The sequence below is a fragment of the Gorilla gorilla genome, chromosome 12 (genome assembly GCF_029281585.2).
Source record: "Gorilla gorilla gorilla isolate KB3781 chromosome 12, NHGRI_mGorGor1-v2.1_pri, whole genome shotgun sequence".
Classification (NCBI taxonomy): Eukaryota; Metazoa; Chordata; class Mammalia; order Primates; family Hominidae; genus Gorilla; species Gorilla gorilla.
In genome coordinates this window covers 140,144,519-140,215,546 of record NC_073236.2, presented here as the reverse complement: position 1 = coordinate 140,215,546, position 71,028 = coordinate 140,144,519, and the positions used below count along the sequence as shown (strand labels likewise).

The following is a 71,028-nucleotide window of genomic DNA, read 5'->3' as shown; positions in this document are numbered from 1 at the left end:
CTGGCCCTGACTCTAAAACAACCCGAACCCTGGGACCTGGCACTAAAAGAAGCCTAACCCTGGGCCCAGATCCTGACCCTAAAACAACCCTAACCCTGGGCCCTGGCGCTGACCCTAAAACAACCCTAACGCTGGGCCCTGGCCCTGACCCTAAAACAACCCTAACCCTGGGCCGAGGCCCTGAACCTAAAACAAACCTAACCCTGGGCCCAGGCCCTGAACCTAAAACAAACCTAACCCCGGGCCCTGGCCCTGACCCTAAAACAACCCTAACCCTGGGCCCTCGCCCTGACCCTAAAACAACCCTAACCCTGGGCACTGGCCCTGACCCTAAAACAACCCTAACCCTGGGCCCTGGCCCTGACCCTAAAACAAGCCTAACCCTGGGACCAGGCCCTGACCTAAAACAACCCTAACCCTGGGCCCTGGCCCAGACCTAAAACAACCCTAACCCTGGGCCCTGGCCCTGACCCTAAAACAACCCTAACCCTGGGCCCTGGTACTAAAACAAGCCTAACCCTGGGCCCAGGTCCTGACCCTAAAACAACCCTAAACCTGGGACCTGGCACTGACCCTAAAACAAGCCTAACCCTGGGCCCTGGCCCTGACCCTAAAACAACCCTATCCCTGGGACCTGGCCCTGACCCTAAAACAAGCCTAACCCTGGGCCCTGGCCCTGACCCTAAAACAAGCCTAACCCTGGGCCCTGGCCCTGACCTAAAACAACCCTGACCCTGGGCCCTGGCCCTGACCCTAAAACAACCCGAACCCTGGGCCCTGGCACTAAAAGAAGCCTAACCCTGGGCCCAGGTCCTGACCCTAAAACAACCCTAACCCTGGGCCCTGGCTCTGACCCTAAAACAACCCTAACGCTGCGCCCTGGCCCTGACCCTAAAACAACCCTAACCCTGGGCCCTGGCCCTGACCCTAAAGCAAGCCTAACCCTGGGTCCAGGCCCTGACCCTAAAGCAAGCCTAACCCTGGGCCCTGGCCCTGACCCTAAAACAAGCCTAAACCTGGACCCTGGCCCTGACCCTAAAACAAGCCTAACCCTGGGCCCTGGCGGTGACCCAAAACAAGCCTAACCCTGGGCCATGGCCCTTTCCCTAAAACAACCCTAACCCTGGGCCTTGGCCCTGACCCTAAAACATGCCTAACTCTGGGCCCTGGCCCTGACCCTACAACAACCCTAAACCTGGGCCCAGGCCCTGACCCTAAAAGACCCCTAACCCTGGTCCCTGGTGCTGACCCTAAAACAACCCTAACCCTGGGCCCTGGCCCTGACCCTCAAACAGCCCTAAACCTGGGCCTCGGCCCTGACCCTAAAACAAACCCAACCCTGGGCCCTCACCCTAAAACATCCCTAACCCTGGGCCCTGACCCTAAAACAACCCTAACCCTGGGCCCTGGCACTAAAACAAGCCTAACCCTGGGCCCTGGCCATGACACTAAAACAACCGTAAACCTGGGCCCTGGCCCTGACCCTAAAACAAGCCTAAACCTGGGCCCTGGCCGTGACCCTAAAACAACCCTAAACTTGGACCCAGGCCCTGACCCTAAAACAACCCTACCCTGGGCCCTGGCCCTGACCCTAAAACAAGCCTAATCCTGGGCCCTGGCCCTGACCCTAAAACACAACTAAACCTGGGCCCTGGCCCTGACCCTAAAACAACCCTAATGCTGGGCCCTGGCCCTGACCTAAAACAACCCTGACCCTGGGCCCTGGCCCTGACCCTAAAACACCCCTAACCCTGGGCCCTGGCACTAAAACAAGCCTAAACCTGGGCCCATGTCCTGACCCTAAAACAACCCTAACCTTGGGCCCTGGCCCTGACCCTAAAAAAACCCTAACCCTGGGCCATGGTCCTGACCCTAAAACAACACTAACCCTGGGCACTGGCCCTGACCCTAAAACAACCCTAACCCTGGGCCCTGGCTCTGACCCTAAAACAAGCCTAACCCTGGGCCCTGGCCCTGACCCTAAAACAACCCTAAACCTGGGCCCTGTCCTTGACCCTAAAACAAGACTAATCCTGGGCCCTGGCCCTGACCCTAAAACAAGCCTAACCGTGGGCCCAGGACCTGACCCTAAAACAACCCTAACCCTGGGCCCTGGCCATGACCTAAAACAACCCTAACCCTGGGCCCTGGCCCTGACCCTATAACAACCCTAACCCTGGGCCCTGGCACAAAAACAACCCTAACCCTAGGCCCAGGACCTGACCCTAAAACAACCCTAACCCTGGGCCCTGGTCCTGACCCTAAAACAACCCTAACCGTGCGCCCTGTCCCAGACCCTAAAACAAGACTAACCCTGGGCCCTGGCCCTGACCCTAAAACAACCCTAACGCTGGGCCCTGGCCCTGACCCTAAAACACCCCTAAACCTGGGCCCTGGCCCTGACCTAAAACAACCCTGACCCTGGGCCCTGGCCCTGACTCTAAAACAACCCGAACCCTGGGACCTGGCACTAAAAGAAGCCTAACCCTGGGCCCAGATCCTGACCCTAAAACAACCCTAACCCTGGGCCCTGGCGCTGACCCTAAAACAACCCTAACGCTGGGCCCTGGCCCTGACCCTAAAACAACCCTAACCCTGGGCCGAGGCCCTGAACCTAAAACAAACCTAACCCTGGGCCCAGGCCCTGAACCTAAAACAAACCTAACCCCGGGCCCTGGCCCTGACCCTAAAACAACCCTAACCATGGGCCCTGGACATGACCCTAAAACAACCCTAACCCTGGGCACTGGCCCTGACCCCAAAAACAACCCTAACCCTGGGCCCTGGCCCTGACCCTAAAACAACCCTAACCCTGGGCCCTGACCCTGACCCTAAAACAACCCTAATCATGGGCCCTGGACCTGACCCTAAAACAACCCTAACCATGGGCCCTGGACATGACCCTAAAACAACCCTAACCGTGGGCCCTGGACATGACCCTAAAACAACCCTAACCCTGAGCCCTAGCCCTGACCGTAAAACAACCCTAACCCTGGGCACTGGCCCTGACCCTAAAACAACCCTAAACCTGGGCCCTGACCCTGACCCTAAAACAACCCTAACCCTGAGCCCTGGCCCTGACCGTAAAACATCCCTAACCCTGGGCCCTGGCCCTGACCCTAAAACAAGCCTTACCCTGGGCCCTGGCCCTGACCCTAAAACAACCCAAAACTTGGACCCAGGCCCTGACCCTAAAACAACCCTATCCCTGGGCCCTGGCCCTGACCCTAAAACAAGCCTAATCCTGGGCCCTGGCCCTGGCCCTAAAACACAACTAAACCTGGGCCCTGGCCCTGACCCTAAAACACCCCTAACCCTGGGCCCTGGCACTAAAACAAGCCTAAACCTGGGCCCATGTCCTGACCCTAAAACAACCCTAACCTTGGGCCCTGGCCCTGACCCTAAAACAACCCTAACCCTGGGCCATGGCCCTGACCCTAAAACAACACTAACCCTGGGCACTGGCCCTGACCCTAAAACAACCCTAACCCTGGGCCCTGGCTCTGACCCTAAAACAAGCCTAACCCTGGGCCCTGGCCCTGACCCTAAAACAACCCTAAACCTGGGCCCTGTCCTTGACCCTAAAACAAGACTAATCCTGGGCCCTGGCCCTGACCCTAAAACAAGCCTAACCGTGGGCCCAGGACCTGACCCTAAAACAACCCTAACCCTGGGCCCTGGCCATGACCTAAAACAACCCTAACCCTGGGCCGTGGCCTTGACCCTATAACAACCCTAACCCTCGGCCCTGGCACAAAAACAACCCTAACCCTAGGCCCAGGACCTGACCCTAAAACAACCCTAACCCTGGGCCCTGGTCCTGACCCTAAAACAACCCTAACCGTGCGCCCTGTCCCAGACCCTAAAACAAGACTAACCCAGGGCCCTGGCCCTGACCTAAAACAACCCTGACCCAGGGCCCTGTCCCTGACCCTAAAACAAGCCTAACCGTGGGCCCTGGCCCTGACCCTAAAACAACCCTAACCCTGTGCGCTGGCCATGACCCTAAAACAACCCTAACCCTGGGCCCTGATCCTAAAACAAGCCTAACCCTGGGCCCCGAACCTAAAAAAACCCTAACCCCGGGCCCTGGCACTAAAACAAGCCTAACCCTGGGCCCTGGCCCTGACCCTAAAACAAGCCTAACCCTGGACACTGGCCCTGACCCTAAAACAAGCCTAAACTTGGGCCCTGGCCCTGACCCTAAAACAACCCTAACCCTGGGCCCTGACCCTGACCCTAAAACAACCCTAATCCTGGGCCCTGGACCTGACCCTAAAACAACCCTAACCATGGGCCCTGGACATGACCCTAAAACAACCCTAACCGTGGGCCCTGGACATGACCCTAAAACAACCCTAACCCTGAGCCCTGGCCCTGACCGTAAAACAACCCTAACCCTGGGCCCTGGCCCTGACCCTAAAACAACCCTAAACCTGGGCCCTGACCCTGACCCTAAAACAACCCTAACCCTGAGCCCTGGCCCTGACCGTAAAACATCCCTAACCCTGGGCCCTGGCCCTGACCCTAAAACAAGCCTTACCCTGGGCCCTGGCCCTGACCCTAAAACAAGCCTAACCCTGGGCCCTGGCCCTGACCCTAAAACAAGCCTAACCCTGGGCCCTGGCCCTGACCCTAAAACAACCCTAACCCTGGGCCCTCGCCCTGACCCTAAAACAACCCTAACCCTGGGCACTGGCCCTGAACCTAAAACAACCCTAACCCTGGGCCCTGGCCCTGACCCTAAAACAAGCCTAACCCTGGGAACTGGCCCTGACCTAAAACAACCCTAACCCTGGGCCCTGGCCCTGACCTAAAACAACCCTAACCGTGGGCCCTGGCCCTGACCCTAAAACAACCCTAACCCAGGGCCCTGGTACTAAAACAAGACTAACCCTGGGCCCAGGTCCTGACCCTAAAACAACCCTAACCCTGGGCCCAGGCCCTGACCCTAAAACAAGCCTAACCCTGGGCACTGGCCCTAACCCTAAAACAACCCTATACCTGGGCCCTGGCCCTGACCCTAAAACAAGCCAAACCAAGGGCCCTGGCCCTGACCCTAAAACAACCCTAACCCTGGGCCCTGGCCCTGACCCTAAAACAACCCTATCCCTGGGCCTTGGCCCTGACCCTAAAACAAGCCTAACCCTGGGACCTGGCCCTGAACCTAAATCAAGCCTAACCCTGGGCCCTGGCCCTGACCCTAAAACAACCCTAACGCTGGGCCCTGGCCCTGACCCTAAAACACCCCTAAACCTGGGCCCTGGCCCTGACCTAAAACAACCCTGACCCTGGGCCCTGGCCCTGACTCTAAAACAACCCGAACCCTGGGACCTGGCACTAAAAGAAGCCTAACCCTGGGCCCAGATCCTGATCCTAAAACAACCCTAACCCTGGGCCCTGGCGCTGACCCTAAAACAACCCTAACGCTGGGCCCTGGCCCTGACCCTAAAACAACCCTAACCCTGGGCCGAGGCCCTGAACCTAAAACAAACCTAACCCTGGGCCCAGGCCCTGAACCTAAAACAAACCTAACCCCGGGCCCTGGCCCTGACCCTAAAACAACCCTAACCCTGGGCCCTCGCCCTGACCCTAAAACAACCCTAACCCTGGGCACTGGCCCTGACCCTAAAACAACCCTAACCCTGGGCCCTGGCCCTGACCCTAAAACAAGCCTAACCCTGGGACCAGGCCCTGACCTAAAACAACCCTAACCCTGGGCCCTGGCCCAGACCTAAAACAACCCTAACCCTGGGCCCTGGCCCTGACCCTAAAACAACCCTAACCCTGGGCCCTGGTACTAAAACAAGCCTAACCCTGGGCCCAGGTCCTGACCCTAAAACAACCCTAAACCTGGGACCTGGCACTGACCCTAAAACAAGCCTAACCCTGGGCCCTGGCCCTGACCCTAAAACAACCCTATCCCTGGGACCTGGCCCTGACCCTAAAACAAGCCTAACCCTGGGCCCTGGCCCTGACCCTAAAACAAGCCTAACCCTGGGCCCTGGCCCTGACCTAAAACAACCCTGACCCTGGGCCCTGGCCCTGACCCTAAAACAACCCGAACCCTGGGCCCTGGCACTAAAAGAAGCCTAACCCTGGGCCCAGGTCCTGACCCTAAAACAACCCTAACCCTGGGCCCTGGCTCTGACCCTAAAACAACCCTAACGCTGCGCCCTGGCCCTGACCCTAAAACAACCCTAACCCTGGGCCCTGGCCCTGACCCTAAAGCAAGCCTAACCCTGGGTCCAGGCCCTGACCCTAAAGCAAGCCTAACCCTGGGCCCTGGCCCTGACCCTAAAACAAGCCTAAACCTGGACCCTGGCCCTGACCCTAAAACAAGCCTAACCCTGGGCCCTGGCGGTGACCCAAAACAAGCCTAACCCTGGGCCATGGCCCTTTCCCTAAAACAACCCTAACCCTGGGCCTTGGCCCTGACCCTAAAACATGCCTAACTCTGAGCCCTGGCCCTGACCCTACAACAACCCTAAACCTGGGCCCAGGCCCTGACCCTAAAAGACCCCTAACCCTGGGCCCTGGTGCTGACCCTAAAACAACCCTAACCCTGGGCCCTGGCCCTGACCCTCAAACAGCCCTAAACCTGGGCCTCGGCCCTGACCCTAAAACAAACCCAACCCTGGGCCCTCACCCTAAAACATCCCTAACCCTGGGCCCTGACCCTAAAACAACCCTAACCCTGGGCCCTGGCACTAAAACAAGCCTAACCCTGGGCCCTGGCCATGACACTAAAACAACCGTAAACCTGGGCCCTGGCCCTGACCCTAAAACAAGCCTAAACCTGGGCCCTGGCCGTGACCCTAAAACAACCCTAAACTTGGACCCAGGCCCTGACCCTAAAACAACCCTACCCTGGGCCCTGGCCCTGACCCTAAAACAAGCCTAATCCTGGGCCCTGGCCCTGACCCTAAAACACAACTAAACCTGGGCCCTGGCCCTGACCCTAAAACAACCCTAATGCTGGGCCCTGGCCCTGACCTAAAACAACCCTGACCCTGGGCCCTGGCCCTGACCCTAAAACACCCCTAACCCTGGGCCCTGGCACTAAAACAAGCCTAAACCTGGGCCCATGTCCTGACCCTAAAACAACCCTAACCTTGGGCCCTGGCCCTGACCCTAAAAAAACCCTAACCCTGGGCCATGGCCCTGACCCTAAAACAACACTAACCCTGGGCACTGGCCCTGACCCTAAAACAACCCTAACCCTGGGCCCTGGCTCTGACCCTAAAACAAGCCTAACCCTGGGCCCTGGCCCTGACCCTAAAACAACCCTAAACCTGGGCCCTGTCCTTGACCCTAAAACAAGACTAATCCTGGGCCCTGGCCCTGACCCTAAAACAAGCCTAACCGTGGGCCCAGGACCTGACCCTAAAACAACCCTAACCCTGGGCCCTGGCCATGACCTAAAACAACCCTAACCCTGGGCCCTGGCCCTGACCCTATAACAACCCTAACCCTGGGCCCTGGCACAAAAACAACCCTAACCCTAGGCCCAGGACCTGACCCTAAAACAACCCTAACCCTGGGCCCTGGTCCTGACCCTAAAACAACCCTAACCGTGCGCCCTGTCCCAGACCCTAAAACAAGACTAACCCAGGGCCCTGGCCCTGACCTAAAACAACCCTGACCCAGGGCCCTGTCCCTGACCCTAAAACAAGCCTAACCGTGGGCCCTGGCCCTGACCCTAAAACAACCCTAACCCTGTGCGCTGGCCATGACCCTAAAACAACCCTAACCCTGGGCCCTGATCCTAAAACAAGCCTAACCCTGGGCCCCGAACCTAAAAAAACCCTAACCCCGGGCCCTGGCACTAAAACAAGCCTAACCCTGGGCCCTGGCCCTGACCCTAAAACAAGCCTAACCCTGGACACTGGCCCTGACCCTAAAACAAGCCTAAACTTGGGCCCTGGCCCTGACCCTAAAACAACCCTAACCCTGGGCCCTGACCCTGACCCTAAAACAACCCTAATCATGGGCCCTGGACCTGACCCTAAAACAACCCTAACCATGGGCCCTGGACATGACCCTAAAACAACCCTAACCGTGGGCCCTGGACATGACCCTAAAACAACCCTAACCCTGAGCCCTGTCCCTGACCGTAAAACAACCCTAACCCTGGGCACTGGCCCTGACCCTAAAACAACCCTAAACCTGGTCCCTGACCCTGACCATAAAACAACCCTAACCCTGAGCCCTGGCCCTGACCGTAAAACATCCCTAACCCTGGGCCCTGGCCCTGACCCTAAAACAAGCCTTACCCTGGGCCCTGGCCCTGACCCTAAAACAAGCCTAACCCTGGGCCCTGGCCCTGACCCTAAAACAAGCCTAACCCTGGGCCCTGGCCCTGACCCTAAAACAACCCTAACCCTGGGCCCTCGCCCTGACCCTAAAACAACCCTAACCCTGGGCACTGGCCCTGAACCTAAAACAACCCTAACCCTGGGCCCTGGCCCTGACCCTAAAACAAGCCTAACCCTGGGAACTGGCCCTGACCTAAAACAACCCTAACCCTGGGCCCTGGCCCTGACCTAAAACAACCCTAACCGTGGGCCCTGGCCCTGACCCTAAAACAACCCTAACCCAGGGCCCTGGTACTAAAACAAGACTAACCCTGGGCCCAGGTCCTGACCCTAAAACAACCCTAACCCTGGGCCCAGGCCCTGACCCTAAAACAAGCCTAACCCTGGGCACTGGCCCTAACCCTAAAACAACCCTATACCTGGGCCCTGGCCCTGACCCTAAAACAAGCCAAACCAAGGGCCCTGGCCCTGACCCTAAAACAACCCTAACCCTGGGCCCTGGCCCTGACCCTAAAACAACCCTATCCCTGGGCCTTGGCCCTGACCCTAAAACAAGCCTAACCCTGGGACCTGGCCCTGAACCTAAATCAAGCCTAACCCTGTGCCCTGGCCCTGACCCTAAAACAACCCTAACGCTGGGCCCTGGCCCTGACCCTAAAACACCCCTAAACCTGGGCCCTGGCCCTGACCTAAAACAACCCTGACCCTGGGCCCTGGCCCTGACTCTAAAACAACCCGAACCCTGGGACCTGGCACTAAAAGAAGCCTAACCCTGGGCCCAGGTCCTGACCCTAAAACAACCCTAACCCTGGGCCCTGGCGCTGACCCTAAAACAACCCTAACGCTGGGCCCTGGCCCTGACCCTAAAACAACCCTAACCCTGGGCCGAGGCCCTGAACCTAAAACAAACCTAACCCTGGGCCCAGGCCCTGAACCTAAAACAAACCTAACCCCGGGCCCTGGCCCTGACCCTAAAACAACCCTAACCCTGGGCCCTCGCCCTGATCCTAAAACAACCCTAACCCTGGGCACTGGCCCTGACCCTAAAACAACCCTAACCCTGGGCCCTGGCCCTGACCCTAAAACAAGCCTAACCCTGGGACCAGGCCCTGACCTAAAACAACCCTAACCCTGGGCCCTGGCCCAGACCTAAAACAACCCTAACCCTGGGCCCTGGCCCTGACCCTAAAACAACCCTAACCCTGGGCCCTGGTACTAAAACAAGCCTAACCCTGGGCCCAGGTCCTGACCCTAAAACAACCCTAAACCTGGGACCTGGCACTGACCCTAAAACAAGCCTAACCCTGGGCCCTGGCCCTGACCCTAAAACAACCCTATCCCTGGGACCTGGCCCTGACCCTAAAACAAGCCTAACCCTGGGCCCTGGCCCTGACCCTAAAACAAGCCTAACCCTGGGCCCTGGCCCTGACCTAAAACAACCCTGACCCTGGGCCCTGGCCCTGACCCTAAAACAACCCGAACCCTGGGCCCTGGCACTAAAAGAAGCCTAACCCTGGGCCCAGGTCCTGACCCTAAAACAACCCTAACCCTGGGCCCTGGCTCTGACCCTAAAACAACCCTAACGCTGCGCCCTGGTCCTGACCCTAAAACAACCCTAACCCTGGGCCCTGGCCCTGACCCTAAAACAACCCTAACCCTGGGCCCTGGTACTAAAACAAGCCTAACCCTGGGCCCAGGTCCTGACCCTAAAACAACCCTAAACCTGGGACCTGGCACTGACCCTAAAACAAGCCTAACCCTGGGCCCTGGCCCTGACCCTAAAACAACCCTATCCCTGGGACCTGGCCCTGACCCTAAAACAAGCCTAACCCTGGGCCCTGGCCCTGACCCTAAAACAAGCCTAACCCTGGGCCCTGGCCCTGACCTAAAACAACCCTGACCCTGGGCCCTGGCCCTGACCCTAAAACAACCCGAACCCTGGGCCCTGGCACTAAAAGAAGCCTAACCCTGGGCCCAGGTCCTGACCCTAAAACAACCCTAACCCTGGGCCCTGGCTCTGACCCTAAAACAACCCTAACGCTGCGCCCTGGTCCTGACCCTAAAACAACCCTAACCCTGGGCCCTGGCCCTGACCCTAAAGCAAGCCTAACCCTGGGTCCAGGCCCTGACCCTAAAGCAAGCCTAACCCTGGGCCCTGGCCCTGACCCTAAAACAAGCCTAAACCTGGACCCTGGCCCTGACCCTAAAACAAGCCTAACCCTGGGCCCTGGCGGTGACCCAAAACAAGCCTAACCCTGGGCCATGGCCCTTTCCCTAAAACAACCCTAACCCTGGGCCTTGGCCCTGACCCTAAAACATGCCTAACTCTGGGCCCTGGCCCTGACCCTACAACAACCCTAAACCTGGGCCCAGGCCCTGACCCTAAAAGACCCCTAACCCTGGGCCCTGGTGCTGACCCTAAAACAACCCTAACCCTGGGCCCTGGCCCTGACCCTCAAACAGCCCTAAACCTGGGCCTCGGCCCTGACCCTAAAACAAACCCAACCCTGGGCCCTCACCCTAAAACATCCCTAACCCTGGGCCCTGACCCTAAAACAACCCTAACCCTGGGCCCTGGCACTAAAACAAGCCTAACCCTGGGCCCTGGCCATGACACTAAAACAACCGTAAACCTGGGCCCTGGCCCTGACCCTAAAACAAGCCTAAACCTGGGCCCTGGCCGTGACCCTAAAACAACCCTAAACTTGGACCCAGGCCCTGACCCTAAAACAACCCTACCCTGGGCCCTGGCCCTGACCCTAAAACAAGCCTAATCCTGGGCCCTGGCCCTGACCCTAAAACACAACTAAACCTGGGCCCTGGCCCTGACCCTAAAACAACCCTAATGCTGGGCCCTGGCCCTGACCTAAAACAACCCTGACCCTGGGCCCTGGCCCTGACCCTAAAACACCCCTAACCCTGGGCCCTGGCACTAAAACAAGCCTAAACCTGGGCCCATGTCCTGACCCTAAAACAACCCTAACCTTGGGCCCTGGCCCTGACCCTAAAAAAACCCTAACCCTGGGCCATGGCCCTGACCCTAAAACAACACTAACCCTGGGCACTGGCCCTGACCCTAAAACAACCCTAACCCTGGGCCCTGGCTCTGACCCTAAAACAAGCCTAACCCTGGGCCCTGGCCCTGACCCTAAAACAACCCTAAACCTGGGCCCTGTCCTTGACTCTAAAACAAGACTAATCCTGGGCCCTGGCCCTGACCCTAAAACAAGCCTAACCGTGGGCCCAGGACCTGACCCTAAAACAACCCTAACCCTGGGCCCTGGCCATGACCTAAAACAACCCTAACCCTGGGCCCTGGCCCTGACCCTATAACAACCCTAACCCTGGGCCCTGGCACAAAAACAACCCTAACCCTAGGCCCAGGACCTGACCCTAAAACAACCCTAACCCTGGGCCCTGGTCCTGACCCTAAAACAACCCTAACCGTGCGCCCTGTCCCAGACCCTAAAACAAGACTAACCCTGGGCCCTGGCCCTGACCCTAAAACAACCCTAACGCTGGGCCCTGGCCCTGACCCTAAAACACCCCTAAACCTGGGCCCTGGCCCTGACCTAAAACAACCCTGACCCTGGGCCCTGGCCCTGACTCTAAAACAACCCGAACCCTGGGACCTGGCACTAAAAGAAGCCTAACCCTGGGCCCAGATCCTGACCCTAAAACAACCCTAACCCTGGGCCCTGGCGCTGACCCTAAAACAACCCTAACGCTGGGCCCTGGCCCTGACCCTAAAACAACCCTAACCCTGGGCCGAGGCCCTGAACCTAAAACAAACCTAACCCTGGGCCCAGGCCCTGAACCTAAAACAAACCTAACCCCGGGCCCTGGCCCTGACCATAAAACAACCCTAACCATGGGCCCTGGACATGACCCTAAAACAACCCTAACCCTGGGCACTGGCCCTGACCCTAAAACAACCCTAACCCTGGGCCCTGGCCCTGACCCTAAAACAACCCTAACCCTGGGCCCTGACCCTGACCCTAAAACAACCCTAATCATGGGCCCTGGACCTGACCCTAAAACAACCCTAACCATGGGCCCTGGACATGACCCTAAAACAACCCTAACCGTGGGCCCTGGACATGACCCTAAAACAACCCTAACCCTGAGCCCTGGCCCTGACCGTAAAACAACCCTAACCCTGGGCCCTGGCCCTGACCCTAAAACAAGCCTAACCCTGGGAACTGGCCCTGACCTAAAACAACCCTAACCCTGGGCCCTGGCCCTGACCTAAAACAACCCTAACCGTGGGCCCTGGCCCTGACCCTAAAACAACCCTAACCCAGGGCCCTGGTACTAAAACAAGACTAACCCTGGGCCCAGGTCCTGACCCTAAAACAACCCTAACCCTGGGCCCAGGCCCTGACCCTAAAACAAGCCTAACCCTGGGCACTGGCCCTAACCCTAAAACAACCCTATACCTGGGCCCTGGCCCTGACCCTAAAACAAGCCAAACCAAGGGCCCTGGCCCTGACCCTAAAACAACCCTAACCCTGGGCCCTGGCCCTGACCCTAAAACAACCCTATCCCTGGGCCTTGGCCCTGACCCTAAAACAAGCCTAACCCTGGGACCTGGCCCTGAACCTAAATCAAGCCTAACCCTGGGCCCTGGCCCTGACCCTAAAACAACCCTAACGCTGGGCCCTGGCCCTGACCCTAAAACACCCCTAAACCTGGGCCCTGGCCCTGACCTAAAACAACCCTGACCCTGGGCCCTGGCCCTGACTCTAAAACAACCCGAACCCTGGGACCTGGCACTAAAAGAAGCCTAACCCTGGGCCCAGATCCTGACCCTAAAACAACCCTAACCCTGGGCCCTGGCGCTGACCCTAAAACAACCCTAACGCTGGGCCCTGGCCCTGACCCTAAAACAACCCTAACCCTGGGCCGAGGCCCTGAACCTAAAACAAACCTAACCCTGGGCCCAGGCCCTGAACCTAAAACAAACCTAACCCCGGGCCCTGGCCCTGACCCTAAAACAACCCTAACCCTGGGCCCTCGCCCTGACCCTAAAACAACCCTAACCCTGGGCACTGGCCCTGACCCTAAAACAACCCTAACCCTGGGCCCTGGCCCTGACCCTAAAACAAGCCTAACCCTGGGACCAGGCCCTGACCTAAAACAACCCTAACCCTGGGCCCTGGCCCAGACCTAAAACAACCCTAACCCTGGGCCCTGGCCCTGACCCTAAAACAACCCTAACCCTGGGCCCTGGTACTAAAACAAGCCTAACCCTGGGCCCAGGTCCTGACCCTAAAACAACCCTAAACCTGGGACCTGGCACTGACCCTAAAACAAGCCTAACCCTGGGCCCTGGCCCTGACCCTAAAACAACCCTATCCCTGGGACCTGGCCCTGACCCTAAAACAAGCCTAACCCTGGGCCCTGGCCCTGACCCTAAAACAAGCCTAACCCTGGGCCCGGGCCCTGACCTAAAACAACCCTGACCCTGGGCCCTGGCCCTGACCCTAAAACAACCCGAACCCTGGGCCCTGGCACTAAAAGAAGCCTAACCCTGGGCCCAGGTCCTGACCCTAAAACAACCCTAACCCTGGGCCCTGGCTCTGACCCTAAAACAACCCTAACGCTGCGCCCTGGCCCTGACCCTAAAACAACCCTAACCCTGGGCCCTGGCCCTGACCCTAAAGCAAGCCTAACCCTGGGTCCAGGCCCTGACCCTAAAGCAAGCCTAACCCTGGGCCCTGGCCCTGACCCTAAAACAAGCCTAAACCTGGACCCTGGCCCTGACCCTAAAACAAGCCTAACCCTGGGCCCTGGCGGTGACCCAAAACAAGCCTAACCCTGGGCCATGGCCCTTTCCCTAAAACAACCCTAACCCTGGGCCTTGGCCCTGACCCTAAAACATGCCTAACTCTGGGCCCTGGCCCTGACCCTACAACAACCCTAAACCTGGGCCCAGGCCCTGACCCTAAAAGACCCCTAACCCTGGGCCCTGGTGCTGACCCTAAAACAACCCTAACCCTGGGCCCTGGCCCTGACCCTCAAACAGCCCTAAACCTGGGCCTCGGCCCTGACCCTAAAACAAACCCAACCCTGGGCCCTCACCCTAAAACATCCCTAACCCTGGGCCCTGACCCTAAAACAACCCTAACCCTGGGCCCTGGCACTAAAACAAGCCTAACCCTGGGCCCTGGCCATGACACTAAAACAACCGTAAACCTGGGCCCTGGCCCTGACCCTAAAACAAGCCTAAACCTGGCCCCTGGCCGTGACCCTAAAACAACCCTAAACTTGGACCCAGGCCCTGACCCTAAAACAACCCTACCCTGGGCCCTGGCCCTGACCCTAAAACAAGCCTAATCCTGGGCCCTGGCCCTGACCCTAAAACACAACTAAACCTGGGCCCTGGCCCTGACCCTAAAACAACCCTAATGCTGGGCCCTGGCCCTGACCTAAAACAACCCTGACCCTGGGCCCTGGCCCTGACCCTAAAACAACCCTATCCCTGGGCCTTGGCCCTGACCCTAAAACAAGCCTAACCCTGGGACCTGGCCCTGAACCTAAATCAAGCCTAACCCTGGGCCCTGGCCCTGACCCTAAAACAACCCTAACGCTGGGCCCTGGCCCTGACCCTAAAACACCCCTAAACCTGGGCCCTGGCCCTGACCTAAAACAACCCTGACCCTGGGCCCTGGCCCTGACTCTAAAACAACCCGAACCCTGGGACCTGGCACTAAAAGAAGCCTAACCCTGGGCCCAGATCCTGACCCTAAAACAACCCTAACCCTGGGCCCTGGCGCTGACCCTAAAACAACCCTAACGCTGGGCCCTGGCCCTGACCCTAAAACAACCCTAACCCTGGGCCGAGGCCCTGAACCTAAAACAAACCTAACCCTGGGCCCAGGCCCTGAACCTAAAACAAACCTAACCCCGGGCCCTGGCCCTGACCCTAAAACAACCCTAACCCTGGGCCCTCGCCCTGACCCTAAAACAACCCTAACCCTGGGCACTGGCCCTGACCCTAAAACAACCCTAACCCTGGGCCCTGGCCCTGACCCTAAAACAAGCCTAACCCTGGGACCAGGCCCTGACCTAAAACAACCCTAACCCTGGGCCCTGGCCCAGACCTAAAACAACCCTAACCCTGGGCCCTGGCCCTGACCCTAAAACAACCCTAACCCTGGGCCCTGGTACTAAAACAAGCCTAACCCTGGGCCCAGGTCCTGACCCTAAAACAACCCTAAACCTGGGACCTGGCACTGACCCTAAAACAAGCCTAACCCTGGGCCCTGGCCCTGACCCTAAAACAACCCTATCCCTGGGACCTGGCCCTGACCCTAAAACAAGCCTAACCCTGGGCCCTGGCCCTGACCCTAAAACAAGCCTAACCCTGGGCCCTGGCCCTGACCTAAAACAACCCTGACCCTGGGCCCTGGCCCTGACCCTAAAACAACCCGAACCCTGGGCCCTGGCACTAAAAGAAGCCTAACCCTGGGCCCAGGTCCTGACCCTAAAACAACCCTAACCCTGGGCCCTGGCTCTGACCCTAAAACAACCCTAACGCTGCGCCCTGGCCCTGACCCTAAAACAACCCTAACCCTGGGCCCTGGCCCTGACCCTAAAGCAAGCCTAACCCTGGGTCCAGGCCCTGACCCTAAAGCAAGCCTAACCCTGGGCCCTGGCCCTGACCCTAAAACAAGCCTAAACCTGGACCCTGGCCCTGACCCTAAAACAAGCCTAACCCTGGGCCCTGGCGGTGACCCAAAACAAGCCTAACCCTGGGCCATGGCCCTTTCCCTAAAACAACCCTAACCCTGGGCCTTGGCCCTGACCCTAAAACATGCCTAACTCTGGGCCCTGGCCCTGACCCTACAACAACCCTAAACCTGGGCCCAGGCCCTGACCCTAAAAGACCCCAAACCCTGGGCCCTGGTGCTGACCCTAAAACAACCCTAACCCTGGGCCCTGGCCCTGACCCTCAAACAGCCCTAAACCTGGGCCTTGGCCCTGACCCTAAAACAAACCCAACCCTGGGCCCTCACCCTAAAACATCCCTAACCCTGGGCCCTGACCCTAAAACAACCCTAACCCTGGGCCCTGGCACTAAAACAAGCCTAACCCTGGGCCCTGGCCATGACACTAAAACAACCGTAAACCTGGGCCCTGGCCCTGACCCTAAAACAAGCCTAAACCTGGGCCCTGGCCGTGACCCTAAAACAACCCTAAACTTGGACCCAGGCCCTGACCCTAAAACAACCCTACCCTGGGCCCTGGCCCTGACCCTAAAACAAGCCTAATCCTGGGCCCTGGCCCTGACCCTAAAACACAACTAAACCTGGGCCCTGGCCCTGACCCTAAAACAACCCTAATGCTGGGCCCTGGCCCTGACCTAAAACAACCCTGACCCTGGGCCCTGGCCCTGACCCTAAAACACCCCTAACCCTGGGCCCTGGCACTAAAACAAGCCTAAACCTGGGCCCATGTCCTGACCCTAAAACAACCCTAACCTTGGGCCCTGGCCCTGACCCTAAAAAAACCCTAACCCTGGGCCATGGCCCTGACCCTAAAACAACACTAACCCTGGGCACTGGCCCTGACCCTAAAACAACCCTAAACCTGGGCCCTGGCTCTGACCCTAAAACAAGCCTAACCCTGGGCCCTGGCCCTGACCCTAAAACAACCCTAAACCTGGGCCCTGTCCTTGACCCTAAAACAAGACTAATCCTGGGCCCTGGCCCTGACCCTAAAACAAGCCTAACCGTGGGCCCAGGACCTGACCCTAAAACAACCCTAACCCTGGGCCCTGGCCATGACCTAAAACAACCCTAACCCTGGGCCCTGGCCCTGACCCTATAACAACCCTAACCCTGGGCCCTGGCACAAAAACAACCCTAACCCTAGGCCCAGGACCTGACCCTAAAACAACCCTAACCCTGGGCCCTGGTCCTGACCCTAAAACAACCCTAACCGTGCGCCCTGTCCCAGACCCTAAAACAAGACTAACCCAGGGCCCTGGCCCTGACCTAAAACAACCCTGACCCAGGGCCCTGTCCCTGACCCTAAAACAAGCCTAACCGTGGGCCCTGGCCCTGACCCTAAAACAACCCTAACCCTGTGCGCTGGCCATGACCCTAAAACAACCCTAACCCTGGGCCCTGATCCTAAAACAAGCCTAACCCTGGGCCCCGAACCTAAAAAAACCCTAACCCCGGGCCCTGGCACTAAAACAAGCCTAACCCTGGGCCCTGGCCCTGACCCTAAAACAAGCCTAACCCTGGACACTGGCCCTGACCCTAAAACAAGCCTAAACTTGGGCCCTGGCCCTGACCCTAAAACAACCCTAACCCTGGGCCCTGACCCTGACCCTAAAACAACCCTAATCATGGGCCCTGGACCTGACCCTAAAACAACCCTAACCATGGGCCCTGGACATGACCCTAAAACAACCCTAACCGTGGGCCCTGGACATGACCCTAAAACAACCCTAACCCTGAGCCCTGGCCCTGACCGTAAAACAACCCTAACCCTGGGCACTGGCCCTGACCCTAAAACAACCCTAAACCTGGGCCCTGACCCTGACCCTAAAACAACCCTAACCCTGAGCCCTGGCCCTGACCGTAAAACATCCCTAACCCTGGGCCCTGGCCCTGACCCTAAAACAAGCCTTACCCTGGGCCCTGGCCCTGACCCTAAAACAAGCCTAACCCTGGGCCCTGGCCCTGACCCTAAAACAAGCCTAACCCTGGGCCCTGGCCCTGACCCTAAAACAACCCTAACCCTGGGCCCTCGCCCTGACCCTAAAACATCCCTAACCCTGGGCACTGGCCCTGAACCTAAAACAACCCTAACCCTGGGCCCTGGCCCTGACCCTAAAACAAGCCTAACCCTGGGAACTGGCCCTGACCTAAAACAACCCTAACCCTGGGCCCTGGCCCTGACCTAAAACAACCCTAACCGTGGGCCCTGGCCCTGACCCTAAAACAACCCTAACCCAGGGCCCTGGTACTAAAACAAGACTAACCCTGGGCCCAGGTCCTGACCCTAAAACAACCCTAACCCTGGGCCCAGGCCCTGACCCTAAAACAAGCCTAACCCTGGGCACTGGCCCTAACCCTAAAACAACCCTATACCTGGGCCCTGGCCCTGACCCTAAAACAAGCCAAACCAAGGGCCCTGGCCCTGACACTAAAACAACCCTAACCCTGGGCCCTGGCCCTGACCCTAAAACAACCCTATCCCTGGGCCTTGGCCCTGACCCTAAAACAAGCCTAACCCTGGGACCTGGCCCTGAACCTAAATCAAGCCTAACCCTGGGCCCTGGCCCTGACCCTAAAACAACCCTAACGCTGGGCCCTGGCCCTGACCCTAAAACACCCCTAAACCTGGGCCCTGGCCCTGACCTAAAACAACCCTGACCCTGGGCCCTGGCCCTGACTCTAAAACAACCCGAACCCTGGGACCTGGCACTAAAAGAAGCCTAACCCTGGGCCCAGATCCTGACCCTAAAACAACCCTAACCCTGGGCCCTGGCGCTGACCCTAAAACAACCCTAACGCTGGGCCCTGGCCCTGACCCTAAAACAACCCTAACCCTGGGCCGAGGCCCTGAACCTAAAACAAACCTAACCCTGGGCCCAGGCCCTGAACCTAAAAAAACCTAACCCCGGGCCCTGGCCCTGACCCTAAAACAACCCTAACCCTGGGCCCTCGCCCTGACCCTAAAACAACCCTAACCCTGGGCACTGGCCCTGACCCTAAAACAACCCTAACCCTGGGCCCTGGCCCTGACCCTAAAACAAGCCTAACCCTGGGACCAGGCCCTGACCTAAAACAACCCTAACCCTGGGCCCTGGCCCAGACCTAAAACAACCCTAACCGTGGGCCCTGGCCCTGACCCTAAAACAACCCTAACCCAGGGCCCTGGTACTAAAACAAGACTAACCCTGGGCCCAGGTCCTGACCCTAAAACAACCCTAACCCTGGGCCCAGGCCCTGACCCTAAAACAAGCCTAACCCTGGGCACTGGCCCTAACCCTAAAACAACCCTATACCTGGGCCCTGGCCCTGACCCTAAAACAAGCCAAACCAAGGGCCCTGGCCCTCACACTAAAACAACCCTAACCCTGGGCCCTGGCCCTGACCCTAAAACAACCCTATCCCTGGGCCTTGGCCCTGACCCTAAAACAAGCCTAACCCTGGGACCTGGCCCTGAACCTAAATCAAGCCTAACCCTGGGCCCTGGCCCTGACCCTAAAACAACCCTAACGCTGGGCCCTGGCCCTGACCCTAAAACACCCCTAAACCTGGGCCCTGGCCCTGACCTAAAACAACCCTGACCCTGGGCCCTGGCCCTGACTCTAAAACAACCCGAACCCTGGGACCTGGCACTAAAAGAAGCCTAACCCTGGGCCCAGATCCTGACCCTAAAACAACCCTAACCCTGGGCCCTGGCGCTGACCCTAAAACAACCCTAACGCTGGGCCCTGGCCCTGACCCTAAAACAACCCTAACCCTGGGCCGAGGCCCTGAACCTAAAACAAACCTAACCCTGGGCCCAGGCCCTGAACCTAAAACAAACCTAACCCCGGGCCCTGGCCCTGACCCTAAAACAACCCTAACCCTGGGCCCTCGCCCTGACCCTAAAACAACCCTAACCCTGGGCACTGGCCCTGACCCTAAAACAACCCTAACCCTGGGCCCTGGCCCTGACCCTAAAACAAGCCTAACCCTGGGACCAGGCCCTGACCTAAAACAACCCTAACCCTGGGCCCTGGCCCAGACCTAAAACAACCCTAACCCTGGGCCCTGGCCCTGACCCTAAAACAACCCTAACCCTGGGCCCTGGTACTAAAACAAGCCTAACCCTGGGCCCAGGTCCTGACCCTAAAACAACCCTAAACCTGGGACCTGGCACTGACCCTAAAACAAGCCTAACCCTGGGCCCTGGCCCTGACCCTAAAACAACCCTATCCCTGGGACCTGGCCCTGACCCTAAAACAAGCCTAACCCTGGGCCCTGGCCCTGACCCTAAAACAAGCCTAACCCTGGGCCCTGGCCCTGACCTAAAACAACCCTGACCCTGGGCCCTGGCCCTGACCCTAAAACAACCCGAACCCTGGGCCCTGGCACTAAAAGAAGCCTAACCCTGGGCCCAGGTCCTGACCCTAAAACAACCCTAACCCTGGGCCCTGGCTCTGACCCTAAAACAACCCTAACGCTGCGCCCTGGCCCTGACCCTAAAACAACCCTAACCCTGGGCCCTGGCCCTGACCCTAAAGCAAGCCTAACCCTGGGTCCAGGCCCTGACCCTAAAGCAAGCCTAACCCTGGGCCCTGGCCCTGACCCTAAAACAAGCCTAAACCTGGACCCTGGCCCTGACCCTAAAACAAGCCTAACCCTGGGCCCTGGCGGTGACCCAAAACAAGCCTAACCCTGGGCCATGGCCCTTTCCCTAAAACAACCCTAACCCTGGGCCTTGGCCCTGACCCTAAAACATGCCTAACTCTGGGCCCTGGCCCTGACCCTACAACAACCCTAAACCTGGGCCCAGGCCCTGACCCTAAAAGACCCCTAACCCTGGGCCCTGGTGCTGACCCTAAAACAACCCTAACCCTGGGCCCTGGCCCTGACCCTCAAACAGCCCTAAACCTGGGCCTCGGCCCTGACCCTAAAACAAACCCAACCCTGGGCCCTCACCCTAAAACATCCCTAACCCTGGGCCCTGACCCTAAAACAACCCTAACCCTGGGACATGGCCGTGACCCTAAAACAATCCTAACCCTGGACCCTGGCCCTGATCCTAAAACAAGCCTAACCCTGGGCCCTGGTCCTGACCCTAAAACAACCCTAACCGTGCGCCCTGTCCCAGACCCTAAAACAAGACTAACCCAGGGCCCTGGCCCTGACCTAAAACAACCCTGACCCAGGGCCCTGTCCCTGACCCTAAAACAAGCCTAACCGTGGGCCCTGGCCCTGACCCTAAAACAACCCTAACCCTGTGCTCTGGCCATGACCCTAAAACAACCCTAACCCTGGGCCCTGATCCTAAAACAAGCCTAACCCTGGGCCCCGAACCTAAAAAAACCCTAACCCCGGGCCCTGGCACTAAAACAAGCCTAACCCTGGGCCCTGGCCCTGACCCTAAAACAAGCCTAACCCTGGACACTGGCCCTGACCCTAAAACAAGCCTAAACTTGGGCCCTGGCCCTGACCCTAAAACAACCCTAACCCTGGGCCCTGACCCTGACCCTAAAACAACCCTAATCATGGGCCCTGGACCTGACCCTAAAACAACCCTAACCATGGGCCCTGGACATGACCCTAAAACAACCCTAACCGTGGGCCCTGGACATGACCCTAAAACAACCCTAACCCTGAGCCCTGGCCCTGACCGTAAAACAACCCTAACCCTGGGCACTGGCCCTGACCCTAAAACAACCCTAAACCTGGGCCCTGACCCTGACCCTAAAACAACCCTAACCCTGAGCCCTGGCCCTGACCGTAAAACATCCCTAACCCTGGGCCCTGGCCCTGACCCTAAAACAAGCCTTACCCTGGGCCCTGGCCCTGACCCTAAAACAAGCCTAACCCTGGGCCCTGGCCCTGACCCTAAAACAAGCCTAACCCTGGGCCCTGGCCCTGACCCTAAAACAACCCTAACCCTGGGCCCTCGCCCTGACCCTAAAACAACCCTAACCCTGGGCACTGGCCCTGAACCTAAAACAACCCTAACCCTGGGCCCTGGCCCTGACCCTAAAACAAGCCTAACCCTGGGAACTGGCCCTGACCTAAAACAACCCTAACCCTGGGCCCTGGCCCTGACCTAAAACAACCCTAACCGTGGGCCCTGGCCCTGACCCTAAAACAACCCTAACCCAGGGCCCTGGTACTAAAACAAGACTAACCCTGGGCCCAGGTCCTGACTATAAAACAACCCTAACCCTGGGCCCAGGCCCTGACCCTAAAACAAGCCTAACCCTGGGCACTGGCCCAAACCCTAAAACAACCCTATACCTGGGCCCTGGCCCTGACCCTAAAACAAGCCAAACCAAGGGCCCTGGCCCTGACACTAAAACAACCCTAACCCTGGGCCCTGGCCCTGACCCTAAAACAACCCTATCCCTGGGCCTTGGCCCTGACCCTAAAACAAGCCTAACCCTGGGACCTGGCCCTGAACCTAAATCAAGCCTAACCCTGGGCCCTGGCCCTGACCCTAAAACAACCCTAACGCTGGGCCCTGGCCCTGACCCTAAAACACCCCTAAACCTGGGCCCTGGCCCTGACCTAAAACAACCCTGACCCTGGGCCCTGGCCCTGACTCTAAAACAACCCGAACCCTGGGACCTGGCACTAAAAGAAGCCTAACCCTGGGCCCAGATCCTGACCCTAAAACAACCCTAACCCTGGGCCCTGGCGCTGACCCTAAAACAACCCTAACGCTGGGCCCTGGCCCTGACCCTAAAACAACCCTAACCCTGGGCCGAGGCCCTGAACCTAAAACAAACCTAACCCTGGGCCCAGGCCCTGAACCTAAAACAAACCTAACCCCGGGCCCTGGCCCTGACCCTAAAACAACCCTAACCCTGGGCCCTCGCCCTGACCCTAAAACAACCCTAACCCTGGGCACTGGCCCTGACCCTAAAACAAGCCTAACCCTGGGCCCTGGCCCTGACCCTAAAACAACCCTATCCCTGGGACCTGGCCCTGACCCTAAAACAAGCCTAACCCTGGGCCCTGGCCCTGACCCTAAAACAAGCCTAACCCTGGGCCCTGGCCCTGACCTAAAACAACCCTGACCCTGGGCCCTGGCCCTGACCCTAAAACAACCCGACCCCTGTGCCCTGGCACTAAAAGAAGCCTAACCCTGGGCCCAGGTCCTGACCCTAAAACAACCCTAACCCTGGGCCCTGGCCCTGACCCTAAAACAACCCTAACCCTGGGCCCTGGCCCTGACCCTAAAGCAAGCCTAACTCTGGGCCCTGGCCCTGACCCTACAACAACCCTAAACCTGGGCCCAGGCCCTGACCCTAAAAGACCCCTAACCCTGGGCCCTGGTGCTGACCCTAAAACAACCCTAACCCTGGGCCCTGGCCCTGACCCTCAAACAGCCCTAAACCTGGGCCTCGGCCCTGACCCTAAAACAAACCCAACCCTGGGCCCTCACCCTAAAACATCCCTAACCCTGGGCCCTGACCCTAAAACAACCCTAACCCTGGGACATGGCCGTGACCCTAAAACAACCCTAACCCTGGACCCTGGCCCTGATCCTAAAACAAGCCTAACCCTGGGCCCTGGACCTGACCATAAAGCAACCCTAACCCTGGGCACTGACCCTAAAACAACCCTAACCCTGGGCACTGACCCTAAAATAACCATAACCCTGGGCCCTGGCCCTGACCCTAAAACAACCCTAACCCTGGGCCCTGGCCCTGACACTGAAACAACCCTTACCCTGGACCCTGGCCCTGAACCTAAAACAACCCTAACCCTGGGCCCTGGCCCTGACCATAAAACAACCCTAACCCTGGGCCCTGGCCCTGACCCTAAAACAACCCTAACCCTGGGCCCTGGACATGACCCTAAAACAACCCTAACCCTGAGCCCTGGACCTGACCGTAAAACAAACCTAATCCTGAGCCCTGGCCCTGACCCTAAAACAACCCTAAACCTGGGCCCTGACCCTGAACCTAAAACAACCCTATCCTTGGGGCGTGGCCCTGACCGAAAAACATCCCTAACCCTGGGCCCTGGCCCTGACCCTAAAACAAGCCAAACCCTGGGCCCTGACCCTGACCGTAAAACAAGTCTAACCCTGGGCCCTGGCCCTGACCCTAAAACAACCCTAACCATGGGCCCTGTCTCTGACACTAAAACAACCCTAACCCTGGGCCCCGGCCCTGACCCTAAACCAACCCTAATCCTGGGCCCTGGCCCTGACCTAAAACAACCCTAACCCTGGGCCCTGGCACTAAAACAAGCCTAACACTGGGCCCAGGTCCTGACCCTAAAACAAGCCTAACCCTGGGCCCTGACCCTAAAACAATCCTATCCCTGGGGGTGGCCATGACCTAAAACAACCCTAACCCTGGGCCCTGGCCCTGACCCTAAAACAACCCTAACCCTGGGCCCTGGCACTAAAACAAGCCTAACCCTGGGCCCAGGTCCTGAACCTAAAACAAGCCTAACCCTGGGCCCTGGCCCTGACTCTAAAACAACCCTAACCCTGGGCCCTGTCCCTGACCCAGAAACAACCCTAACCGTGGGCCCTGGCCCCGACCCTAAAACAACCCTAATCCTGGGCCCTGGCCCTGACCTAAAACAACCCTAACCCTGGGCCCTGGCCCTAAAACAACCCTATCCCTGGGGCCTGGCCATGACCTAAAACACCCCTAACCCTGGGCCCTGGCCCTGACCCTAAAACAACCCTAACCCTGGGCCCTGGCACTAAAACAAGCCTAACCCTGGGCCTAGGTCCTGAACCTAAAACAAGCCTAACCCTGGGCCCTGACCCTGACTCTAAAACAACCCTAACCCTGGGCCCTGTCCCTGACCCTGAAACAACCCTAACCCTGGGCCCTGGCCCTGACCCTAAAACAACCCTAATCCTGGGCCCTGGCCCTGACCTAAAACAACCCTAACCCTGGACCCTGGCCCTGATCCTAAAACAAGCCTAACCCTGGGCCCTGGACCTGACCATAAAGCAACCCTAACCCTGGGCACTGACCCTAAAACAACCCTAACCCTGGGCACTGACCCTAAAATAACCATAACCCTGGGCCCTGGCCCTGACCCTAAAACAACCCTAACCCTGGGCCCTGGCCCTGACACTGAAACAACCCTTACCCTGGACCCTGGCCCTGAACCTAAAACAACCCTAACCCTGGGCCCTGGCCCTGACCCTAAAACAACCCTAACCCTGGGCCCTGGCCCTGACCCTAAAACAACCCTAACCCTGGGCCCTGGACATGACCCTAAAACAACCCTAACCCTGAGCCCTGGACCTGACCGTAAAACAAACCTAATCCTGAGCCCTGGCCCTGACCCTAAAACAACCCTAACCATGGGCCCTGTCTCTGACCCTAAAACAACCCTAACCCTGGGCCCCGGCGCAGACCCTAAACCAACCCTAATCCTGGGCCCTGGCCCTGACCTAAAACAACCCTAACCCTGGGCCCTGGCACTAAAACAAGCCTAACACTGGGCCCAGGTCCTGACCCTAAAACAACCCTAACCCTGGGCCCTGACCCTAAAACAACCCTATCCCTGGGGGTGGCCATGACCTAAAACAACCCTAACCCTGGGCCCTGGCCCTGACCCTAAAACAACCCTAACCCTGGGCCCTGGCACTAAAACAAGCCTAACCCTGGGCCCAGGTCCTGAACCTAAAACAAGCCTAACCCTGGGCCCTGGCCCTGACTCTAAAACAACCCTAACCCTGGGCCCTGTCCCTGACCCAGAAACAACCCTAACCGTGGGCCCTGGCCCCGACCCTAAAACAACCCTAATCCTGGGCCCTGGCCCTGACCTAAAACAACCCTAACCCTGGGCCCTGGCCCTAAAACAACCCTATCCCTGGGGCCTGGCCATGACCTAAAACACCCCTAACCCTGGGCCCTGGCCCTGACCCTAAAACAACCCTAACCCTGGGCCCTGGCACTAAAACAAGCCTAACCCTGGGCCTAGGTCCTGAACCTAAAACAAGCCTAACCCTGGGCCCTGGCCCTGACTCTAAAACAACCCTAACCCTGGGCCCTGTCCCTGACCCTGAAACAACCCTAACCCTGGGCCCTGGCCCTGACCCTAAAACAACCCTAATCCTGGGCCCTGGCCCTGACCTAAAACAACCCTAACCCTGGGCCCTGGCCCTAAAACAACCCTATCCCTGGGGCATGCCGTGACCTAAAACAACCCTAACCCTGGGCCCTGGCCCTGACCCTAAAACAACCGTAACCCTGGGCCCTGGCACTAAAACAAGCCTAACACTGGGCCCAGCTCCTGACCCTAAAACAACCCTAAACCTGGGCCCTGGCCCTGACCCTAAAACAAGCCTAACCCTGGGCCCTGGCCCTGACCCTAAAACAACCCTAACCCTGGGCCCTGGCCCTGACGCTAAAACAAGCCTAACCCTGGGCCCTGGCCCTGACCCTAAAACAAGCCTAAACCTGGGCCCTGGCCCTGACCCTAAAACAACCCTAACCCTGGGCCCTGACCCTAAAACAACACTAACCCTGGACCCTGACCCTAAAACAACCCTAACCCTGGGCCCTGACCCTTAAACAACCCTAACCCTGGGCCCTGACCCTAAAACAACCCTAACCCTGGGCCCTGGCCCTGATCCTAAAACAAGCCTAACCCTGGGCCCTGGTCCTGACCCTAAAACAACCCTAACCGTGCGCCCTGTCCCAGACCCTAAAACAAGACTAACCCAGGGCCCTGGCCCTGACCTAAAACAACCCTGACCCAGGGCCCTGTCCCTGACCCTAAAACAAGCCTAACCGTGGGCCCTGGCCCTGACCCTAAAACAACCCTAACCCTGTGCTCTGGCCATGACCCTAAAACAACCCTAACCCTGGGCCCTGATCCTAAAACAAGCCTAACCCTGGGCCCCGAACCTAAAAAAACCCTAACCCCGGGCCCTGGCACTAAAACAAGCCTAACCCTGGGCCCTGGCCCTGACCCTAAAACAAGCCTAACCCTGGACACTGGCCCTGACCCTAAAACAAGCCTAAACTTGGGCCCTGGCCCTGACCCTAAAACAACCCTAACCCTGGGCCCTGACCCTGACCCTAAAACAACCCTAATCATGGGCCCTGGACCTGACCCTAAAACAACCCTAACCATGGGCCCTGGACATGACCCTAAAACAACCCTAACCGTGGGCCCTGGACATGACCCTAAAACAACCCTAACCCTGAGCCCTGGCCCTGACCGTAAAACAACCCTAACCCTGGGCACTGGCCCTGACCCTAAAACAACCCTAAACCTGGGCCCTGACCCTGACCCTAAAACAACCCTAACCCTGAGCCCTGGCCCTGACCGTAAAACATCCCTAACCCTGGGCCCTGGCCCTGACCCTAAAACAAGCCTTACCCTGGGCCCTGGCCCTGACCCTAAAACAAGCCTAACCCTGGGCCCTGGCCCTGACCCTAAAACAAGCCTAACCCTGGGCCCTGGCCCTGACCCTAAAACAACCCTAACCCTGGGCCCTCGCCCTGACCCTAAAACAACCCTAACCCTGGGCACTGGCCCTGAACCTAAAACAACCCTAACCCTGGGCCCTGGCCCTGACCCTAAAACAAGCCTAACCCTGGGAACTGGCCCTGACCTAAAACAACCCTAACCCTGGGCCCTGGCCCTGACCTAAAACAACCCTAACCGTGGGCCCTGGCCCTGACCCTAAAACAACCCTAACCCAGGGCCCTGGTACTAAAACAAGACTAACCCTGGGCCCAGGTCCTGACTATAAAACAACCCTAACCCTGGGCCCAGGCCCTGACCCTAAAACAAGCCTAACCCTGGGCACTGGCCCTAACCCTAAAACAACCCTAACCCTGGGCCCTGGCCCTGACCCTAAAACAAGCCTAACCCTGGGACCAGGCCCTGACCTAAAACAACCCTAACCCTGGGCCCTGGCCCAGACCTAAAACAACCCTAACCCTGGGCCCTGGCCCTGACCCTAAAACAACCCTAACCCTGGGCCCTGGTACTAAAACAAGCCTAACCCTGGGCCCAGGTCCTGACCCTAAAACAACCCTAAACCTGGGACCTGGCACTGACCCTAAAACAAGCCAAACCCTGGGCCCTGGCCCTGACCCTAAAACAACCCTATCCCTGGGACCTGGCCCTGACCCTAAAACAAGCCTAACCCTGGGCCCTGGCCCTGACCCTAAAACAAGCCTAACCCTGGGCCCTGGCCCTGACCTAAAACAACCCTGACCCTGGGCCCTGGCCCTGACCCTAAAACAACCCGAACCCTGTGCCCTGGCACTAAAAGAAGCCTAACCCTGGGCCCAGGTCCTGACCCTAAAACAACCCTAACCCTGGGCCCTGGCTCTGACCCTAAAACAACCCTAACGCTGCGCCCTGGCCCTGACCCTAAAACAACCCTAACCCTGGGCCCTGGCCCTGACCCTAAAGCAAGCCTAACCCTGGGTCCAGGCCCTGACCCTAAAGCAAGCCTAACCCTGGGCCCTGGCCCTGACCCTAAAACAAGCCTAAACCTGGACCCTGGCCCTGACCCTAAAACAAGCCTAACCCTGGGCCCTGGCGGTGACCCAAAACAAGCCTAACCCTGGGCCATGGCCCTTTCCCTAAAACAACCCTAACCCTGGGCCTTGGCCCTGACCCTAAAACATGCCTAACTCTGGGCCCTGGCCCTGACCCTACAACAACCCTAAACCTGGGCCCAGGCCCTGACCCTAAAAGACCCCTAACCCTGGGCCCTGGTGCTGACCCTAAAACAACCCTAACCCTGGGCCCTGGCCCTGACCCTCAAACAGCCCTAAACCTGGGCCTCGGCCCTGACCCTAAAACAAACCCAACCCTGGGCCCTCACCCTAAAACATCCCTAACCCTGGGCCCTGACCCTAAAACAACCCTAACCCTGGGACATGGCCGTGACCCTAAAACAACCCTAACCCTGGACCCTGGCCCTGATCCTGAAACAAGCCTAACCCTGGGCCCTGGACCTGACCATAAAGCAACCCTAACCCTGGGCACTGACCCTAAAACAACCCTAACCCTGGGCACTGACCCTAAAATAACCATAACCCTGGGCCCTGGCCCTGACCCTAAAACAACCCTAACCCTGGGCCCTGGCCCTGACACTGAAACAACCCTTACCCTGGACCCTGGCCCTGAACCTAAAACAACCCTAACCCTGGGCCCTGGCCCTGACCATAAAACAACCCTAACCCTGGGCCCTGGCCCTGACCCTAAAACAACCCTAACCCTGGGCCCTGGACATGACCCTAAAACAACCCTAACCCTGAGCCCTGGACCTGACCGTAAAACAAACCTAATCCTGAGCCCTGGCCCTGACCCTAAAACAACCCTAAACCTGGGCCCTGACCCTGAACCTAAAACAACCCTATCCTTGGGGCGTGGCCCTGACCGAAAAACATCCCTAACCCTGGGCCCTGGCCCTGACCCTAAAACAAGCCAAACCCTGGGCCCTGACCCTGACCGTAAAACAAGTCTAACCCTGGGCCCTGGCCCTGACCCTAAAACAACCCTAACCATGGGCCCTGTCTCTGACACTAAAACAACCCTAACCCTGGGCCCCGGCCCTGACCCTAAACCAACCCTAATCCTGGGCCCTGGCCCTGACCTAAAACAACCCTAACCCTGGGCCCTGGCACTAAAACAAGCCTAACACTGGGCCCAGGTCCTGACCCTAAAACAAGCCTAACCCTGGGCCCTGACCCTAAAACAATCCTATCCCTGGGGGTGGCCATGACCTAAAACAACCCTAACCCTGGGCCCTGGCCCTGACCCTAAAACAACCCTAACCCTGGGCCCTGGCACTAAAACAAGCCTAACCCTGGGCCCAGGTCCTGAACCTAAAACAAGCCTAACCCTGGGCCCTGGCCCTGACTCTAAAACAACCCTAACCCTGGGCCCTGTCCCTGACCCAGAAACAACCCTAACCGTGGGCCCTGGCCCCGACCCTAAAACAACCCTAATCCTGGGCCCTGGCCCTGACCTAAAACAACCCTAACCCTGGGCCCTGGCCCTAAAACAACCCTATCCCTGGGGCCTGGCCATGACCTAAAACACCCCTAACCCTGGGCCCTGGCCCTGACCCTAAAACAACCCTAACCCTGGGCCCTGGCACTAAAACAAGCCTAACCCTGGGCCTAGGTCCTGAACCTAAAACAAGCCTAACCCTGGGCCCTGACCCTGACTCTAAAACAACCCTAACCCTGGGCCCTGTCCCTGACCCTGAAACAACCCTAACCCTGGGCCCTGGCCCTGACCCTAAAACAACCCTAATCCTGGGCCCTGGCCCTGACCTAAAACAACCCTAACCCTGGACCCTGGCCCTGATCCTAAAACAAGCCTAACCCTGGGCCCTGGACCTGACCATAAAGCAACCCTAACCCTGGGCACTGACCCTAAAACAACCCTAACCCTGGGCACTGACCCTAAAATAACCATAACCCTGGGCCCTGGCCCTGACCCTAAAACAACCCTAACCCTGGGCCCTGGCCCTGACACTGAAACAACCCTTACCCTGGACCCTGGCCCTGAACCTAAAACAACCCTAACCCTGGGCCCTGGCCCTGACCCTAAAACAACCCTAACCCTGGGCCCTGGCCCTGACCCTAAAACAACCCTAACCCTGGGCCCTGGACATGACCCTAAAACAACCCTAACCCTGAGCCCTGGACCTGACCGTAAAACAAACCTAATCCTGAGCCCTGGCCCTGACCCTAAAACAACCCTAACCATGGGCCCTGTCTCTGACCCTAAAACAACCCTAACCCTGGGCCCCGGCCCTGACCCTAAACCAACCCTAATCCTGGGCCCTGGCCCTGACCTAAAACAACCCTAACCCTGGGCCCTGGCACTAAAACAAGCCTAACACTGGGCCCAGGTCCTGACCCTAAAACAACCCTAACCCTGGGCCCTGACCCTAAAACAACCCTATCCCTGGGGGTGGCCATGACCTAAAACAACCCTAACCCTGGGCCCTGGCCCTGACCCTAAAACAACCCTAACCCTGGGCCCTGGCACTAAAACAAGCCTAACCCTGGGCCCAGGTCCTGAACCTAAAACAAGCCTAACCCTGGGCCCTGGCCCTGACTCTAAAACAACCCTAACCCTGGGCCCTGTCCCTGACCCAGAAACAACCCTAACCGTGGGCCCTGGCCCCGACCCTAAAACAACCCTAATCCTGGGCCCTGGCCCTGACCTAAAACAACCCTAACCCTGGGCCCTGGCCCTAAAACAACCCTATCCCTGGGGCCTGGCCATGACCTAAAACACCCCTAACCCTGGGCCCTGGCCCTGACCCTAAAACAACCCTAACCCTGGGCCCTGGCACTAAAACAAGCCTAACCCTGGGCCTAGGTCCTGAACCTAAAACAAGCCTAACCCTGGGCCCTGGCCCTGACTCTAAAACAACCCTAACCCTGGGCCCTGTCCCTGACCCTGAAACAACCCTAACCCTGGGCCCTGGCCCTGACCCTAAAACAACCCTAATCCTGGGCCCTGGCCCTGACCTAAAACAACCCTAACCCTGGGCCCTGGCCCTAAAACAACCCTATCCCTGGGGCATGCCGTGACCTAAAACAACCCTAACCCTGGGCCCTGGCCCTGACCCTAAAACAACCGTAACCCTGGGCCCTGGCACTAAAACAAGCCTAACACTGGGCCCAGCTCCTGACCCTAAAACAACCCTAACCCTGGGCCCTGGCCCTGACCCTAAAACAAGCCTAACCCTGGGCCCTGGCCCTGACCCTAAAACAACCCTAACCCTGGGCCCTGGCCCTGACGCTAAAACAAGCCTAACCCTGGGCCCTGGCCCTGACCCTAAAACAAGCCTAAACCTGGGCCCTGGCCCTGACCCTAAAACAACCCTAACCCTGGGCCCTGACCCTAAAACAACACTAACCCTGGGCCCTGACCCTAAAACAACCCTAACCCTGGGCCCTGACCCTTAAACAACCCTAACCCTGGGCCCTGACCCTAAAACAACCCTAACCCTGGGCCCTGACCCTAAAACAACCCTAACTCTGGGCCCTGACATTAAAACAACCCTAACCCTGGGCCCTGGCCCAAATTGTAATGAGGTCTGTTGGGCAAAATTCCATATAAGCATAGTATAAATTAATAAAGCAAATCGTGATAAATTAGTACGATTGACTTTCTGGAGTTTCTGACAATAAAAGTAAGGAAAATGCAGAACACAAAGACAGAGAGTAAAAAGAGAAATTAGGAAAGCATTCTACATGTTTAATAGGAAGACACTGGCCGTGTTCCTGCAGCGGCAGTATGTCACGACATGACATACTTTGGAGAGAAGTTAACAGATGAGGAAGTTGATAAAAATCATCAGAGAAGCAAAATACTGGTAGCGACACTCAAGTAAACCACGAAATTTCCATAACTTATGTCAGCAAAGTGGGAATATTGTACAGTGTGTGTTGAAGTTCCTATACAACATTGTTTATCTGCCGTTTGTTTGTTTGTAAGGAATGTATATACTAAAAGTTCTTCTTGCTGTCAAAAGAATATGTGTGAATAAGTCATTTTAACTTATTCTTCTGTTTTTCTTTTATCTTCCTGCCATCATCCCACAGCCTTACTTTAGAAATTTTTTCTTTAGAAAATTGAACAAGTGCCCCTTGTGGTGGCACATACCTCGAGGATGGGAGGCAGGGGTGGAAGGGTCACTTGAGGCCATTAGTTTGACACCAGCCTGGCCAACAAAGTGAGACCCCATGTCTGCAAAACAATTTAAAAATTAGCCAAGTATCATCATGTATACCTACAGTCCCAGCTACCTCAACTTACGGAGAAAGTTCAGGGCCTGGAGAGAAGGCTGGGAGGCAGGAGCTGGGTCTAAAGAGGCCATTGTAACGATGGAGCTGTGCCTGTGGAGGCTGTTGTGAGGCAGTAGGCTCATCTGCGGAGACTGCCGTGAGGTAGGGTATGGGCCTAAATAGGCCATTGTGAGTCATGAGCTTGGTCTCTAGAGGCTGACTGGAGAGAGTTCTGGGCCTGGCGAGGCTGCCGGGAGGTAGGAGCTGGGCCAAAAGATTTAAGCACATTTACGTTGATTAGGCACTTCATTTCCATTATTACACTGGAATATATAATAAAATAATTATAGAACTCACCATAATGTAGAATCAGTGGGCGTGTTAAGCTTGTTTTCCTGAAACTGGATGGTCCCACCTGAGCGTGATGGGAGAAAGTGACAGATCAATAGGTATTAGATTCTCATAAGCACAGCGCAACCTAGATCCCTCACATGCACGGTTCACAACAGGGTGCGTTCTCCTATGAATCTAATGCTGCTGCTCATCTGAGAAGGTGGAGCTCAGGCGGGAATGTGAGCAAAGGGGAGTGGCTGTAAATACAGACGAAGCTTCCCTCACTCCCTCACTCGACACCACTCACCTGCTGTGTGGCTCCTTACGGCTCCATGGCTCAGGGGTTGGGGACCCCTGCTCAAGTGCATCCAAAGCGACCCTTCCCACACCAGTCTTCATAGTAGTCAAGGGCAGCAACCACTTAGCTCCCAAGGCATGTGCCTCAGCTGGCATTACATCACAATCAACAGTAAGTGGTAGCTTGAGTCACTGTGAGGTCACTTCCTGGAAATCACCCTAACCCTGGGCCCTGACCCTAAAACCCTAACCCTGAGTCCTGACCCTAAAACCCTAACCCTGGGCCCTGAGCCTAAAACCCTAACCCTGGGCCCTGGCCCTGACTCTAAAACCCTAACCCTGGGCCCTGGCCCTGAGCCTAAAACCCTAACCCTGGGCCCTGGCCCTGAGCCTAAAACCCTAACCCTGGGCCCTAACCCTAAAACAACCCTAACCCTGGGCCCTGACCCTAAAACAACCCTATCATTGGGCCCTGACCCTAAAACAACCCTGACCCTGGGCCCTGACCCTAAAACAACCCAAACTCTGGGCCCTGACCCTGAAACAACCCTAACCCTGGGCCCTGACCCTGAAACAACCCTAACTCTGGGCCCTGACCCTGAAACAACCTTAACCCTGGGCCCTGACCCTGAAACAACCCTAACCCTGGGCCCTGACCCTGAAAAAACCCTAACCCTGGGCCCTGACCCTGAAACAACCTTAACCATGGGCCCTGACCCTGAGCCTAAAACCCTAACCCTGGGCCCTGGCCCTGAGCCTCAAACCCTAACCCTGGGCCCTGGCCCTTACCCTAAAACCCTAACCCTGGGCCCTGGCCCTGATCCTAAAACCCTAACCGTGGGTCCTGACCCTAAAACAACCCTACCCTGGGCCTTGACCCTAAAACAACCGCAACCCTGGGCTCTGACCCTAAAACAACCCTAACACTGGGCCCTGACCCTAAAACAACCCTAACCCTGGGCCCTGACCCTAAAACAACACTAACCCTGGGCCCTGACCCTAAAACAACCCTAACCCTGGGCCCTGACCCTTAAACAACCCTAACCCTGGGCCCTGACCCTAAAACAACCCTAACCCTGGGCCCTGACCCTAAAACAACCCTAACTCTGGGCCCTGACATTAAAACAACCCTAACCCTGGGCCCTGGCCCAAATTGTAATGAGGTCTGTTGGGCAAAATTCCATATAAGCATAGTATAAATTAATAAAGCAAATCGTGATAAATTAGTACGATTGACTTTCTGGAGTTTCTGACAATAAAAGTAAGGAAAATGCAGAACACAAAGACAGAGAGTAAAAAGAGAAATTAGGAAAGCATTCTACATGTTTAATAGGAAGACACTGGCCGTGTTCGTGCAGCGGCAGCATGTCGTGACATGACATACCTTGGAGAGAAGTTAACAGATGAGGAAGTTGATAAAAATCGTCAGAGGAGCAAAATACTGGTAGCGACACTCAAGGAAACCACGAAATTTCCATAACTTATGTCAGCAAAGTGGGAATATTGTACAGTGTGTGTTGAAGTTCCTATACAACATTGTTTATCTGCCGTTTGTTTGTTTGTAAGGAATGTATATACTAAAAGTTCTTCTTGCTGTCAAAAGAATATGTGTGAATAAGTCATTTTAACTTATTCTTCTGTTTTTCTTTTATCTTCCTGCCATCATCCCACAGCCTTACTTTAGAAATTTTTTCTTTAGAAAATTGAACAAGTGCCCCTTGTGGTGGCACATACCTCGAGGATGGGAGGCAGGGGTGGAAGGGTCACTTGAGGCCATTAGTTTGACACCAGCCTGGCCAACAAAGTGAGACCCCATGTCTGCAAAACAATTTAAAAATTAGCCAAGTATCGTCATGTATACCTACAGTCCCAGCTACCTCAACTTACGGAGAAAGTTCAGGGCCTGGAGAGAAGGCTGGGAGGCAGGAGCTGGGTCTAAAGAGGCCATTGTAACGATGGAGCTGTGCCTGTGGAGGCTGTTGTGAGGCAGTAGGCTCATCTGCGGAGACTGCCGTGAGGTAGGGTATGGGCCTAAATAGGCCATTGTGAGTCATGAGCTTGGTCTCTAGAGGCTGACTGGAGAGAGTTCTGGGCCTGGCGAGGCTGCCGGGAGGTAGGAGCTGGGCCAAAAGATTTAAGCACATTTACGTTGATTAGGCACTTCATTTCCATTATTACACTGGAATATATAATAAAATAATTATAGAACTCACCATAATGTAGAATCAGTGGGCGTGTTAAGCTTGTTTTCCTGAAACTGGATGGTCCCACCTGAGCGTGATGGGAGAAAGTGACAGATCAATAGGTATTAGATTCTCATAAGCACAGCGCAACCTAGATCCCTCACATGCACGGTTCACAACAGGGTGCGTTCTCCTATGAATCTAATGCTGCTGCTCATCTGAGAAGGTGGAGCTCAGGCGGGAATGTGAGCAAAGGGGAGTGGCTGTAAATACAGACGAAGCTTCCCTCACTCCCTCACTCGACACCACTCACCTGCTGTGTGGCTCCTTACGGCTCCATGGCTCAGGGGTTGGGGACCCCTGCTCAAGTGCATCCAAAGCGACCCTTCCCACACCAGTCTTCATAGTAGTCAAGGGCAGCAACCACTTAGCTCCCAAGGCATGTGCCTCAGCTGGCATTACATCACAATCAACAGTAAGTGGTAGCTTGAGTCACTGTGAGGTCACTTCCTGGAAATCACCCTAACCCTGGGCCCTGACCCTAAAACCCTAACCCTGAGTCCTGACCCTAAAACCCTAACCCTGGGCCCTGAGCCTAAAACCCTAACCCTGGGCCCTGGCCCTGACTCTAAAACCCTAACCCTGGGCCCTGGCCCTGAGCCTAAAACCCTAACCCTGGGCCCTGGCCCTGAGCCTAAAACCCTAACCCTGGGCCCTAACCCTAAAACAACCCTAACCCTGGGCCCTGACCCTAAAACAACCCTATCATTGGGCCCTGACCCTAAAACAACCCTGACCCTGGGCCCTGACCCTAAAACAACCCAAACTCTGGGCCCTGACCCTGAAACAACCCTAACCCTGGGCCCTGACCCTGAAACAACCCTAACTCTGGGCCCTGACCCTGAAACAACCTTAACCCTGGGCCCTGACCCTGAAACAACCCTAACCCTGGGCCCTGACCCTGAAAAAACCCTAACCCTGGGCCCTGACCCTGAAACAACCTTAACCATGGGCCCTGACCCTGAGCCTAAAACCCTAACCCTGGGCCCTGGCCCTGAGCCTCAAACCCTAACCCTGGGCCCTGGCCCTTACCCTAAAACCCTAACCCTGGGCCCTGGCCCTGATCCTAAAACCCTAACCGTGGGTCCTGACCCTAAAACAACCCTACCCTGGGCCTTGACCCTAAAACAACCGCAACCCTGGGCTCTGACCCTAAAACAACCCTAACACTGGGCCCTGACCCTAAAACAACCCTAACCCTGGGCCCTGACCCTAAAACAACACTAACCCTGGGCCCTGACCCTAAAACAACCCTAACCCTGGGCCCTGACCCTTAAACAACCCTAACCCTGGGCCCTGACCCTAAAACAACCCTAACCCTGGGCCCTGACCCTAAAACAACCCTAACTCTGGCCCTGACATTAAAACAACCCTAACCCTGGGCCCTGGCCCAAATTGTAATGAGGTCTGTTGGGCAAAATTCCATATAAGCATAGTATAAATTAATAAAGCAAATCGTGATAAATTAGTACGATTGACTTTCTGGAGTTTCTGACAATAAAAGTAAGGAAAATGCAGAACACAAAGACAGAGAGTAAAAAGAGAAATTAGGAAAGCATTCTACATGTTTAATAGGAAGACACTGGCCGTGTTCGTGCAGCGGCAGCATGTCGTGACATGACATACCTTGGAGAGAAGTTAACAGATGAGGAAGTTGATAAAAATCATCAGAGAAGCAAAATACTGGTAGCGACACTCAAGGAAACCACGAAATTTCCATAACTTATGTCAGCAAAGTGGGAATATTGTACAGTGTGTGTTGAAGTTCCTATACAACATTGTTTATCTGCCGTTTGTTTGTTTGTAAGGAATGTATATACTAAAAGTTCTTCTTGCTGTCAAAAGAATATGTGTGAATAAGTCATTTTAACTTATTCTTCTGTTTTTCTTTTATCTTCCTGCCATCATCCCACAGCCTTACTTTAGAAATTTTTTCTTTAGAAAATTGAACAAGTGCCCCTTGTGGTGGCACATACCTCGAGGATGGGAGGCAGGGGTGGAAGGGTCACTTGAGGCCATTAGTTTGACACCAGCCTGGCCAACAAAGTGAGACCCCATGTCTGCAAAACAATTTAAAAATTAGCCAAGTATCATCATGTATACCTACAGTCCCAGCTACCTCAACTTACGGAGAAAGTTCAGGGCCTGGAGAGAAGGCTGGGAGGCAGGAGCTGGGTCTAAAGAGGCCATTGTAACGATGGAGCTGTGCCTGTGGAGGCTGTTGTGAGGCAGTAGGCTCATCTGCGGAGACTGCCGTGAGGTAGGGTATGGGCCTAAATAGGCCATTGTGAGTCATGAGCTTGGTCTGTAGAGGCTGACTGGAGAGAGTTCTGGGCCTGGCGAGGCTGCCGGGAGGTAGGAGCTGGGCCAAAAGATTTAAGCACATTTACGTTGATTAGGCACTTCATTTCCATTATTACACTGGAATATATAATAAAATAATTATAGAACTCACCATAATGTAGAATCAGTGGGCGTGTTAAGCTTGTTTTCCTGAAACTGGATGGTCCCACCTGAGCGTGATGGGGGAAAGTGACAGATCAATAGGTATTAGATTCTCATAAGCACAGCGCAACCTAGATCCCTCACATGCACGGTTCACAACAGGGTGCGTTCTCCTATGAGAATCTAATGCTGCTGCTCATCTGAGAAGGTGGAGCTCAGGCGGGAATGTGAGCAAAGGGGAGTGGCTGTAAATACAGACGAAGCTTCCCTCACTCCCTCACTCGACACCACTCACCTGCTGTGTGGCTCCTTACGGCTCCATGGCTCAGGGGTTGGGGACCCCTGCTCAAGTGCATCCAAAGCGACCCTTCCCACACCAGTCTTCATAGTAGTCAAGGGCAGCAACCACTTAGCTCCCAAGGCGTGTGCCTCAGCTGGCATTTCATCACAATCAACAGTAAGTGGTAGCTTGAGTCTTTGTGAGGTCACTTCCTGGAAATCACCCTAACCCTGGGCCCCGGGCCCTGACCCTAAAACCCTAACCCTGGGCCCCGGGACCTGACCCTAAAACCCTAACCCTGGGCCCCGGTCCCTGACCCTGAAGCCCTAACCCTGGGCCCCGGGCCCGGACCCTGAAGCCCTAACCCTGGGCCCCGGGCCCTGACCCTGAAGCCCTAACCCTGGGCCCCGGGCCCTGACCCTGAAGCCCTAACCCTGGGCCCCGGGACCGGACCCTGAAGCCCTAACCCTGGGCCCCGGGCCCTGACCCTGAAGCCCTAACCCTGGGCCCCGGGCCCTGACCCTGAAGCCCTAACCCTGGGCCCCGGGCCCTGACCCTGAAGCCCAAACCCTGGGCCCCGGGCCCTGACCCTGAAGCCCAAACCCTGGGCCCCGGCCCTGACCCTGAAGCCCTAACCCTGGGCCCCGGGTCCTGACCCTGAAGCCCTAACACTGGGCCCCGGGCCCTGACCCTGAAGCCCTAACCCTGGGCCCTGGGCCCTGACCCTAAATCCCTAACCCTGGCCCCGGGCCCTGGCGCTAAAGCCCTAACCCTGGGCCCCAGGCACTGACCCTAAAACCCTAACCCTGGGCCCTGGGCCCTGACCCTAAAACCCTAACGCTGGGCCCTGTCCCTAAAACCCTAACCCTGGGCCCTGACCCTAAAACCCTAACCCTGGGCCCTGACCCTGAAACCCTAACCCTGGGCCCTGACCCTAAAACCCTAACCCTTCGCCCTTACCCTAAAACCCTAACCCTTCGCCCTTACCCTAAAACCCTAACCCTAACCCTAGTGAGCCTAGACCACACATTGCACTCCAGCCTGGGTGACAGAGCATGACTCTGTCTCAAAAAAAAAAAAAAAAGAAAAAAGACAGAGGAAAGAAAGCCAAGAAGACACCATTAGGCAACCCATTGTCAGGTTATGGGAGTTTGAAAAGGAAAGTAGAGAAAGGAGAAGAAAGCTTATTTAAAGAATGGCTGAAAACTGCCTAAATCATGGGAAAGATTTAGACATCTAAATCCATGAAGCTTAAAGATTCCTGAAGAGTTTCAAACCAAATAGATACTCACCAAGTCACAATATAATCAAATAGTCAAAAGTTAAAGAAACTTTGCAGGTCAGAACAGAATCGAATAATACATTCAAAGTGCTGAAAGAAAAAAACTGCCAGCAACTAATACTATGTCTGACAAAGCTGTCCTTCAGAAAGAAAAAAGAAATAACGTGCTTCCTCGACAAACAAAGCTGAGGGCATTCAGGACCACTAGGTCTACCTTAAAAAAATGCTTAACGGAGTTTTTCAAGTAAAAATGAATGAAGTTGGGAGCAGTGGCTCATGCCCGTAATCCCATTTTGGGAGGCTGAGGTGGGTGGATCACCTGAGGTCGGGAGGTCAAGACCAGCCTGGCCAACATGGCAAAACCCCACCTCCAGTAAAAATACAAAAAATTAGCCAGGTATGAAGGCCACTGAGATCGTGCCACTGCACTCCAGCCTGGGTGACAAGAGTCAAACTACATTTCAAAAACAAAAAAACAAACAAAAAAAACAAAACTTGAGGCCTGGTCTTCTGCTCCTCTCCAACCCCCACTTCTCTGGGCCCAAGCCACCTGGGCTGAGGAGGGGGTGAGGTGTGAGCCCCTGCCAGGAACTCCCTGCCCGGACCAAGTACTCGGCCCCCAGGCCTGCATTCAGTGAGGCCTCCCGTGGCGTCAGCATGTTCGTGTGGAGGAATGTGGAAGGTCACTCTGTGGCCATGTTCCCCTGGTACTCCATCCCCTTCCTGACCCCTCCCTGCAGCCACACGAGGCCCAGCAACCTGCCAGTTACTCAGTGGCCTCCAACCAGAGAAAACAACCTGCCAAGTTGGCAGCTGTTGCTCATGAGCATCCACCAGGTGGCACAGGGAGTGTTGACCCTGGGCGGCCCCCTGGAGCCACCTGCCCTGAAAGCCCAGGGCCCGCAACCCTACACACTTTGGGGGTGGTGGAACCTGTTAAAAGCTCACCTCCCACCATGGAGGAGGAGCCCTGGGCCCCTCAGGGGAGTCCCTGCTGGACAGTGAGACAGAGAATGACCATGATGATGCTTTCCTCTCCATCATGTCTCCTGACACCCAGTTGCCTCTACCACTCAGATGATGTCAGGCCCAGTCCCTCAGTGCCCTGCGCAAGGAACAGGACTCATCTTCTGAGAAGGATGGACGCAGCCCCAACAAATGGGACAAGGACCACATCGGTGGCCCATGAGTGGCGGTCATGATCTTCAGCAAGCGGCACCAGGCCCTGGCAGGGAGCACCAGGGTCACTCCAACCAGGATATCCGGACCGTCAGCCAGATGCTGACTCTGGCCCAAAGACTTCTACTCAGTATGGAGCTCCAGGCCACTTTGCAGCCCCTGGTGAGGGAGGTGTACATACCATGAATTGTGGGACCTTCAGAGCTTTTCACTTTTCGGAAAATAGCTCCTGTTGGGGCTACAAGATGGAGTGTGAAGAGGGCCTTGGGCCACAGGGAGGTGCCTGTGGACTAGGGGGAGTTCATGCACCCCTTCTTTCCCCAGAGGGGCTGGACTCAGGTGAGTATGGGGGTGGGGGCTCCTGCACTTCGACACAGGCAGCGGGAGGGTTTTCTCCCCATTCCCTCTGCACTCCCAACTTGAGCTATACTTTTTAAGAAAGTGATTCACCCTGCCTTTGCCCCCTTCCCCAGAACAGAACACGTTGATCATGGGCGATATTTTTCATTGTGCCAAACAGTTGCCATGACCGTCATTAAACCTGTTTAACACCAAATAATAAGGAAAATAAAATAAAAAATTCGAGCTTGGTGCAGAAACTCACCCCAAATAAATCACCTACCAATATATTTACATAATGGTGGAAATATTCCAAAATTCAATATTTTGGGATTTATACACAAAAGATAAACAAATTAGAGGCCAAGAGGCTGCCAGAAGGGAAAAACGGGGCCTGGGAAGGCCGTTGTGAGGAATGAGCTGGGCCTAAAGAGGCCACTGGCAGGCGGGAGCTGGGCCTGCCGAAGCGGCCGAGAGGCAGGAGCTTTGGACTCGGGAGGCCGCAATGAGGCGAGAGCTAGCTGGGCATGGAGAGTCCGCTGTGAGTCCGCTGTGAGTCTGGGCCCGTGCAGGCCTTCGAGAGGCAGGAGGCCGGGCCTGCAAAGGCCCACTGGAGGTCAAGTTCTGGGCCTGAAGAGGCCACCAAAAGTCAAAAGCGGGGCCTGGGAAGGCCGCCAAGAGCCATGAGCTGGTCTGGGCTGAAAGAGGCCACTGGGAGGCAGGAGGAGCTGGGCCTGGAGAGGCTGACTCGAGGAAGTTTTGCACCTGGAGAGGCCGCCGAGAGGACGGAGCTGGGCCCGGGGAGGCCGACTTGCTGCTCTTCCGGGCCCAATTCCAGGCCGACTTGACGACAACTTGGGCCTGCTGGGAGCTGGGCAGGAGCTGAGTCCAAAGACGTTGTTGGGAGGCCAGAGTCAGGCCTGGAGATGCAGCCGGGAGGAAGAGCTGGGCCCGGAGAGGATGCCGGGAGGCTGCAAGTGGGTCTGGAGAGGCCGATTTGAGGAGGCCCGGCCTCCACCTCCCGCATGGCGGCCTCTGCAGGCACAGCTGTTTCTCCTGGCTGCATCTCCCGCCTCCCAGCAAACAAGCTTTTTTGGCTCAGCTCCCGCCTGCGTTTGTAGACCCCGAAGTTTCTGCAACCAAGCTCTTCAGACCCACATCCCACCTCCCAGTACCTGAACAGTCCCAGCTCCGGCTGGAGAACAGAGTCTGTAGGCCCCGCTGTTGCCTCCCAGGGGAGTCTCCAAGCCCAGCTCTCACCCCACCACGACCTCCCAGGCCCAAGTCGCTGCCTGCCTCACAGCAGCCCGCGTACAAACCTGCTCCTCCCTCACGGTGGCCTGTTGAGGCAGGGGCTCACGCTGACCTCTCTCAGCGTGGGAGGGGCCGGTGTGAGGCAAGGGCTCACGCTGACCTCTCTCAGCATGGGAGGGGCCGGTGTGAGGCAAGGGGCTCACGCTGACCTCTCTCAGCATGGGAGGGGCCGGTGTGAGGCAAGGGCTCACGCCGACCTCTCTCAGCATGGGAGGGGCCGGGGCGAGGCAAGGGGCTCACGCTGACCTCTCTCAGCGTGGGAGGGGCCGGTGTGAGGCAAGGGCTCACGCCGACCTCTCTCAGCGTGGGAGGGGCCGGTGTGAGGCAAGGGGCTCATGCCGACCTCTCTCAGCGTGGGAGGGGCCGGTGTGAGGCAAGGGCTCACGCTGACCTCTCTCAGCGTGGGAGGGGCCGGTGTGAGGCAAGGGGCTCATGCCGACCTCTCTCAGCGTGGGAGGGGCCGGTGTGAGGCAAGGGCTCACGCTGACCTCTCTCAGCGTGGGAGGGGCCGGTGTGAGGCAAGGGGCTCATGCCGACCTCTCAGCGTGGGAGGGGCCGGTGTGAGGCAAGGGGCTCATGCCGACCTCTCTCAGCGTGGGAGGGGCCGGTGTGAGGCAAGGGCTCACGCTGACCTCTCTCAGCGTGGGAGGGGCCGGTGTGAGGCAAGGGGCTCATGTTGACCTCTCTCAGCGTGGGAGGGGCCCGTGTGAGGCAAGGGGCTCATGTTGACCTCTCTCAGCGTGGGAGGGGCCGGTGTGAGGCAAGGGCTCACGCCAACCTCTCTCAGCGTGGGAGGGGTCGGTGTGAGGCAAGGGGCTCATGTTGACCTCTCTCAGCGTGGGAGGGGCCGGTGTGAGGCAAGGGGCTCATGTTGACCTCTCTCAGCGTGGGAGGGGCCGGTGTGAGGCAAGGGCTCACGCCGACCTCTCTCAGCGTGGGAGGGGCCGGTGTGAGGCAAGGGGCTGACGCTGACCTCTCTCAGCGTGGGAGGGGCCGGTGTGAGGCAAGGGCTCACGCCGACCTCTCTCAGCGTGGGAGGGGCCGGTGTGAGGCAAGGGGCTGACGCTGACCTCTCTCACCGTGGGAGGGGCCGGTGTGAGTCAAGGGCTCACGCCGACCTCTCTCAGCATGGGAGGGGCCGGTGTGAGGCAAGGGCTCACGCCGACCTCTCTCAGCGTGGGAGGAGCCAGTGTGAGTCAAGGGGCTCACGCTGACCTCTCTCAGGATGGGAGGGGCCGGTGTGAGGCAAGGGCTCACGCTGACCTCTCTCAGCGTGGGAGGAGCCAGTGTGTGGCAGGGGCTCATGCCTCTGGGCAGGGTACCAGAGGCATGGGCATCAACAGGCCACCGTGAGGGAGGAGCTGGGCCGCATGCGGGCTGCTGGGAGGCAGGCAGGGACTTGGCCCCAGGTGGCCGCCGTGGGGGCAAGAGCTGGGCCTGGAGAGGCCCCTGGGAGGCAAGAGCGGGACCTGCAGAGGCCGTTCTCCAACCATTGCTGGGCCCGTACAGGCCACCGGGCGGCAGGAATGAGGCCCAAAGAACTTGGCTGGAGAAAGTTCGGGACCTACAAAGGCGGTTGGGAGCTGGGCAGGAGTTGAGCCAAAAGAGCTTGCTTACTTGCTGGGAGGCATGGCTGGGAGATGCCGACTTCAGGACAATTTGGGCCTGCAGAGGTCACCGGGAGGCCCAAGCTTGGCGTGGAGGAGCCCACCGACCGGAGACCATTTGGGTCCTGCAGGTGCCATTGGAGGGCAGGAGCTCATCGTGGAGGGGGCACCGTGAGGCCTGACCTGGGCCTGGGGAGCTTGGCTTGAGGAAGCTGTGGGCCGACCAAGGATGCCAGGAGATGGGTAGGCACTGAGTCCAAAGAGGTTGTTGAGAGGCAGGAGTCAGGCCTGGAGACGCAGCCAGGAAGAGGAGCTTGGCCCGGAGAGGACGCCTGGAGGGTGCAAGTGAGTCTGGAGAGGCCGACTTGAGGAGGTTCTCAGCCCGGAGAGGCCGCCGGAAGGGAAAAACTGGGACTGGAAAGGCTGTTGTGAGGAATGAGCCCCATGGGCCTGAAGAGGCCACTGGCAGGCGGGAGCTGGGTGTGTAGAAGCTGCTGAAAGGTTGGGAGCTTGGCTTGGGGGGTCCACAGTGAGGCAGATGCTGGGCCTGAAGAATCTGCTTAAAAAGATTTAAGCACATTTACATTTATTAGGCACTTTATTTCCATTATTACATATATATAAATATATATACATATTATATATCCAATATATAATAAAATGATTATACAACTCACCATAATGTAGAATCAGTGGGCGTGTTAAGCTTGTTTTCCTGAAACTGGATGGTCCCACCTGAGTGTGATGGGAGAAAGTGACAGATCAATAGGTATTAGATACTCATAAGCACAGCGCAACCTAGATCCCTCACATGCATGGTTCACAACAGGGTGCGTTCTCCTATGAGAATCTAATGCTGCTGCTCATCTGAGAAGGTGGAGCTCAAGCGGGAATGTGAGCAAAGGGGAGTGGCTGTAAATACAGACGAAGCTTCCCTCACTCCCTCACTCGACACCACTCACCTCCTGCTGTGTGGCTCCCTACGGCTCCATGGCTCAGGGGTTGGGGACCCCTGCTCAAGTGCATCCAAAGCGACCCTTCCCACACCAGTCTTCATAGTGGTCAAGGGCAGCAACCACTTAGCTCCCAAGGCATGTGCCTCAGCTGGCATTTCGTCACAATCAACAGTAAGTGGTAGCTTGAGTCACTGTGAGGTCACTTCCTGGAAATCACCAGCATCCCATTTCCCACTGGCAAAGAGCTCAGCACTGCCCCCTGGGAAACCAAACCTATGCCCAAATCCCATCTGTGTGGATAAACCCCTGGGACCCTTCCTAACGTATTAGTCAGAGTCCAATCAGGAAGCATAAACCACTCAAAAGTTTAAAGTGGTAAAATTTAATACGGAGAATTATTCATTATAACAGGTGAACAGCATAATGAGAGATTGGCTAGCACAAAGTAAAGAGAACTCTACAGAATACAGGACTAGCCCAGGCCAGGCATGGTGGCTCATGCCTGAAATTCCAGCAATTTGAGAAGCTAATGCAGGAGGATTGCTTAAGGCCAGGAGCTAGAGACCGGTCTGGACAACACAGTGAGAACCTGTCTCTATCCAAAAGAAGAAAAAAGTTAGCTGGGAGTGGTGGTGCACACTTGTAGTCCCAGCTACTCGGAATGCTGAAGTTTGAGCCTGGGAGGTCAAGGCTGCAGCGAGGCATGATTATGCCACTACAGTCTAGCCTGGTGACAGAGCAAGACCCTGTCTCAAAGAACAAAACAACAACAACCATTTACAGACAGAAAAGAGGTAGAGCTAATAAGCTAAGGAAAGATGTTGAAATGTGACAAGTAAAGTAATATGAGGTCTTTTATCTATTTAAAATAATCAAACAAAAAATGACTTACTAAATTATAATACCCTGTGCTGGCAAAGGTGCAGTGAAATGGGCACTTTCTTATACTATGAGGGGTGTTTAAATTGTGTATAAGCCTTCCTGGGTAAAGCTTGTCAATTTTTTAAAATAATGGAGACAGGGTCTCACCATACTGCCATACTGCCTCCTCCAACTCTTGGCCTCAAGCAATCCTCCTCTCTTAGCCTCCCAAAGTGCTAAGATTATAGCTGGGAGGCACCCAAAACCCTGTCAATTTACATCAAGGGTAATGAGAATGTCCATTCACCATGACTCACAGTAATCTTACTTCTGGGGAGACAATTCAATCTAAACAAAAGGTCATCTGTACACACACAGTAAAAATCTGGGAGTAACTGAAGACAGAGTTGGTAAGTGAAATAAGAAACAGTTCTAAGAAATTAAACTATGGTATCAATAGGCACCTGGTATAAAAGGTCAGTTGATGTTAGCTGCTACTTTTTTGTTGTTTTGAGACAGGGTCTCACTCTGTCACCCAGGCTGGAGTGCAGAGGCCTGATCATGACTCACTGCAGTCTCAGCCTCCCTGGGCTTGAGTGATCCTCCCACCTCAGCCTCCCAAGTAGCTGGGACTACAGGAACGTGCCACCACACTAGGCTAATTCATGTATTTTTCTGTAGGGATGGTGACTCCCCCTTTGTTTCCAAGGCCTATCGCAAACTCTTGGCCTCAAGCCATCCTCCTGCCTCAGCCTCCCAAAGTGTTGCGATTACCAGTGTGAGCCACCACACCTGGCCAGCTGCTACTTTTAGCAATATTATTATTATTCTTCCACTCCATTAAAAATTATTATTTTCAAGGCTATGCAACAGTATGTATCCTACAGCGTAATTGTAAAAACATATACAGTTGCCGTCCCTCAGTATACAGAATTAGTTACAGCCCCCCATCTCTGCATATACCAAAATCCATGCTTACTCACGTTTCGCTGTCACCCCTCTGGAATCCACGTGTACGAAAATACCAAATATTAGTTGGGCGTAGTGGCAAGCACCTGTAGTCTCAGCCACGTGGGAGGTTGAGATGGGAGGATCGCTTCAGCCTGGAAGGTTGAGGCTGCAGTCAGCTGCGATAGCACTACTACCCTCCAGCCTCAGATAACAGAGGGAGACCCTGTCTCAGAAAAAATAAATAAATAAATAAAACAGGTTAGAAATTGTAATGAGGTCTGTTGGGCAAAATTCCATATAAGCAAAGTATAAATTAATAAAGCAAATCATGATAAATTAGTACGATTGACTTTCTGGAGTTTCTGACAATAGAAGTAAGGAAAATGCAGAACACAAAGACAGAGAGTAAAAAGAGAAATTAGGAAAGCATTCTACATGTTTAATAGGAAGACACTGGCCGTGTTCGTGCAGCGGCAGCATGTCGTGACATGACATACTTTGGAGAGAAGTTAACAGATGAGGAAGTTGATAAAAATCATCAGAGAAGCAAAATACTGGTAGCGACACTCAAGTAAACCACGAAATTTCCATAACTTATGTCAGCAAAGTGGGAATATTGTACAGTGTGTGTTGAAGTTCCTATACAACATTGTTTATCTGCCGTTTGTTTGTTTGTAAGGAATGTATATACTAACAGTTCTTCTTGCTGTCAAAAGAATATGTGTGAATAAGTCATTTTAACTTATTCTTCTGTTTTTCTTTTATCTTCCTGCCATCATCCCACAGCCTTACTTTAGAAATTTTTTCTTTAGAAAATTGAACAAGTGCCCCTTGTGGTGGCACATACCTCGAGGATGGGAGGCAGGGGTGGAAGGGTCACTTGAGGCCATTAGTTTGACACCAGCCTGGCCAACAAAGTGAGACCCCATGTCTCCAAAACAATTTAAAAATTAGCCAAGTATCGTCATGTATACCTACAGTCCCAGCTACCTCAACTTACGGAGAAAGTTCAGGGCCTGGAGAGAAGGCTGGGAGGCAGGAGCTGGGTCTAAAGAGGCCATTGTAACGATGGAGCTGTGCCTGTGGAGGCTGTTGTGAGGCAGTAGGCTCATCTGCGGAGACTGCCGTGAGGTAGGGTATGGGCCTAAATAGGCCATTGTGAGTCATGAGCTTGGTCTGTAGAGGCTGACTGGAGAGAGTTCTGGGCCTGGCGAGGCTGCCGGGAGGTAGGAGCTGGGCCAAAAGATTTAAGCACATTTACGTTGATTAGGCACTTCATTTCCATTATTACACTGGAATATATAATAAAATAATTATAGAACTCACCATAATGTAGAATCAGTGGGCGTGTTAAGCTTGTTTTCCTGAAACTGGAGGGTCCCACCTGAGCGTGATGGGAGAAAGTGACAGATCAATAGGTATTAGATTCTCATAAGCACAGCGCAACCTAGATCCCTCACATGCACGGTTCACAACAGGGTGCGTTCTCCTATGAGAATCTAATGCTGCTGCTCATCTGAGAAGGTGGAGCTCAAGCGGGAATGTGAGCAAAGGGGAGTGGCTGTAAATACAGACGACGCTTCCCTCACTCCCTCACTCGACACCACTCACCTGCTGTGTGGCTCCTTACGGCTCCATGGCTCAGGGGTTGGGGACCCCAGCTCAAGTGCATTAAAGCGACCCTTCCCACACCAGTCTTCATAGTAGTCAAGGGCAGCAACCACTTAGCTCCCAAGGCATGTGCCTCAGCTGGCATTTCGTCACAATCAACAGTAAGTGGTAGCTTGAGTCATTGTGAGGTCACTTCCTGGAAATCACCCTAAACCTGGGCCCTGACACTAAAACCCTAACCCTGGGCCCTGACCATAAAACCCTAACCCTGGGCCCTGACACTAATACCCTAACACTGGGCCCTGGTCCTGAGCCTAAAACCCCAAACCTGTGTCCCGGCCCTGACCTTAAACAACCCTAAACCTGGGCCCCGGCCCTGACCCTAAAGCAACCCTAACACTGGGCCCCGGACCTGACCCTAAAACAACCCTAACACTGGGCCCCGGCCGTCACCCTAAAACAACCCTAACCCTGGCCCCGGACCTGAACCTGAAACAAGCCTAAACCTGGGCCCTGGCCCTGACCCTAAAACAATCCTAACCCTGGGCACTGGCCCTTTCCCTAAAACAACCCTAACCCTGGGCCTTGGCCCTGACCCTAAAACAAGCCTAACTCTCGGCCCTGGCCCTGACCCTAAAACAACCCTAACTCTGGGCCCTGGCCCTGACGCTAAAAGAACCCTAACCCTGGGCCCTGGCCCTGACCCTAAAACAATCCTAACCCTGGGACCTGGCGCTGACCCTAAAACAACCCTAACCCTGGGCCCTGGCCCTGACCCTAAAACAACCCTAACCCTGGGCCCTGACCCTAAAACAACACTAACCCTGGGCCCTGACCCTAAAACAACCCTAACCCTGGGCCCTGACCCTTAAACAACCCTAACCCTGGGCCCTGACCCTAAAACAACCCTAACCCTGGGCCCTGACCCTAAAACAACCCTAACTCTGGGCCCTGACATTAAAACAACCCTAACCCTGGGCCCTGGCCCAAATTGTAATGAGGTCTGTTGGGCAAAATTCCATATAAGCATAGTATAAATTAATAAAGCAAATCGTGATAAATTAGTACGATTGACTTTCTGGAGTTTCTGACAATAAAAGTAAGGAAAATGCAGAACACAAAGACAGAGAGTAAAAAGAGAAATTAGGAAAGCATTCTACATGTTTAATAGGAAGACACTGGCCGTGTTCGTGCAGCGGCAGCATGTCGTGACATGACATACCTTGGAGAGAAGTTAACAGATGAGGAAGTTGATAAAAATCGTCAGAGGAGCAAAATACTGGTAGCGACACTCAAGGAAACCACGAAATTTCCATAACTTATGTCAGCAAAGTGGGAATATTGTACAGTGTGTGTTGAAGTTCCTATACAACATTGTTTATCTGCCGTTTGTTTGTTTGTAAGGAATGTATATACTAAAAGTTCTTCTTGCTGTCAAAAGAATATGTGTGAATAAGTCATTTTAACTTATTCTTCTGTTTTTCTTTTATCTTCCTGCCATCATCCCACAGCCTTACTTTAGAAATTTTTTCTTTAGAAAATTGAACAAGTGCCCCTTGTGGTGGCACATACCTCGAGGATGGGAGGCAGGGGTGGAAGGGTCACTTGAGGCCATTAGTTTGACACCAGCCTGGCCAACAAAGTGAGACCCCATGTCTGCAAAACAATTTAAAAATTAGCCAAGTATCGTCATGTATACCTACAGTCCCAGCTACCTCAACTTACGGAGAAAGTTCAGGGCCTGGAGAGAAGGCTGGGAGGCAGGAGCTGGGTCTAAAGAGGCCATTGTAACGATGGAGCTGTGCCTGTGGAGGCTGTTGTGAGGCAGTAGGCTCATCTGCGGAGACTGCCGTGAGGTAGGGTATGGGCCTAAATAGGCCATTGTGAGTCATGAGCTTGGTCTCTAGAGGCTGACTGGAGAGAGTTCTGGGCCTGGCGAGGCTGCCGGGAGGTAGGAGCTGGGCCAAAAGATTTAAGCACATTTACGTTGATTAGGCACTTCATTTCCATTATTACACTGGAATATATAATAAAATAATTATAGAACTCACCATAATGTAGAATCAGTGGGCGTGTTAAGCTTGTTTTCCTGAAACTGGATGGTCCCACCTGAGCGTGATGGGAGAAAGTGACAGATCAATAGGTATTAGATTCTCATAAGCACAGCGCAACCTAGATCCCTCACATGCACGGTTCACAACAGGGTGCGTTCTCCTATGAATCTAATGCTGCTGCTCATCTGAGAAGGTGGAGCTCAGGCGGGAATGTGAGCAAAGGGGAGTGGCTGTAAATACAGACGAAGCTTCCCTCACTCCCTCACTCGACACCACTCACCTGCTGTGTGGCTCCTTACGGCTCCATGGCTCAGGGGTTGGGGACCCCTGCTCAAGTGCATCCAAAGCGACCCTTCCCACACCAGTCTTCATAGTAGTCAAGGGCAGCAACCACTTAGCTCCCAAGGCATGTGCCTCAGCTGGCATTACATCACAATCAACAGTAAGTGGTAGCTTGAGTCACTGTGAGGTCACTTCCTGGAAATCACCCTAACCCTGGGCCCTGACCCTAAAACCCTAACCCTGAGTCCTGACCCTAAAACCCTAACCCTGGGCCCTGAGCCTAAAACCCTAACCCTGGGCCCTGGCCCTGACTCTAAAACCCTAACCCTGGGCCCTGGCCCTGAGCCTAAAACCCTAACCCTGGGCCCTGGCCCTGAGCCTAAAACCCTAACCCTGGGCCCTAACCCTAAAACAACCCTAACCCTGGGCCCTGACCCTAAAACAACCCTATCATTGGGCCCTGACCCTAAAACAACCCTGACCCTGGGCCCTGACCCTAAAACAACCCAAACTCTGGGCCCTGACCCTGAAACAACCCTAACCCTGGGCCCTGACCCTGAAACAACCCTAACTCTGGGCCCTGACCCTGAAACAACCTTAACCCTGGGCCCTGACCCTGAAACAACCCTAACCCTGGGCCCTGACCCTGAAAAAACCCTAACCCTGGGCCCTGACCCTGAAACAACCTTAACCATGGGCCCTGACCCTGAGCCTAAAACCCTAACCCTGGGCCCTGGCCCTGAGCCTCAAACCCTAACCCTGGGCCCTGGCCCTTACCCTAAAACCCTAACCCTGGGCCCTGGCCCTGATCCTAAAACCCTAACCGTGGGTCCTGACCCTAAAACAACCCTACCCTGGGCCTTGACCCTAAAACAACCGCAACCCTGGGCTCTGACCCTAAAACAACCCTAACACTGGGCCCTGACCCTAAAACAACCCTAACCCTGGGCCCTGACCCTAAAACAACACTAACCCTGGGCCCTGACCCTAAAACAACCCTAACCCTGGGCCCTGACCCTTAAACAACCCTAACCCTGGGCCCTGACCCTAAAACAACCCTAACCCTGGGCCCTGACCCTAAAACAACCCTAACTCTGGCCCTGACATTAAAACAACCCTAACCCTGGGCCCTGGCCCAAATTGTAATGAGGTCTGTTGGGCAAAATTCCATATAAGCATAGTATAAATTAATAAAGCAAATCGTGATAAATTAGTACGATTGACTTTCTGGAGTTTCTGACAATAAAAGTAAGGAAAATGCAGAACACAAAGACAGAGAGTAAAAAGAGAAATTAGGAAAGCATTCTACATGTTTAATAGGAAGACACTGGCCGTGTTCGTGCAGCGGCAGCATGTCGTGACATGACATACCTTGGAGAGAAGTTAACAGATGAGGAAGTTGATAAAAATCATCAGAGAAGCAAAATACTGGTAGCGACACTCAAGGAAACCACGAAATTTCCATAACTTATGTCAGCAAAGTGGGAATATTGTACAGTGTGTGTTGAAGTTCCTATACAACATTGTTTATCTGCCGTTTGTTTGTTTGTAAGGAATGTATATACTAAAAGTTCTTCTTGCTGTCAAAAGAATATGTGTGAATAAGTCATTTTAACTTATTCTTCTGTTTTTCTTTTATCTTCCTGCCATCATCCCACAGCCTTACTTTAGAAATTTTTTCTTTAGAAAATTGAACAAGTGCCCCTTGTGGTGGCACATACCTCGAGGATGGGAGGCAGGGGTGGAAGGGTCACTTGAGGCCATTAGTTTGACACCAGCCTGGCCAACAAAGTGAGACCCCATGTCTGCAAAACAATTTAAAAATTAGCCAAGTATCATCATGTATACCTACAGTCCCAGCTACCTCAACTTACGGAGAAAGTTCAGGGCCTGGAGAGAAGGCTGGGAGGCAGGAGCTGGGTCTAAAGAGGCCATTGTAACGATGGAGCTGTGCCTGTGGAGGCTGTTGTGAGGCAGTAGGCTCATCTGCGGAGACTGCCGTGAGGTAGGGTATGGGCCTAAATAGGCCATTGTGAGTCATGAGCTTGGTCTGTAGAGGCTGACTGGAGAGAGTTCTGGGCCTGGCGAGGCTGCCGGGAGGTAGGAGCTGGGCCAAAAGATTTAAGCACATTTACGTTGATTAGGCACTTCATTTCCATTATTACACTGGAATATATAATAAAATAATTATAGAACTCACCATAATGTAGAATCAGTGGGCGTGTTAAGCTTGTTTTCCTGAAACTGGATGGTCCCACCTGAGCGTGATGGGGGAAAGTGACAGATCAATAGGTATTAGATTCTCATAAGCACAGCGCAACCTAGATCCCTCACATGCACGGTTCACAACAGGGTGCGTTCTCCTATGAGAATCTAATGCTGCTGCTCATCTGAGAAGGTGGAGCTCAGGCGGGAATGTGAGCAAAGGGGAGTGGCTGTAAATACAGACGAAGCTTCCCTCACTCCCTCACTCGACACCACTCACCTGCTGTGTGGCTCCTTACGGCTCCATGGCTCAGGGGTTGGGGACCCCTGCTCAAGTGCATCCAAAGCGACCCTTCCCACACCAGTCTTCATAGTAGTCAAGGGCAGCAACCACTTAGCTCCCAAGGCGTGTGCCTCAGCTGGCATTTCATCACAATCAACAGTAAGTGGTAGCTTGAGTCTTTGTGAGGTCACTTCCTGGAAATCACCCTAACCCTGGGCCCCGGGCCCTGACCCTAAAACCCTAACCCTGGGCCCCGGGACCTGACCCTAAAACCCTAACCCTGGGCCCCGGTCCCTGACCCTGAAGCCCTAACCCTGGGCCCCGGGCCCGGACCCTGAAGCCCTAACCCTGGGCCCCGGGCCCTGACCCTGAAGCCCTAACCCTGGGCCCCGGGCCCTGACCCTGAAGCCCTAACCCTGGGCCCCGGGACCGGACCCTGAAGCCCTAACCCTGGGCCCCGGGCCCTGACCCTGAAGCCCTAACCCTGGGCCCCGGGCCCTGACCCTGAAGCCCTAACCCTGGGCCCCGGGCCCTGACCCTGAAGCCCAAACCCTGGGCCCCGGGCCCTGACCCTGAAGCCCAAACCCTGGGCCCCGGCCCTGACCCTGAAGCCCTAACCCTGGGCCCCGGGTCCTGACCCTGAAGCCCTAACACTGGGCCCCGGGCCCTGACCCTGAAGCCCTAACCCTGGGCCCTGGGCCCTGACCCTAAATCCCTAACCCTGGCCCCGGGCCCTGGCGCTAAAGCCCTAACCCTGGGCCCCAGGCACTGACCCTAAAACCCTAACCCTGGGCCCTGGGCCCTGACCCTAAAACCCTAACGCTGGGCCCTGTCCCTAAAACCCTAACCCTGGGCCCTGACCCTAAAACCCTAACCCTGGGCCCTGACCCTGAAACCCTAACCCTGGGCCCTGACCCTAAAACCCTAACCCTTCGCCCTTACCCTAAAACCCTAACCCTTCGCCCTTACCCTAAAACCCTAACCCTAACCCTAGTGAGCCTAGACCACACATTGCACTCCAGCCTGGGTGACAGAGCATGACTCTGTCTCAAAAAAAAAAAAAAAAGAAAAAAGACAGAGGAAAGAAAGCCAAGAAGACACCATTAGGCAACCCATTGTCAGGTTATGGGAGTTTGAAAAGGAAAGTAGAGAAAGGAGAAGAAAGCTTATTTAAAGAATGGCTGAAAACTGCCTAAATCATGGGAAAGATTTAGACATCTAAATCCATGAAGCTTAAAGATTCCTGAAGAGTTTCAAACCAAATAGATACTCACCAAGTCACAATATAATCAAATAGTCAAAAGTTAAAGAAACTTTGCAGGTCAGAACAGAATCGAATAATACATTCAAAGTGCTGAAAGAAAAAAACTGCCAGCAACTAATACTATGTCTGACAAAGCTGTCCTTCAGAAAGAAAAAAGAAATAACGTGCTTCCTCGACAAACAAAGCTGAGGGCATTCAGGACCACTAGGTCTACCTTAAAAAAATGCTTAACGGAGTTTTTCAAGTAAAAATGAATGAAGTTGGGAGCAGTGGCTCATGCCCGTAATCCCATTTTGGGAGGCTGAGGTGGGTGGATCACCTGAGGTCGGGAGGTCAAGACCAGCCTGGCCAACATGGCAAAACCCCACCTCCAGTAAAAATACAAAAAATTAGCCAGGTATGAAGGCCACTGAGATCGTGCCACTGCACTCCAGCCTGGGTGACAAGAGTCAAACTACATTTCAAAAACAAAAAAACAAACAAAAAAAACAAAACTTGAGGCCTGGTCTTCTGCTCCTCTCCAACCCCCACTTCTCTGGGCCCAAGCCACCTGGGCTGAGGAGGGGGTGAGGTGTGAGCCCCTGCCAGGAACTCCCTGCCCGGACCAAGTACTCGGCCCCCAGGCCTGCATTCAGTGAGGCCTCCCGTGGCGTCAGCATGTTCGTGTGGAGGAATGTGGAAGGTCACTCTGTGGCCATGTTCCCCTGGTACTCCATCCCCTTCCTGACCCCTCCCTGCAGCCACACGAGGCCCAGCAACCTGCCAGTTACTCAGTGGCCTCCAACCAGAGAAAACAACCTGCCAAGTTGGCAGCTGTTGCTCATGAGCATCCACCAGGTGGCACAGGGAGTGTTGACCCTGGGCGGCCCCCTGGAGCCACCTGCCCTGAAAGCCCAGGGCCCGCAACCCTACACACTTTGGGGGTGGTGGAACCTGTTAAAAGCTCACCTCCCACCATGGAGGAGGAGCCCTGGGCCCCTCAGGGGAGTCCCTGCTGGACAGTGAGACAGAGAATGACCATGATGATGCTTTCCTCTCCATCATGTCTCCTGACACCCAGTTGCCTCTACCACTCAGATGATGTCAGGCCCAGTCCCTCAGTGCCCTGCGCAAGGAACAGGACTCATCTTCTGAGAAGGATGGACGCAGCCCCAACAAATGGGACAAGGACCACATCGGTGGCCCATGAGTGGCGGTCATGATCTTCAGCAAGCGGCACCAGGCCCTGGCAGGGAGCACCAGGGTCACTCCAACCAGGATATCCGGACCGTCAGCCAGATGCTGACTCTGGCCCAAAGACTTCTACTCAGTATGGAGCTCCAGGCCACTTTGCAGCCCCTGGTGAGGGAGGTGTACATACCATGAATTGTGGGACCTTCAGAGCTTTTCACTTTTCGGAAAATAGCTCCTGTTGGGGCTACAAGATGGAGTGTGAAGAGGGCCTTGGGCCACAGGGAGGTGCCTGTGGACTAGGGGGAGTTCATGCACCCCTTCTTTCCCCAGAGGGGCTGGACTCAGGTGAGTATGGGGGTGGGGGCTCCTGCACTTCGACACAGGCAGCGGGAGGGTTTTCTCCCCATTCCCTCTGCACTCCCAACTTGAGCTATACTTTTTAAGAAAGTGATTCACCCTGCCTTTGCCCCCTTCCCCAGAACAGAACACGTTGATCATGGGCGATATTTTTCATTGTGCCAAACAGTTGCCATGACCGTCATTAAACCTGTTTAACACCAAATAATAAGGAAAATAAAATAAAAAATTCGAGCTTGGTGCAGAAACTCACCCCAAATAAATCACCTACCAATATATTTACATAATGGTGGAAATATTCCAAAATTCAATATTTTGGGATTTATACACAAAAGATAAACAAATTAGAGGCCAAGAGGCTGCCAGAAGGGAAAAACGGGGCCTGGGAAGGCCGTTGTGAGGAATGAGCTGGGCCTAAAGAGGCCACTGGCAGGCGGGAGCTGGGCCTGCCGAAGCGGCCGAGAGGCAGGAGCTTTGGACTCGGGAGGCCGCAATGAGGCGAGAGCTAGCTGGGCATGGAGAGTCCGCTGTGAGTCCGCTGTGAGTCTGGGCCCGTGCAGGCCTTCGAGAGGCAGGAGGCCGGGCCTGCAAAGGCCCACTGGAGGTCAAGTTCTGGGCCTGAAGAGGCCACCAAAAGTCAAAAGCGGGGCCTGGGAAGGCCGCCAAGAGCCATGAGCTGGTCTGGGCTGAAAGAGGCCACTGGGAGGCAGGAGGAGCTGGGCCTGGAGAGGCTGACTCGAGGAAGTTTTGCACCTGGAGAGGCCGCCGAGAGGACGGAGCTGGGCCCGGGGAGGCCGACTTGCTGCTCTTCCGGGCCCAATTCCAGGCCGACTTGACGACAACTTGGGCCTGCTGGGAGCTGGGCAGGAGCTGAGTCCAAAGACGTTGTTGGGAGGCCAGAGTCAGGCCTGGAGATGCAGCCGGGAGGAAGAGCTGGGCCCGGAGAGGATGCCGGGAGGCTGCAAGTGGGTCTGGAGAGGCCGATTTGAGGAGGCCCGGCCTCCACCTCCCGCATGGCGGCCTCTGCAGGCACAGCTGTTTCTCCTGGCTGCATCTCCCGCCTCCCAGCAAACAAGCTTTTTTGGCTCAGCTCCCGCCTGCGTTTGTAGACCCCGAAGTTTCTGCAACCAAGCTCTTCAGACCCACATCCCACCTCCCAGTACCTGAACAGTCCCAGCTCCGGCTGGAGAACAGAGTCTGTAGGCCCCGCTGTTGCCTCCCAGGGGAGTCTCCAAGCCCAGCTCTCACCCCACCACGACCTCCCAGGCCCAAGTCGCTGCCTGCCTCACAGCAGCCCGCGTACAAACCTGCTCCTCCCTCACGGTGGCCTGTTGAGGCAGGGGCTCACGCTGACCTCTCTCAGCGTGGGAGGGGCCGGTGTGAGGCAAGGGCTCACGCTGACCTCTCTCAGCATGGGAGGGGCCGGTGTGAGGCAAGGGGCTCACGCTGACCTCTCTCAGCATGGGAGGGGCCGGTGTGAGGCAAGGGCTCACGCCGACCTCTCTCAGCATGGGAGGGGCCGGGGCGAGGCAAGGGGCTCACGCTGACCTCTCTCAGCGTGGGAGGGGCCGGTGTGAGGCAAGGGCTCACGCCGACCTCTCTCAGCGTGGGAGGGGCCGGTGTGAGGCAAGGGGCTCATGCCGACCTCTCTCAGCGTGGGAGGGGCCGGTGTGAGGCAAGGGCTCACGCTGACCTCTCTCAGCGTGGGAGGGGCCGGTGTGAGGCAAGGGGCTCATGCCGACCTCTCTCAGCGTGGGAGGGGCCGGTGTGAGGCAAGGGCTCACGCTGACCTCTCTCAGCGTGGGAGGGGCCGGTGTGAGGCAAGGGGCTCATGCCGACCTCTCAGCGTGGGAGGGGCCGGTGTGAGGCAAGGGGCTCATGCCGACCTCTCTCAGCGTGGGAGGGGCCGGTGTGAGGCAAGGGCTCACGCTGACCTCTCTCAGCGTGGGAGGGGCCGGTGTGAGGCAAGGGGCTCATGTTGACCTCTCTCAGCGTGGGAGGGGCCCGTGTGAGGCAAGGGGCTCATGTTGACCTCTCTCAGCGTGGGAGGGGCCGGTGTGAGGCAAGGGCTCACGCCAACCTCTCTCAGCGTGGGAGGGGTCGGTGTGAGGCAAGGGGCTCATGTTGACCTCTCTCAGCGTGGGAGGGGCCGGTGTGAGGCAAGGGGCTCATGTTGACCTCTCTCAGCGTGGGAGGGGCCGGTGTGAGGCAAGGGCTCACGCCGACCTCTCTCAGCGTGGGAGGGGCCGGTGTGAGGCAAGGGGCTGACGCTGACCTCTCTCAGCGTGGGAGGGGCCGGTGTGAGGCAAGGGCTCACGCCGACCTCTCTCAGCGTGGGAGGGGCCGGTGTGAGGCAAGGGGCTGACGCTGACCTCTCTCACCGTGGGAGGGGCCGGTGTGAGTCAAGGGCTCACGCCGACCTCTCTCAGCATGGGAGGGGCCGGTGTGAGGCAAGGGCTCACGCCGACCTCTCTCAGCGTGGGAGGAGCCAGTGTGAGTCAAGGGGCTCACGCTGACCTCTCTCAGGATGGGAGGGGCCGGTGTGAGGCAAGGGCTCACGCTGACCTCTCTCAGCGTGGGAGGAGCCAGTGTGTGGCAGGGGCTCATGCCTCTGGGCAGGGTACCAGAGGCATGGGCATCAACAGGCCACCGTGAGGGAGGAGCTGGGCCGCATGCGGGCTGCTGGGAGGCAGGCAGGGACTTGGCCCCAGGTGGCCGCCGTGGGGGCAAGAGCTGGGCCTGGAGAGGCCCCTGGGAGGCAAGAGCGGGACCTGCAGAGGCCGTTCTCCAACCATTGCTGGGCCCGTACAGGCCACCGGGCGGCAGGAATGAGGCCCAAAGAACTTGGCTGGAGAAAGTTCGGGACCTACAAAGGCGGTTGGGAGCTGGGCAGGAGTTGAGCCAAAAGAGCTTGCTTACTTGCTGGGAGGCATGGCTGGGAGATGCCGACTTCAGGACAATTTGGGCCTGCAGAGGTCACCGGGAGGCCCAAGCTTGGCGTGGAGGAGCCCACCGACCGGAGACCATTTGGGTCCTGCAGGTGCCATTGGAGGGCAGGAGCTCATCGTGGAGGGGGCACCGTGAGGCCTGACCTGGGCCTGGGGAGCTTGGCTTGAGGAAGCTGTGGGCCGACCAAGGATGCCAGGAGATGGGTAGGCACTGAGTCCAAAGAGGTTGTTGAGAGGCAGGAGTCAGGCCTGGAGACGCAGCCAGGAAGAGGAGCTTGGCCCGGAGAGGACGCCTGGAGGGTGCAAGTGAGTCTGGAGAGGCCGACTTGAGGAGGTTCTCAGCCCGGAGAGGCCGCCGGAAGGGAAAAACTGGGACTGGAAAGGCTGTTGTGAGGAATGAGCCCCATGGGCCTGAAGAGGCCACTGGCAGGCGGGAGCTGGGTGTGTAGAAGCTGCTGAAAGGTTGGGAGCTTGGCTTGGGGGGTCCACAGTGAGGCAGATGCTGGGCCTGAAGAATCTGCTTAAAAAGATTTAAGCACATTTACATTTATTAGGCACTTTATTTCCATTATTACATATATATAAATATATATACATATTATATATCCAATATATAATAAAATGATTATACAACTCACCATAATGTAGAATCAGTGGGCGTGTTAAGCTTGTTTTCCTGAAACTGGATGGTCCCACCTGAGTGTGATGGGAGAAAGTGACAGATCAATAGGTATTAGATACTCATAAGCACAGCGCAACCTAGATCCCTCACATGCATGGTTCACAACAGGGTGCGTTCTCCTATGAGAATCTAATGCTGCTGCTCATCTGAGAAGGTGGAGCTCAAGCGGGAATGTGAGCAAAGGGGAGTGGCTGTAAATACAGACGAAGCTTCCCTCACTCCCTCACTCGACACCACTCACCTCCTGCTGTGTGGCTCCCTACGGCTCCATGGCTCAGGGGTTGGGGACCCCTGCTCAAGTGCATCCAAAGCGACCCTTCCCACACCAGTCTTCATAGTGGTCAAGGGCAGCAACCACTTAGCTCCCAAGGCATGTGCCTCAGCTGGCATTTCGTCACAATCAACAGTAAGTGGTAGCTTGAGTCACTGTGAGGTCACTTCCTGGAAATCACCAGCATCCCATTTCCCACTGGCAAAGAGCTCAGCACTGCCCCCTGGGAAACCAAACCTATGCCCAAATCCCATCTGTGTGGATAAACCCCTGGGACCCTTCCTAACGTATTAGTCAGAGTCCAATCAGGAAGCATAAACCACTCAAAAGTTTAAAGTGGTAAAATTTAATACGGAGAATTATTCATTATAACAGGTGAACAGCATAATGAGAGATTGGCTAGCACAAAGTAAAGAGAACTCTACAGAATACAGGACTAGCCCAGGCCAGGCATGGTGGCTCATGCCTGAAATTCCAGCAATTTGAGAAGCTAATGCAGGAGGATTGCTTAAGGCCAGGAGCTAGAGACCGGTCTGGACAACACAGTGAGAACCTGTCTCTATCCAAAAGAAGAAAAAAGTTAGCTGGGAGTGGTGGTGCACACTTGTAGTCCCAGCTACTCGGAATGCTGAAGTTTGAGCCTGGGAGGTCAAGGCTGCAGCGAGGCATGATTATGCCACTACAGTCTAGCCTGGTGACAGAGCAAGACCCTGTCTCAAAGAACAAAACAACAACAACCATTTACAGACAGAAAAGAGGTAGAGCTAATAAGCTAAGGAAAGATGTTGAAATGTGACAAGTAAAGTAATATGAGGTCTTTTATCTATTTAAAATAATCAAACAAAAAATGACTTACTAAATTATAATACCCTGTGCTGGCAAAGGTGCAGTGAAATGGGCACTTTCTTATACTATGAGGGGTGTTTAAATTGTGTATAAGCCTTCCTGGGTAAAGCTTGTCAATTTTTTAAAATAATGGAGACAGGGTCTCACCATACTGCCATACTGCCTCCTCCAACTCTTGGCCTCAAGCAATCCTCCTCTCTTAGCCTCCCAAAGTGCTAAGATTATAGCTGGGAGGCACCCAAAACCCTGTCAATTTACATCAAGGGTAATGAGAATGTCCATTCACCATGACTCACAGTAATCTTACTTCTGGGGAGACAATTCAATCTAAACAAAAGGTCATCTGTACACACACAGTAAAAATCTGGGAGTAACTGAAGACAGAGTTGGTAAGTGAAATAAGAAACAGTTCTAAGAAATTAAACTATGGTATCAATAGGCACCTGGTATAAAAGGTCAGTTGATGTTAGCTGCTACTTTTTTGTTGTTTTGAGACAGGGTCTCACTCTGTCACCCAGGCTGGAGTGCAGAGGCCTGATCATGACTCACTGCAGTCTCAGCCTCCCTGGGCTTGAGTGATCCTCCCACCTCAGCCTCCCAAGTAGCTGGGACTACAGGAACGTGCCACCACACTAGGCTAATTCATGTATTTTTCTGTAGGGATGGTGACTCCCCCTTTGTTTCCAAGGCCTATCGCAAACTCTTGGCCTCAAGCCATCCTCCTGCCTCAGCCTCCCAAAGTGTTGCGATTACCAGTGTGAGCCACCACACCTGGCCAGCTGCTACTTTTAGCAATATTATTATTATTCTTCCACTCCATTAAAAATTATTATTTTCAAGGCTATGCAACAGTATGTATCCTACAGCGTAATTGTAAAAACATATACAGTTGCCGTCCCTCAGTATACAGAATTAGTTACAGCCCCCCATCTCTGCATATACCAAAATCCATGCTTACTCACGTTTCGCTGTCACCCCTCTGGAATCCACGTGTACGAAAATACCAAATATTAGTTGGGCGTAGTGGCAAGCACCTGTAGTCTCAGCCACGTGGGAGGTTGAGATGGGAGGATCGCTTCAGCCTGGAAGGTTGAGGCTGCAGTCAGCTGCGATAGCACTACTACCCTCCAGCCTCAGATAACAGAGGGAGACCCTGTCTCAGAAAAAATAAATAAATAAATAAAACAGGTTAGAAATTGTAATGAGGTCTGTTGGGCAAAATTCCATATAAGCAAAGTATAAATTAATAAAGCAAATCATGATAAATTAGTACGATTGACTTTCTGGAGTTTCTGACAATAGAAGTAAGGAAAATGCAGAACACAAAGACAGAGAGTAAAAAGAGAAATTAGGAAAGCATTCTACATGTTTAATAGGAAGACACTGGCCGTGTTCGTGCAGCGGCAGCATGTCGTGACATGACATACTTTGGAGAGAAGTTAACAGATGAGGAAGTTGATAAAAATCATCAGAGAAGCAAAATACTGGTAGCGACACTCAAGTAAACCACGAAATTTCCATAACTTATGTCAGCAAAGTGGGAATATTGTACAGTGTGTGTTGAAGTTCCTATACAACATTGTTTATCTGCCGTTTGTTTGTTTGTAAGGAATGTATATACTAACAGTTCTTCTTGCTGTCAAAAGAATATGTGTGAATAAGTCATTTTAACTTATTCTTCTGTTTTTCTTTTATCTTCCTGCCATCATCCCACAGCCTTACTTTAGAAATTTTTTCTTTAGAAAATTGAACAAGTGCCCCTTGTGGTGGCACATACCTCGAGGATGGGAGGCAGGGGTGGAAGGGTCACTTGAGGCCATTAGTTTGACACCAGCCTGGCCAACAAAGTGAGACCCCATGTCTCCAAAACAATTTAAAAATTAGCCAAGTATCGTCATGTATACCTACAGTCCCAGCTACCTCAACTTACGGAGAAAGTTCAGGGCCTGGAGAGAAGGCTGGGAGGCAGGAGCTGGGTCTAAAGAGGCCATTGTAACGATGGAGCTGTGCCTGTGGAGGCTGTTGTGAGGCAGTAGGCTCATCTGCGGAGACTGCCGTGAGGTAGGGTATGGGCCTAAATAGGCCATTGTGAGTCATGAGCTTGGTCTGTAGAGGCTGACTGGAGAGAGTTCTGGGCCTGGCGAGGCTGCCGGGAGGTAGGAGCTGGGCCAAAAGATTTAAGCACATTTACGTTGATTAGGCACTTCATTTCCATTATTACACTGGAATATATAATAAAATAATTATAGAACTCACCATAATGTAGAATCAGTGGGCGTGTTAAGCTTGTTTTCCTGAAACTGGAGGGTCCCACCTGAGCGTGATGGGAGAAAGTGACAGATCAATAGGTATTAGATTCTCATAAGCACAGCGCAACCTAGATCCCTCACATGCACGGTTCACAACAGGGTGCGTTCTCCTATGAGAATCTAATGCTGCTGCTCATCTGAGAAGGTGGAGCTCAAGCGGGAATGTGAGCAAAGGGGAGTGGCTGTAAATCCACACGAAGCTTCCCTCACTCCCTCACTCGACACCACTCACCTGCTGTGTAGCTCCTTACGGCTCCATGGCTCAGGGGTTGGGGACCCCAGCTCAAGTGCATGCAAAGCGACCCTTCCCACACCAGTCTTCATAGTAGTCAAGGGCAGCAACCACTTAGCTCCCAAGGCATGTGCCTCAGCTGGCATATGGTCACAATCAACAGTAAGTGGTAGCTTGAGTCATTGTGAGGTCACTTCCTGGAAATCACCCTAAACCTGGGCCCTGACACTAAAACCCTAACCCTGGGCCCTGACCCTAAAACCCTAACCCTGGGCCCTGACACTAATACCCTAACACTAGGCCCTGGCCCTGAGCCTAAAACCCCAAACCTGGGTCCCGGCCCTGACCTTAAACAACCCTAAACCTGGGCCCCGGCCCTGACCCTAAAGCAACCCTAACACTGGGCCCCGGACCTGACCCTAAAACAACACTAACACTGGGCCCCGGCCGTGACCCTAAAACAACCCTAACCCTGGCCCTGGACCTGAACCTGAAACAAGCCTAAACCTTGGCCCTGGCCCTGACCCTAAAACAATCCTAACCCTGGGCCCTGGCCCTTTCCATAAAACAACCCTAACCCTGGGCCTTGGCCCTGACCCTAAAACAAGCCTAACTCTCGGCCCTGGCCCTGACCCTACAACAACCCTAACCCTGGGCCCTGGCCCTGACCCTAAAAAAACCCTAAACCTGGGCCCTGGCCCTGACCCTAAAACAACCCTAAACCTGGGCCCAGGCCCTGACCCTAAAGCAACCCTAACCCTGGGCCCTGGCCCTGACCCTAAAACAACCCTAAACCTGGGCCCTGGCCCTGACCCAAAAACAACCCTAACCCTGGCCCTGGCCATGACCCTAAAACAACCGTAAACCTGGGCCCTGGCCCTGACCCTAAAACAAGCCTAAACCTGGGCCCTGGCCCTGACCCTAAAACAACCCTAAACCTGGACCCTGGCCCTGACCCTATAACAACCCTAACCCTGGGCCCTGGCACTAAAACAAGCCTAACCCTGGGCCCTGCCCATGACCCTAAAACAACCATAAACCTGTGCCCTGGCCCTGACCCTAAAACAAGCCTAAACCTGGGCCCTGGCCGTGAACCTAAAACAACCCTAAACCTGGACCCTGGCCCTGACCCTAAAACAAGCCTAACCCTGGGCCCTGGCCGTGACCCAAAACAAGCCTAACCCTGGGCCCTGGCCCTTTCCCTAAAACAACCCTAACCCTGGGCCTTGGCCCTGACCCTAAAACAAACCCAACCCTGGGCCCTCACCCTAAAACATCCCTAACCCTGGGCCCTGACCCTAAAACAACCCTAACCCTGGGACCTGGCCGTGACCCTAAAACAACCCTAACCCTGGGCCCTGGCCCTGACGCTAAAAGAACCCTAACCCTGGGCCCTGGCCCTGACCCTGAAAGAAGCCTAACCCTGGGCCCTGGACCTGACCATAAAACAACCCTAACCCTGGGCCCTGGCCCTGACACTAAAACAACCCCAAACCTGGGCCCTGGCCCTGACCCTAAAACAACCCTAACCCTGGGCCCTGGCCCTGACACTGAAACAACCCTTACCCTGGACCCTGGCCCTGAACCTAAAACAACCCTAACCCTGGCCCTGGCCATGACCCTAAAACAACCGTAAACCTGGGCCCTGCCCCTGACCCTAAAACAACCCTAACCCTGGGCCCTGGCCCTGACCCTAAAACAACCCTAACCCTGGGCCCTGGCCCTGAACCTAAAACAACCCTAACCCTGGGCCCTGGCACTAAAACAAGCCTAACCCTGGGCCCTGGCCATGACACTAAAACAACCGTAAACCTGGGCACTGGCCCTGACCCTAAAACAAGCCTAAACCTGGGCCCTGGCCGTGACCCTAAAACAACCCTAAACCTGGACCCAGGCCCTGACCCTAATACAAGCCTAACCCTGGGCCCTGGACCTGACCATAAAGCAACTCTAATCCTGGGCACTGACCCTAAAACAACTCTAACCCTGGGCACTGACCCTAAAATAACCATAACCCTGGGCCCTGGCCCTGACCCTAAAACAACCCTAACCCTGGGCCCTGGCCCTGACACTGAAACAACCCTTACCCTGGACCCTGGCACTGAACCTAAAACAACCCTAACCCTGGGCCCTGGCCCTGACCCTAAAACAACCCTAACCCTGGGCCCTGGCCCTGACCGTAAAACAACCCTAACCATGGGTCCTGGACATGACCCTAAAACAACCCTAAACCTGGGCCCTGACCCTCACCCTAAAACAACCCTATCCCTGGGCCCTGGCCCTGACCGTAAAACATCCCTAACCCTGGGCCCTGGCCCTGACCCTAAAACAAGCCTAACCCAGGGCCCTGGCCCTGACCCTAAAACAAGCCTAACCCTGGGCCCTGGCCCTGACCCTAAAACAACCCTAACCATGGGCCCTGGCCCTGACCCTAAAACAACCCTAATCCTGGGACCTGGCCCTGATCCTAAAACAACCCTAACCATGGGCCCTGGCCCTGACCCTAAAACAACCCTAACCCTTGGCCCTGTCTCTGACCCCAAAACAACCCTAAACCTGGGCCCCGGCCCTGACCCTAAAACAAGCCTAACCCTCGGCCCTGGCCCTGACCCTAAAGCAACCCTAACCCTGGGCCCTGGAACTGACCCTAAAACAACCCTATCCCTGGGCCCTGACCCTGACCCTAAAACAAGCCTAATCCTGGGCCCTGGCCCTGACCCTAAAACACCCCTAAACCTGGGCCCTGGCCCTGACCCTAAAACAACCCTAAACCTGGGCCCTGGCACTAAAACAAGCCTAAACCTGGGCCCATGTCCTAACCCTAAAACAACCCTAACCCTGGGACCTGGCCCTGACCCTAAAACAACCCTAACCCTGGGCCATGGCCCTGACCCTAAAACAACACTAACCCTGGGCACTGGCCCTGACCCTAAAACAACCCTAACCCTGGGCCCTGGCTCTGACCCTAAAACAAGCCTAACCCTGGGCCCTGGCCCTGACCCTAAAACAACCCTAAACCTGGGCCCTGTCCTTGACCCTAAAACAAGACTAATCCTGGGCCCTGGCCCTGACCCTAAAACAAGCCTAACCGTGGGCCCAGGACCTGACCCTAAAACAACCCTAACCCTGGGCCCTGGCCATGACCTAAAACAACCCTAACCCTGGGCCCTGGCCCTGACCCTAAAACAACCCTAACCCTGGGCCCTGGCACAAAAACAACCCTAACCCTAGGCAGAGGACCTGACCCTAAAACAACCCTAACCCTGGGCCCTGGTCCTGACCCTAAAACAACCCTAACCGTGGACCCTGTCCCTGACCCTAAAACAAGACTAACCCAGGGCCCTGGCCCTGAACTAAAACAACCCTGACCCTGGGCCCGGTCCCTGACCCTAAAACAAGCCTAACTGTGGGCCCTGGCCCTGACCCTAAAACAACCCTAACCCTGGGCGCTGGCCATGACCCTAAAACAACCCTAAACCTGGGCCCTGATCCTAAAACAAGCCTAACCCTGGGCCCCGAACCTAAAAAAACCCTAACCCCGGGCCCTGGCACTAAAAAAAGCCTAACCCTGGGCCCTGGACCTGACCCTAAAACAAGCCTAACCCTGGATCCTGGCCCTGACCCTAAAACAACCCTAACCCTGGGCCCTGGCCCTGACCCTAAAACAACCCTAACCCTGGGCCCTGGCCCTGACCGTAAAACAACCCTAACCATGGGCCCTGGACATGACCCTAAAACAACCCTAAACCTGGGCCCTGACCCTCACCCTAAAACAACCCTATCCCTGGGCCCTGGCCCTGACCGTAAAACATCCCTAACCCTGGGCCCTGGCCCTGACCCTAAAACAAGCCTAACCCAGGGCCCTGGCCCTGACCCTAAAACAAGCCTAACCCTGGGCCCTGGCCCTGACCCTAAAACAACCCTAACCATGGGCCCTGGCCCTGACCCTAAAACAACCCTAATCCTGGGACCTGGCCCTGATCCTAAAACAACCCTAACCATGGGCCCTGGCCCTGACCCTAAAACAACCCTAACCCTTGGCCCTGTCTCTGACCCCAAAACAACCCTAAACCTGGGCCCCGGCCCTGACCCTAAAACAAGCCTAACCCTCGGCCCTGGCCCTGACCCTAAAACAACCCTAACCCTGGGCCCTGGACCTGACCCTAAAACAAACCTATCCCTGGGCCCTGACCCTGACCCTAAAACAAGCCTAATCCTGGGCCCTGGCCCTGACCCTAAAACACCCCTAAACCTGGGCCCTGGCCCTGACCCTAAAACAACCCTAATGCTGGGCCCTGGCCCTGACCTAAAACAACCCTGACCCTGGGCCCTGGCCCTGACCCTAAAACAACCCTAACCCTGGGCCCTGGCACTAAAACAAGCCTAAACCTGGGCCCATGTCCTGACCCTAAAACAACCCTAACCCTGGGACCTGGCCGTGACCCTAAAACAACCCTAACCCTGGGCCATGGCCCTGACCCTAAAACAACACTAACCCTGGGCAATGGCCCTGACCCTAAAACAACCCTAACCCTGGGCCCTGGCTCTGACCCTAAAACAAGCCTAACCCTGGGCCCTGGCCCTGACCCTAAAACAACCCTAAACCTGGGCCCTGTCCTTGACCCTAAAACAAGACTAATCCTGGGCCCTGGCCCTGACCCTAAAACAAGCCTAACCGTGGGCCCAGGACCTGACCCTAAAACAACCCTAACCCTGGGCCCTGGCCATGACCTAAAACAACCCTAACCCTGGGCCCTGGCCCTGACCCTAAAACAACCCTAACCCTGGGCCCTTGCACAAAAACAACCCTAACCCTAGGCCCAGGACCTGACCCTAAAACAACCCTAACCCTGGGCCCTGGTCCTGACCCTAAAACAACCCTAACCGTGGGCCCTGTCCCTGACCCTAAAACAAGACTAACCCAGGGCCCTGGCCCTGAACTAAAACAACCCTGACCCTGGGCCCTGTCCCTGACCCTAAAACAAGCCTAACCCTGGGACCTCGCCCTGACCCTAAAACAACCCTAACCCTGGGCCCTGGCCCTAACCCTGATCATAAAACAACCCTAACCCTGGGCCCTGGCTCTGACCCTAAAACAAGCCTAACACTGGGCCCTGGCCCTGACCCTAAAACAAGCCTAACCCTGGGACCAGGTCCTGACCCTAAAACAATCCTAACCCTGAGCCCTGGCCCTGACCCTAAAACAACCATAACTCTGGGCCCTGGCCCTGAACCTAAAACAACCCTAACCCTGGGCCCACGCCCTGACCCTAAAACAAACCTAACCCTGGGCCCTGGCCCTGACCCAAAAACAAACCTAACCCTGGGCCCTGGCCCTGACCCTAAAACAACCCTAACCCTGGGCCCTGGCCCTGAACCTAAAACAACCCTAACCCTGGGCCCTGACCCTGACCGTAAAACAACCCTAACCCTGGGCCCTGGACCTGACCCTAAAACAACCCTAAACCTGGGCCCTGACCCTGACCCTAAAACAACCCTAACCCTGGGCCCTGGCCCTGACCGTAAAACATCCCTAACCCTGGGCCCTGGCCCTGACCCTAAAACAAGCCTAACCCTGGGCCCTGGCCCTGACCCTAAAACAAGCCTAACCCTGGGCCCTGGCCCTGACCCTAAAACAAGCCTAACCCTGGGCCCTGGCCCTGACCCTAAAACAACCCTAACCCTGGGCCCTCGCCCTGACCCTAAAACAACCCTAACCCTGGGCACTGGCCCTGAACCTAAAACAACCCTAACCCTGGGCCCTGGCCCTGACCCTAAAACAAGCCTAACCCTGGGAACTGGCCCTGACCTAAAACAACCCTAACCCTGGGCCCTGGCCCTGACCTAAAACAACCCTAACCGTGGGCCCTGGCCCTGACCCTAAAACAACCCTAACCCTGGGCCCTGGTACTAAAACAAGACTAACCCTGGGCCCAGGTCCTGACCCTAAAACAACCCTAACCCTGGGCCCAGGCCCTGACCCTAAAACAAGCCTAACCCTGGGCACTGGCCCTGACCCTAAAACAACCCTATCCCTGGGCCCTGGCCCTGACCCTAAAACAAGCCTAACCCTGGGCCCTGGCCCTGACCCTAAAACAACCCTAACCCTGGGCCCTGGCCCTGACCCTAAAACAACTCTATCCCTGGGCCCTGGCCCTGACCCTAAAACAAGCCTAACCCTGGGACCTGGCCCTGAACCTAAATCAAGCCCTGGGCCCTGGCCCTGACCCTAAAACAACCCTAACGCTGGGCCCTGGCCCTGACCCTAAAACACCCCTAACCCACGGCCCTGGCCCTGACCCTAAAACAACCCTAACCCTGGGCCCTGGACCTGACCCTAAAACAACCCTATCCCTGGGCCCTGGCCCTGACCCTAAAACAAGCCTAATCCTGGGCCCTGGCCCTGACCCTAAAACACCCCTAAACCTAGGCCCTGGCCCTGACCCTAAAACAACCCTAATGCTGGGCCCTGGCCCTGACCTAAAACAACCCTGACCCTGGGCCCTGGCCCTGACCCTAAAACAAACCTAACCCTGGGCCCTGGCACTAAAACAAGCCTAAACCTGGGCCCATGTCCTGATCCTAAAACAACCCTAACCCTGGGCCCTGGCCCTGACCCTAAAACAACCCTAACCCTGGGCCATGGCCCTGACCCTAAAACAACACTAACCCTGGGCACTGGCCCTGACCCTAAAACAACCCTAACCCTCGGCCCTGGCTCTGACACTAAAACAAGACTAATCCTGGGCCCTGGCCCTGACCCTAAAACAAGCCTAACCGTGGGCCCAGGACCTGACCCTAAAACAACCCTAACCCTGGGCCCTGGCCATGACCTAAAACAACCCTAACCCTGGGCCCTGGCCCTGACCCTAAAACAACCCTAACCCTGGGCCCTGGCACAAAAACAACCCTAACCCTAGGCCCAGGACCTGACCCTAAAACAACCCTAACCCTGGGCCCTGGTCCTGACCCTAAAACAACCCTAACCGTGGGCCCTGTCCCTGACCCTAAAACAAGACTAACCCAGGGCCCTGGCCCTGAACTAAAACAACCCTGACCCTGGGCCCTGTCCCTGACCCTAAAACAAGCCTAACCGTGGGCCCTGGCCCTGACCCTAAAACAACCCTAACCCTGGGCGCTGGCCATGACCCTAAAACAACCCTAACCCTGGGCCGTGATCCTAAAACAAGCCTAACCCTGGGCCCCGAACCTAAAAAAACCCTAACCCCGGGCCCTGGCACTAAAACAAGCCTAACCCTGGGCCCTGGCCCTGACCCTAAAACAAGCCTAACCCTGGACCCTGGCCCTGACCCAAAAACAATCCTAAACCTGGGCCCTGGCCCTGACCCTAAAACAACCCTAACCCTGGGCCCTGGCCCTGACCCTAAAACAAGCCTAACCCTGGGACCTCGCCCTGACCCTAAAACAACCCTAACCCTGGGCCCTGGCCCTAACCCTGATCATAAAACAACCCTAACCCTGGGCCCTGGCTCTGACCCTAAAACAAGCCTAACCCTGGGCCCTGGCCCTGACCCTAAAACAAGCCTAACCCTGGGCCCAGGTCCTGACCCTAAAACAAACCTAACCCTGGGCCCTGGCCCTGACCCTAAAACAAACCTAACCCTGGGAACTGGCCCTGA

General features: G+C 55.5%; 3 long non-coding RNA genes across 8 annotated transcripts; all 3 read right to left on the bottom strand.

Annotated features, from left to right (window-relative positions):
• Window positions 1-32,685: 32,685 nt before the first annotated feature.
• LOC134756822 (uncharacterized) lies at window positions 32,686-38,604 on the bottom strand. Of its 2 annotated transcripts, XR_010130100.1 has the most exons (7): window positions 38,398-38,604; window positions 38,113-38,170; window positions 37,787-38,019; window positions 35,628-35,685; window positions 35,302-35,534; window positions 33,142-33,199; window positions 32,686-33,048 (listed from the first exon to the last, which is right to left on the bottom strand). It is a non-coding gene; the product is annotated as an uncharacterized lncRNA (long non-coding RNA). The 2 variants fall into 2 exon arrangements; XR_010130099.1 differs by having other exon boundaries at window positions 32,687-33,048; window positions 38,113-38,602.
• A 5,301-nt stretch (window positions 38,605-43,905) lies between these two features.
• LOC134756821 (uncharacterized) lies at window positions 43,906-53,509 on the bottom strand. Of its 4 annotated transcripts, XR_010130096.1 has the most exons (10): window positions 53,304-53,509; window positions 53,019-53,076; window positions 52,693-52,925; window positions 50,534-50,591; window positions 50,208-50,440; window positions 48,198-48,255; window positions 47,872-48,104; window positions 46,904-47,094; window positions 44,781-44,838; window positions 43,906-44,659 (listed from the first exon to the last, which is right to left on the bottom strand). It is a non-coding gene; the product is annotated as an uncharacterized lncRNA (long non-coding RNA). The 4 variants fall into 4 exon arrangements; XR_010130095.1 differs by having other exon boundaries at window positions 43,907-44,659; window positions 53,019-53,508; XR_010130098.1 differs by lacking the exons at window positions 52,693-52,925; window positions 53,019-53,076; window positions 53,304-53,509 and adding an exon at window positions 50,817-50,933 and having other exon boundaries at window positions 43,909-44,659.
• Window positions 53,510-58,819: 5,310 nt separating this feature from the next.
• On the bottom strand, window positions 58,820-63,165 carry LOC134756820 (uncharacterized). 2 transcript variants are annotated; one of them, XR_010130093.1, is made up of 5 exons: window positions 63,104-63,165; window positions 62,778-63,010; window positions 61,810-62,000; window positions 59,687-59,744; window positions 58,820-59,565 (listed from the first exon to the last, which is right to left on the bottom strand). It is a non-coding gene; the product is annotated as an uncharacterized lncRNA (long non-coding RNA). The 2 variants fall into 2 exon arrangements; XR_010130094.1 differs by lacking the exon at window positions 61,810-62,000 and having other exon boundaries at window positions 58,826-59,565.
• Window positions 63,166-71,028: the final 7,863 nt, after the last annotated feature.